Below are 72089 nucleotides of genomic sequence, written 5' to 3'. Positions count from 1 at the left end.
AAGTTGAGCCCTTAGCTCAACATTCTCCTTCAAGATAGATGCTTCAGAAGAAGTAGAGTTAGTAGCACAAGCATCATCACAAGACATATTAAGAAGAGAGGGTAACATAGCATGCTCTTTTAAATAGGAAGCTTGAAGTTGCTCATGGGACTTGGTGAGGATAGAGTGTTCGCTCTCCAAGACCTTGTGGGCCTTGTCTAGATCATCTAGATCCTTAACAAGTTTATCATGACCAACACCAACTTTGGGATTTTCCTTTTTAAGAATTTTTACTTGAGCTTTAGCATGGTCTCTTTCCTTAGTGAGTTTAGAAACTATTTCGTTTTGAGACACTTCAAGGGTTTCAAGTTGCTCTTCAAGAGAGGCTATGGTCTCTTGTTCTTCTTCAAGATCATTCTTTAGGGATGCTACATCATTGGCATACTCTCGTTCAAGAGCACCCTTTTTATCAATGGTGTTCTCATGCATCCAAATAAGTTTTTGGCTCTCAATAGCGGTAGTCAAGATTTCAAAGAAGTGAGTGCTAGCAATTTTATCTTTGCAAATAACCTTGAATACGCTCTTACCCTTATCGCGTAGAGAGACAACCCAATCCTCTTCTTCATATTCATCCTCATCCTTATCACCACGAGACATATTAGGTTCCATGGTAGGAGGTACCGTGGAACCCTTGGCCATAAGGCATATATGAGGACCGTGAGATAAAGATGAGGAGTTACTTGAGGCTCCTTTCAAGATCTTGTCTTGACCAATAGAATCTTTGGTTTCCTCTACATTGTTAGACACACAACAACTAGAGGAAATAGAATCATTTTTATCATGGCCACAAGACAATGCAAGCATATCATCATTAGATTTTTTCAAGCAACTTACACATGATATGCAAGGACTATCAACACAAGCATGTAAATCATTTCTAGTGCTAGATGTGTTTGAGTCCGTAGATGAAACATTGCAATGAGATAGAGATGAAGAATCATTAATAGAAAGCTCAAAATCAACATTGCAATTTTCATCACCACTCATCATATCATTACCTTGTGTCTTGCCACACATTGGTGAAGTGGAAGAAGATGAGACCTCATCACGGCCGGAAGTGGAAGCAATACGATTATCCTTAATAATATTGGACACATCATATTTATCTTGAATCTTTGTCCATAACTCATGAGCGCTCCAAAAAGGCAAGTATGGAAAAAGACCTACATCTCTCAAAGCATTCATAAGAACATAAGAAGCTTGAGAATTGAGATATAAATTTTTCTCATCCTCTAACGATAGATTTTGTGAATCCATAGGAGGAGAAAAACCTATATCTACAATTTTCTCCATATGAGGGTCAATGTCCCGAAAATGACTAAGCATGCAAATTTTCCAAACATCATAATTTGTGCCATCTAATATAAGAGTGTTATCGTGCACTAATCCTCTAGCCGACATCTTTACTCTCAAGGCGGTGAAGCCTAAGAATGAGAGACCTTGCTCTGATACCAATTGAAAGGACACGGATGTCGCCTAGAGGGGGGGTGAATAGGCGATTTAAATTTTTTACGAGATGGGCTTAACAAATGCGGAATAAAACTAGCGTTTACTTTGTCAAGCCCAAAGCCTATATACTATTATTCACCTATGTGCACCAACAACTTATTCTAAGCAATGGTTCACCTATGTGCACCAACAACTTATGCTAAGCAATACAAGAAAGTATGTGATAGCAAGATATATATAACTTCAAGCACGATGGCTATCACAAGGTAAAGTGCATAAGTAAAGAGCTCGGGTATAGAGATAACTGAGGCATGCGGGAGACGATGATTTATCCCGGAGTTCACACTCTTGCGAGTGCTAATCTCCGGTGGAGAGGTGCGGTTGCTTAGTGCTCCCGAACGCCACAAGAGGCTCACCTTGAGGTGTGGTTGCTCGATGCACACCAACGCCACAAAGGCCTCACCCCAAGATGCGGTACTCACACCACACACCGAACGCCACGAAGGCGCCTCACCTAAATCTCCGGTGACCCTCGCCACAAAGGCCTAGGTCACGGTTCCACTAAGGAATTTCCTTCGAGGCGGAAACCGGGCCTTACACAAAGATTGGAGCACACATCCACAACTTAATTGGAGGCTCCCAACAAATCGCCACAAAGGCGTAGAATCCGTCTAGGGTTCCAAGAACCCAAGAGTAACAACCTTCTTGCTTTCACCACCACGAATCACCGTGGAGAACTCAAACCGATGCACCAAATGCAATGGCAAGAACACCACAAAGATGCTCAAGTCCTTCTCTCTCAAATTCCAACAAAGCTACAAAAGCTATTGGAGGAATAAGAGAGGAAGAACAAATAAGAGGAGGAACACCAAATTTCTCCAAGATCTAGATCTAGTGGATTCCCCTCACAAAGAGAGGGATTTGATTGGTAGGAATGTAGATCTAGATCTCATCTTCCTTTTCCCTCAAAAAGATTCAAGAAGCATAGGAGGAGTAGAGGGAAAGGGAAGCTCTCAAGGTCAACAATGGTGGAGAGCACTTGGGGGAAGAGTTAGCTGCCCAAGGAGGAAGAAGGGGGGCTTAAATACCCCCTCCCATCGAAATATGACCGTTTGGGTGTGCTCAGGCCGGATTTTCCGGGCCGGATATTTGCAAAATATCCGGGCCCCAAAAAACGGCTAAGGACATGAGAAAACTGCTCTCAGTAAGGGGGCCGGATATTTGGCCGGATTTTCCCAAAAACCGGATTTTTCGGGGGGCGGATTATCCGCCCCAAACTTGGGCCAGAATATCCGCCCCCCTGAAAACTGCAGAAACACCAAAACGAGAATGATCATAACTTGAGCATCTGGACTCCGATTTTGATGATCTCGGGCTTGTTTCGAAGCTAGTAACAAGCTCTACAAGATCATGCAGGGAACCATCATAGTCCAGCATAGTAGGATAGAAATAAATGACGAAAGGTTTGACCTATCTAAAAAAGACATACCGGTAAAACCTCCAATCTTGAAAATGCAACAAGTAGCCCGTGCAAAAACCATTCTTGATGAACTAGAGCTTTTCATGAGAATAAGCACAAGCTCTAAAACATCACATGGATAAGATCCAAATAACAACCAAGAAAGATGATGCAAGGATGCAAAGGTTTGAGCTCTCCGAAGGATACGATCGAGTTACTCACCCGAGAGCCCTCTTGATAGTACGGCAACTAAACTATAAACCGGTCTCCAACTACACCATGAGACCGGTGAGAAAGAAACCCTATCAAGAGCAAACCTTATACTTGCGCATTCCACTTGAGCTCGATGATAACGATCTCGACCGCAACAAGATGGAACGCCTTTCTTGATTGTGCTTGCTTGGCGAAGTTTTGTGGATTGCTCCCCCATAATCCATCATGGGAGAGCTTCTTCTTCGGCACATCTTCACATATCCATGAACACCATATGGAGAGCATGCTTCAAGCAAATGATCTGTTTGAGATGGCTCACCTTGAACTTGCACTTCATTTCTTCATGGCAAGCTTCAAGCATATGATCTCTTCGAGTTGGCTCATCTTGAACTTGCGCTTGATTTCTTCATGGAAAGCTTCAAGCATATGATCTCTTCGAGTTAGCTCATCTTGAACTTGCACTTCATTTCTTCGTGCTGATGTCTTGAACTAACTTGAGGGCTCACTTCATCTTCATCTTCAAGACATACCTTACACTTGATATCCTTCATCAATTTCTTCTTATTGCAACCTTGAAGCCAACATATGGTTCAAGCATTGCCTATGGACAACACCTACAAATATAACTCAATGCAAACATTAGTCCATAGGGATTGTCATTAATTACCAAAACCACACATGGGGCTCAATGCACTTTCAGCAACCGAGGCCGCGGCGGAGGGATAGTCATCCGCGAGAGGCGGGGCCCGTCGCCTGCAAGTGGCCACGACCGCTTGGTCCGCATCAAGCGCGAGCCGGAAACCGGCGGGCGCTTGCGCAAACCGAAGAAGGAGGCCACGCCGGTGACCTCCCCCGACGCCGAGGACGACGCGATCCTTGAGGTGGTGATGGCGCGTTCTCTGAACGACATTGTACCCGTCGAGCTCCAGATGCCGATGGACGCGGCGCTCGCCTAATAGAAGGCGGAGTGGGAGAGGGAGGAGGCGGAGCACCAGCAGAGGCTGTTCGAGGAGGCCGCGCAGCGCCGCGCCCAAGCCAGCGACGAGACGATGGCGTCGCCGTCCTCGACGACAGCGAGGATGATTGGGCAACGTCGTCGCCTCCTCCTCGACGCGTCGGGGCCCTAGGCCATAGCAGCAGCCGTCAGCCGCAGGCGTCACCGCTGAAGGCCGACGACGATTCCGACTGCAGCGGCGACTACACGGCGTTCTACCGCCCTTTCGGCATGTAGAACGCCGTTTTATGAGTTTTTTATTGACTATATGTTGTCCTATTTTGAATATATGTGCGAATTCGACAAAAAATTAACGAAATAGCCTATATTATATGAATCCCTTCAAATTTCGTCTAAATTTTACTATGTTTGTTTGAATTTGATCGCTGAATTCATAATTCGGCCCGCTTCCCTGGCTCACCGCTGCAAAACTGGGTCTCCCCGGGCCTACTGTTTCATCCATCCTGTGCTAACTAGCGCCGGATTTTAGCCTATTGAGCGCCGACGAGTGGAGATGCTCTTAAACGGGAAATTTTATTTTTTGCCCATGTTTACTTTGCCACTCTATAATTTGCCCTCAATTACCTTGTACTTCCTCTTTTGCCACTAATTACTTTGGCACTCAATTATTTGCCTCTTTTGTTGCTTTCTTTTGTTTTGACAATCTAAGCAACACATGAAAGGCGAATCTACCCCTGGATGAAGCTGAACCAAATTGAGTTCCTTTTCTCCTCTGTTGAGAACGGGAAGAACCCAGGGCCCGCCGGCGCTGCCGTCTGTCAGTCGCTGCTGCACATCCCCGCAGACCGCTCCATCCCAGCCACTCCTTGTTCTACCACCAGCGCCGCCAGCAAGCTGTTATGTCTGCTCCGCCGGCGATTTAGGCCTGGACTCTTTGAACCGGACGAGCCGAACCAGAGGAACCAAATCGCTCGCTCGTCTCGCTCCCCTTGGCGGCGACGTGCACAGAGGCGGCGGAGGTGACCTCGTCTAGTCGAGCGCCGGCTTCTAGCCGATTTTCCGGCCCAGGTGGCGCCGCACCCATCGCAGGCCCCACCGCGAACCCGGACGCGCCCACTAGGTACCCCCTCCTGTGCGCGTAGAACCACCGGGGAGCACAAGCAGGTCGGCCGTGGACAAGTCGGAGAAGGCAACGAGCACGCGCACCCCGGCCATGGCTGGACCATCCTCTTTGCAGCCCCATCCCACCCACCCAGACTACGGGATGAAGGGATCCGCTCGCGCCGCTCGATGGTGCTGCTCGTCTCCTCGCCGCTTCATTTGTCGTGTCGCTGCTGTGTGCTGTCCGTCGCAGGGCCTGCGAGCTAGGAGGGTAGGGGAGCGAGAGGCATGTGGCTGGAGGGAGAGCTCCACGGATGGCTTGCCGATAACTGGAGGGAAAGCTCGACGGAGGGCGAGCTCGCCGTCGTCATGGAGATTGGGGATTTGACGGTGTCAGGGGAGAGACACGAGGGAGAAGAACGGGTGGGCTCGATGCCGGTCAAACAGGTTGGGTAGTTTTGTCATTGCACATGAATAGGGGCAAATAAACCAAGTAATCCGTGGCAAAAAAAAGGAAGCACCAATTAATGGAGGGCAAATCATAGAGTGGCAAAGTAAATTGGGGCAAAAAAATAAAATCCCCCCTCTTAAACCACCCCAGACCTGGCTCTAGAGAATGCTCAAATGGACCGTTTCGAGCGAGCCACCCGTCTCCGCAAAAGCTGACAACGCCATGTTTCTGCGGATCCACCGAGGGGAGAGATTGGTGCTGGTAGCTTGTACTCCCTTCGTCCCGTTTTAATTAATTCAACCCTAATTTTGCAAAAATAACCCTGTCATTTTTTACTCCCTAGCCGCACGTCCTCGTCCTAGAATAGAAGGCAGTGGGCGCATGTTGGACGTGGGGGAAGAGGCTAGAGCGGAGGAACCGGGAGGCGTCGAGCGTCCCCAACTGGCGGCCGGGGAGGCGAGCACCTGCGCCTGGTCCTCCATGGCGAGGTTGGCCTGCGCGGCGGCGTGGCGGCCATGGAGAACTCCCCCGCGGCGTGCGGGCGCAGCTCCGTCTGCCAGAGCATCCCATCCGCCGCCGCCGCACCCGGCGGCCCCCGCAGCACCTCGCCACCGCCCTCAGCATCGTCCTCCTGAACAGATCGATTGGCGAGCTGGATCGGTCCAAGCTCTCTCCTCGCTCCTCCGTCGTGGCGAGGACGGGATCTCACGGGCCGTGGCGAGGACGGGATCTCGCAGGCTCGCCAATCGATCGATGGATCCAGCATATGGTGGAACGGATCTCACGGGCAGTAGATCTTAGGGAGTCTGTTTTAAAATTTAAAACTGTATAGGATGGGAATGTAAAAATCAATTTCTGAAGGGTTTTTTCTCCCCCAAGTTAATTAAAACGAGACGGAGGGAGTACTCCCCAAGCCTCTATTAACATCACATGACAACCCAATTCTCGCAAGTTGACGGGCTGGCCTTTTTAACTGACGCTTACAAGAAATAACATCACATGAAGAGAACGAGGTTCTAATATGATCTTCAGATCGTCGATGATGACGCCTTGAAGGGAAACATCAGCTCCTCGTCTGTTGAGTGCCAACACTAGCAGCTAGCGTTCTGCCAAGTGAATAGCCTGCTCCGCTGCACAGAGTTCATGAGCACTGCTACTTATGTACTCACTCCCAATAAACATGTCTGATATTTGTCTAAATTTAGATATATCTAGATACTAAATAGTATTATATGTAGACGGTGGAGGGCAGAGGAGGCGGCAAGTCCGGCGGCGAATCTGAGCGGGGAGGTGCGGCGGCGGGTGAGCTTGGCACGGCGGAGGAGGCAGCAAGGCGACGGGATGCGGGACGCCGGCGGTTGGGCGGCAGCGGCGCGGCGATCTGGCAGCGGCGCGGGTCCGATCTGGGGCCAAACTGGGCCTAGAGGGCCTGGCCGTTCCGCTTCGGACCATGCAGCGCTGCCGGGTTCCTGGCCGGGGATCGCAACCTGATGCCGAGTCTTCTTCTCTGCAGTCGCCATGGGCTTGGCGGTGACGGCTTAGCGAGGCATACCTCCTTCGTCGTCGTCGGGCGGCGGATGGCGGCGTGGGGGCCTGTTCGTCCGCGTCGAAGAATAAAGGTGGCGGTTCTAGGATTCTTCTCGGACCAAGTTTGAAGATCTGTCGGATGCTTGTTCCAACCAGTCTAGGTGGATTGTCGTGTTCCGAAAGGCCATGCCGACGAAATTCATTGTGCGAATAATGCCTGAAGATTGCTGGATTGTGTGGTTTCGGTCGTGCGCACCCATATTTTTTATCTGGCCGTTTGGTTTCAGAGGGGGCGCTTCGAAGCTCTGCTGGCTGTTAATATCATGGAGCTCGTTTTCTTTTCATGGTGCTAGCGGAGAAGGTCATCAAGCCGAGATCGGTGGAATAGCTATGATGATCGGATCTTGGTGCTGAGGTGGAATTGGCTTGGCGGTTCGTGACTTGTAACAACGACTGGTACGTGGGCGCGACTGCACAGGAGACGTTCAGAGCCTTATCTTTCAGGGTGAAAATCCAAGGTCTGGCCTTAATTGGTTGTGCCTGACAATGTTCTTGTTAAAGTCATTGTTTTGAGAGAGATGACTTTCTTCAGGGTGAAAACCTAAGATCTATGATTGGGCAACGACAGCGTTTGTGCACTGTTTCCTTCTTGGAGGCGTCGTTTATGGAGAAGCTGAGCTTCTGGTGTTGTCTTGGTGGTGTCAGTGTTGCTGCTTCAAGTTATGGATCTCTGTAGCGGGACCTTTCTTTTCTGTAATTCTTTTTCTCCTTTTTGGCTGTGTGCATCCTTTATGTCATTAGGGCATGATGTTGTTGCAGAGGCTAGGTGTAATTGGTATCTTCGCGATATTAATGTATGCTCTTTATCAAAAAAAGGAGTATTCAAATTTTGATGAACCTTTGACAACTTTCATAGGACGGGGAAGTAATACTTACTACTTCCATTCTAAAATGTAAGACATCTCCAGCGGTTCGACGCAAACTGACGCAAAGTGACCGTTTGTGTCAGCATGGCCGACAAATGGGTCTGGACCCCAACCTAATGGCCCGACACTAACTGTCTAGCCTGTCTGCGGGGACACAAATGCAATCTCCAAATTACTCTTATATTTCTATTTCATCTGTTTTGTTCAACGTACTACGGGGCGCTGCAAATGCACGCCGCCTCTTTGCCCGAGCTCGCGGCATCCTTCCCATCACGGGATGCCGTGGCCGTGGCCGTGGCCGAGGTTGCCACGTCGCGCGTGGAGGGAGGCCGCCCTCATCCGCCTGGCCCACCTCCATGAGATACGCGCGTGCCATGGAGGCGGGGCAACCACACGCCCGCCTCCGCACAGATGGCCAACGTGGACTCCTTGCTCGCTGCCTCCGGGACATGCCGCGTCGCTGTCCACATCATCAATTCCCTCTCGACGGGATGGGGTACAACGAGATGGTGTCCACCGCGCCCCTGCTCGTCGACGAGCCTCTGCTCGCGAGGTGCCCCCCCGTCTTCGTCCGCCTCTGGCAGGAGGAAGGACAGACCGAATGCTCGCGCTTGTCCGGCTTGACCCATCCATGTCCAAAATTTGATGAACGGATTGGCCATCCGCGACAGTCGGTTCGTTTGCGTCTTTCCATTGGAACCCTTTTTTTTTTGGTCCAACTGGACAAAAACCGGACTGAGAAGGACTTACTGGGTCTCCCTGGTAGAGATGCCCTTGGTTGGGGCGGGGGTCCAGGGGTGGGGGTAGAGTAATGTGTATTTAATTTTTTTATGGAAATATCTTACGAACTCAGGCAGCAGCGCTAGAGATCCAGAGTCTGGCCCGTTTTTCCAAGAGGGGATCACACGGTAACCAACCATTGTTCGTCCGTAACTGTTTCTTAACCCAATCTGTCCATAAAACTACTCATAGTCGGAGTAAGACTACTCATAGTGGGAGTAACATATGTAGTAACATAGTACTACATGCAGTGCCAACTAAGCATTTTGATGACATGGCAAGTTATTAATTGAAGAGAGAGGGGGTTGTGGTAACTAGCTATGTTACATCACATATTTCAAGACAAGATGAGTCTATAACCTAATAAATATAACTACCCACTATGAAGATAGTAACATATAGTAGTAACATAGAGCTACATGCATTGCTAACTATGCAAATTGATGACATGACATGATATTAAATGAAGAAAGAGATGGTTAGGGTAACTAGCTATGTTACTACCATAACATCACACTTTTCAAGATAGAATAAATCTACAAGCTAATTAATACACTCATGCATGATAGTACATCTAAGACTAGTCACAATGCATAGTATCATATAGAAGTATCATGCGTATGATACTACTAGATGTTACTATCTCCACAATGCATGGTATCATATACTAGTATCATAGTCTTCATATATTAATTGTTTTGTAGAATCTCAATGCAAATATATGTACAAGATTTATTTGACATTAATTTTTTTAGTAGTATGTGCTATGATACAGTATCTACTTATGATACTAGTACCCTCTCTCTCATCCTTAATTGCACTACCACATCAGCATTTTGCATGCATGGAATACATGATACTACCTATGATACTCCCATTGTGGCTAGTCTAAGAGCAAGTTCAATAGTAGAGCTAACTGTTGGCTATAAGCCAAGTGTCATGTCATCTATAGTCATCTTAGAGCCAACATGTATAATAGTGAGCTATAAAATTGTACTACTTTATTAGTGCATGACCCACCATCCACTCTCACATAGTGTCTAGGAGCACGTGTTAGAGCTGGCTCTTGCATAAGAGCCCACTCCTCTTCTCTCTCCTCCTCTCTCTCCTCCAACTAGGCAATAATATATTATTTTAATTCTTATAGCCAGCTGACTAGAACTTATTGTACTTGCTCTAAGTAACATAGAGCTCGGTCAAGCCCACGTGACCACCCTTGTCTAGCCTTGGCGGAGGTGACGGCACTGAGTCTGGCACACGCTCGCCGCCAACGAGGGTGGTTTCTCCCCCGCGGAAGAAAAAAGAGAAAAAAAAAACGGGTGTAGTTTCTCCACGATCTGCGTTCCAAGCAAAACGTCCAGCTGAGCATGTACATATGCTTGGCTTATGCTCTCGTATGATCCTTGTTCGACTCTGAACTCTGAAGGCGAGGCGACGTCATCACTAGTCTTGACGGCACTCCGACTCTCCACGCCTCGTCCGGCTCGTGCCGTCGCTTATTCAGTGCCGGACGGCGGCGGCGGGTCGACGCACCAACACTGCGAAAGGTGAGACTTCGAAATTTATGTGTTGCTACTCCAAATTCGTACAGTTGCAAAGTTCGAAACATCAAGCAAGTTCTTCAATAGCGCAGAGACTTGAACCTCTATTGTTAGTTCTCTAATTCGATCTTCATGATATTTTCCGTCTCTAACTTGATCATAGACCATAAAGTCACCTCATGGCAAGAAAGAATAAAGCTTTGCGTCGTTTCCTCCGGAACCAAACGGTCGAAATAAAAGTATTGGTGGGCACGACCGATTATCACCCGATCTAACAAACTCAAGGCAAGAGGAACACTGTTACATTCGCCAACGGAATCTTCCGGAACTCTACACGCCGGCTAGAGATCAAGAAGGACATGCCTCATGCAGGTCTTCATCTTTGCACGAGAGAAATCCTAGGACCACCACCTTTATTCAGGTCGGGCCCCAACACCAACCATCCCATGTGGAAAGGGAAGCGCAACGATCTCCACTGATGTAGGCCGATAGGCACACCGGCGCGCCACCATGGCCCTCCAGGCCCCGACGGGACCGGATCAAGCCCAGCGTTGCGCCGCCGCTGCCCACCCACATCCGTAGCAGATCAGCTGTCACTGGTAGAAAAAGGGCCTTTGGAACCGCGACTAAAGGCCCGTCCACGTGGACGGCAGGCGAGCGTCAGGGCGGAGGACCTTTAGTCGCGGTTCTCCTGGCCAACCGCGACTAAAGGCCCCCCCCCCCCCCTAAATCTGGTTTCTTTTTAATTTGTATTGTTTTATTTCTTTTATATTTTATTTTGTGTTTTATTTTAATTTTGAAGAAGTTTCAGTACACATATTCTACGGTACTATATACATGCATATGAATGTACAATTTCAAACAAATTTGAAATTAGAACCAAGAAGAATTCAAGAAGAATATACAATATATATTCAATATCGGATGACCATATACAATTTCGAATAAGTTTCCATACATAATTTACGGCATCAGAAGTTCTTCGTCCTCGTAATAGTGTTCTCCTTTAGGATGAAGGACTTCCCTCATCAAAAATCCTGCTAGTTCCTCTTGAATTGGTCGGAAGCGAGCTTCTGGACTAAGCGTCTTCCGGATGTTATTCCTCAGCACGTTGTTATCCGACGGCTTCCGCTCAGAGGTGTGTCTCCGGATGAACTCACAAACATAATATCCACATAGATTGGTCCCCGGTGGCTGAATATCCCCAGTCAGTGACCTTCTAAAGTCTAGCTCTTTTTGGAATTCACCGACCATTTGATTTGTGAACTGTGTCCAAACCCTACGAGGCAAAGAAAATTAAATGAACAAGGAAGTCATTAGTTACTTGATATTAGGAAATGAACGAAAGAGGCCGATCGATATATAGAGCGCAAATGAATGAAAATAATTACTTTTGCAACATTTTTCTCATGGTGACCCAAAGCTTTGGATCCATATTCAGATAGTCCATGATGACAACTCTGGAGGTGTGAAATTCAATTATTAGCAGAATCCAGTGGAACCTGCGGACACGATACATGCACAGTCATGCATAACTCATCGATTAGACATACCATGCATGGAGTAAACAAAAGAGAATGTGCTCAAGACAGAAACACTCACCCAAAATGGTAAGGAAATAGAATTTGACTTTTGAGTTGCTGCTTTGTAAGAAAATCATACAGGTCTTGCTCCACGTCGGCGGGGTGTTTTTCTAACACATATCCATTAACAATTTGTGGGTCAATGAACCCAACATCATGGATGTTCCTTATTCGCATTTCCCGAATCTTCATTCTGCATAATAGCGTACACAACAATATAGTTAGGACAATATATATAGTGCAGGCAATGAACGAGATGAGGTAGAAATAAATCACTTACAGAACGTAGCAACTGATGATAGATTTGTCGAGCTCACGCAGATTGAACAGCTGGAACAATTCACTCATATGAACTGTTACATAGTAATGTTTGAAGTGATGCTCATGTCTAACTTCCGCATAAATATATTCTTTGCCGGCGTTAGTTTTTATATAACCCTTGTACCAACGTAGCAGATTTTTCATTTGTGGAGGTAGATCCTCTTCCTGCGCAGGCTCGACGAGAGGCCCATTCGACACATATGTAATTGCTACCTCACTCATTGGCGCCTCCTCAAGGCCTAACACTGCACAAAGAGTCATACCGAACTTGGCCGCTTATTCTCTGGCACCCGTTACAGTCATTCCCTGTGCTGCCGCAGCTGCTATGATAGCGGGGTCCATTAGTTCAGCATCCGGACCGGCGGCTTTCACTATGAGCGGGGGGATCGATTGTTTACTTTGTTTTCCGAGCTGGGCAACTTGTTTCCCGCCTTTTTTTACTTTCTTCTTTATCGGCCTCCTCCAAGGCTTTCTTCTCCTGCTTCTCCGCCAAGTCTTTCTTCTCCTTCAATATGCCTGCTTGCCTACGAAGTTCACGTCCATAGTCGTCAGGCATATTCTTCTCGGCTTGGGACGGTGTGCTCAAAAATGACTTAGCCCACTTCTTTTCATTTTCAGAAAATACTGGCTTGGGCTCGGGCTCTCTTTTCGCCTTCATTTTCGTCCTCCATTTCTCATGGTGAGCAGCCGCGGCCACATCGACTTCCTTGGCACTACGTTCCCAAGGCCTTGTGGGGAGAGGCTTCAGTGATGGCTCCGGTACCTTTGTGGTTTTAGGTACATAAGGGTCCGGGTTAATAGTCCAGGACTGCTTCTGCTTCTTCGCCGGAGGTGGATTGGGGGGCGGCGTCGGCTTACCCGCCGGAGGCGGACTGGGGGGCGGCGTCTGCTTACCCGCCGGAGGTGGATTGGGGGGCGGCGTCGGCTGACGTGAAGGAGGTGTAGGTGAACCACCACCACCACCACCGGAGGGGGGTGGACTTGTTGGCCTTGGCGCCTTTCCTGGAAACTTGATAAACTTCTTTTTCCATAGAATGAACTGGCGCTTGACATCTCCAAGTCTTCTCTCCCCTTCGGGTGTAGCATAGTCAATCTCCAGGTCCTCAAACCCTTGGACTATGTCCTCCACCGTGACACGAGCATAGCCATCTCGAATGGGGTTGTTGTGGTGGAGTGCTCCAGGTAAACATGGTAAAGCACTGCCGATGGCTACCTTCATGGAAATGTTCCCCACTGGATAATGCAGATGACATTCTTTCATCTCCTTTACATCGTCCGCGGGGTAGCGAGGAGGCTCCGATGCAGTAATATCGATCGTCGGTGCATTAGCACAAGCTGGCGGGGCCTCCGTGGAAGCCACGCTGCTTCTCCGCTGCTGGTTTCCGACATCCACTGGATGATCTTCATGCGTCCCAGCTGCCGATCTTTCTTGTACTAGTACATTCAGGGTTTTCTTCATCTCATCAAATTCCGATACCAACCGCGCCACAACATCTGCATCCCGATCCGCCTTTCTCTTACGGCTTCTGTAACTGTAGGGGTCATTTTCCTGGGAAAACCCTACTTTCCACGGAATGGCCCCCATGCCTCGTATACGTCCTCCGTGTTCAGGATTCCCGAGGGCTTTTGTCAGCGCGTCATTCTCTCTATTGAACTTGATCTTCCCCTCTTGAGCATCCCTCATTGCGTCAATAAGGGCTTGGGTGGGTTTATACGTTGTCTGTCGGTGAACACACTCCCCTGTCACCGGGTCTAGCGATCCACCATGCCCGTACCACCAGCTTTTGGCCCTTGGGTCCCATCCCTCTGTACCTAGAGGGATTTCTCGCTGCCTCATGCCGTCCTCCATCTTCTGCCAGTTAGGCTCCGAAAGGCGGTATCCTCCTGGCCCCATAATATGATTGTACATTTTCTTAGCCGCATTTGCCTTATTCTCTTCTGATATGGCCTTGAAATGCTCCGATTGCTTTTGCCTCACAAATTCGGGCCAATCATTTTTCAGCATCTCATACTGTCCAGTGAAATCTGGAGTCTTCCCCTTCTCGACATATTGAGCCGCTAAATTTTTCTTGTAGGTCCGGAATGCTGTGGCCATCTTCTGAAGAGCGAACTCTTTGACCAGCCTCCTCCTCTGATGTCCACCCTCCACCTCGTTACCGAATTCATCTTTTTTGTTGTATTCCGGAGGTAGAACGAAATGCTCCATAAGCTTTCTCCAGCATTCCTTTTTCGTTCTCTTGCTGACGAAACTGAAACCAACACGTGCCTTCACTGGCTCATGCCATTCCTGGACGGTGATCGGGATGCTGTCTCTAACAACGACTCCGCATTGGTTGATGAACTTGGTGTAATGCGCTTCAGGCTCCAGCGGCCTGCCGGTTGGACTGATAACATCGATGTTATATGTTACTCCTTGTTTCAGCGTCTTGGTTTTGCCACGCTTTGTCTTCACCGATTTTTTCGACGATCCGGCGGCCGAGGGCTAAAATAAGAAAGAGAGTCGAGTTAATACACATATTTATTCAAATAGGTAAATTTGTATCACCAGAGGCTCAATGTATATATATACCTCGCCGGAGGTGGTTGCTAATTGCTTATCTCCATCGTCGGAGGTGTTTGTCGACGGTTGACCTCCATTGACAGTGCCCGTTCCTTCGTCATCACCTTGTTGACGACCTTCACCGTCACCGTCAAGGTTCAGATAAGAAGACACATCCTCTTCTTCATCTTCTTCGGCCGACACATAAGGAATGTCGCCGGCTATGATGCCGAAAATATGTGCCTCAGCTTCCGCATTATAGTTTTCCCTAATCGGGTCGGCTCTATCGTCCGCCATATGTGTCACTCCTGAAAACATGTAGTAATTAAAAACTAATTATATTAAGTAAAGAAGGAGGCGGTGGCGGTGGCGAAAGGGGGGCGGTGGTGAAAGGGCGGTGGCGTCGGTGGTGAAAGGGCGCGGTGGCGGCCGCGGTGGGGAAAGGGCGGTAGTGCACCGCCCCCTCGCCGCCCCTTCCGATCCTCTCTCTCTCGTAAGAAAAAAAAAAACCCCGGCCCGCGCACATACGGAGGGGGCGGCGAGGGGGCCCCCTCTCGCCGCCCCCTCCGTGTACATGCGGGGTCGATCGGTGCCCTAGCTAGTACTTAGAACTATTTTTAATTTATGTTACTTAGCACTATTTTAATTAACAAATTTTAAGTTTACAAAATTATAAATTTACAATAGCGTAATTATAATTAACATATAGTTACTAATTCATTAATTATAATTACAAATTTTAAGTTTTTTTTGTTAATTATCAAGTTTTATGTTTTTTTGTTAACTGTAGTTACTAATTCATTAATTATAATTACAAGTTTTAAGTTTTTTTTTGTTAAGTATAGCTAAAATTAAAAATAACAAACAAAACATAAAAAAAAGAAAAAAATCCGGCGGCCGACCCTCTCTCTTCCTCTCCCTCTCTCTATGTACGTACGTGTGGCCCGGCGGCCAGCCGCGCGCCTCCGGCCGGCGGCGCGTGCGGCGCGTGCGGGACGACGGCGGTGCCGCGAGACGTACGTCGGCGGTCGTCAAAGGGCGAAGCGGCGGCGTCGTTGGCGTCGGCGGTCGAAGAACGGGCGGCGCGCGGTCGGCGGCTCGGGCGCGGCGACCGCGGCGTGAGGAGCTTCGGCGGCACGGTCGATCGGCGGGCAGGGCTTCGCTGCAGAGGTCGAATTCGCGCGGAGAAGAAGAGATGGGAGCGGCGGTTCGGGCGCGAAATTTATAGGAAGCGACCTTTAGTCGCGGTTGGTCTTTTTCAAAATTTCTTTTCATTTTCAAAATGTTGGAAATACAAATAATATATCAAAAAATTCAGAAAAATAAAACTAATTCAATTCAAAATGTTAGAAATAAAAATAATATATCAAAAAATTCAGAAAAATAAAATTAATTCAATTCAAAATGTTAGAAATACAAATAATATATCAAAAAATTCAGAAAAATAAAACTAATTCAATTCAAAATCTTAAAAATACAAATAATATATCAAAAAATTCAGAAAAATAAAACTAATTCATTTCAAAATGTTAAAAATACAAATGGTATATCAAAAAATTCAGAAAAATAAAACTAATTCAATTCAAAATCTAAAAAATACAAATAATATATCAAAAAATTCAGAAAAATAAAACTAATTCATTTCAAAATGTTAAAAATAGAAATAGTATATCAAAAAATTTAGAAAAATAAAACCAATTCAATTCAAAATGTTAAAAATTCAAATAATATATCAAAAAATTCAGAAAAATAAAACTAATTCATTTCAAAATGTTAAAAATACAAATAATATATCAAAAAATTCAGAAAAAATAAATTTCTTCCCGCCTCTGTCTTCCCGCCCCCTCTTCCCACCAGTTCATCTCGGCCGCCTCTGTCTTCCCGCCCCCCTATTCCCGCCAGTTCTTCCCGCCTCTGTCTTTCCGCACCCACCAGCCGGGACTAAAGCTTACCCAGACACCCTTATCCCACCGACAATTTTATTAGATGATACAAAACCACCTTTAGTCCCGGTTGCACCCACCAGCCGGGACTAAAGATTAGATCACCAGCTCTGGATTCCTCTTCTTCCCGCCATTTCTTCCCTGTCTTCCCGCCTCTTTCTTCCCGCCTCTTTCTTCCCACCACTTTCTTCCCGCCTCCTCTCTTCCCGCCTCCTCTCTTCCCGATTGCGCTACCCTCAGTTCGAGCCACGAGCGCCGCTCGACGACAGCGACGATGGCAGCGACGAAGACGGCGGCAACTTAGAAGGCGACAACTACCAGTACAACGGCGGCGACTATGAAGACTACGAGTATGCATATTATACGCCTAGGCAGGAGTATGACTAAATCACTCCAAATTTCATGTATCATCAGTGGTATCTCGAATCAATCGAATCATTCGAAAATGGACACCAAACACATCACGGATAATATAATTCACATGATCCATTCAACAAAGTTTGGTACAATAAATTATTACACATCATTTCTTCCCTTGTGTCCCTGCTTGCTTACTATTGTGCCGTATCCATGGAGCATCCTCATCATTTAACTTAATGCTTGGGTCAGTGTTCACTTTGAAGGGCGGAATTTCACCAAACATATTATAATCTTCTGACATGTCTGTCTTGTCCTCCACTCCCACGATGTTTCTTTTCCCTGAAAGAACAATGTGGCGCTTTGGATCATCGCATGATGTACTGATCGTTTTCTTATCTTTTTGTTTCCTCGGTTTGCAACTCATGTCCTTCACATAGAAAACCTGAGCGACATCTTTGGCTAGGACGAATGGTTCGTCAAGGTAACCAAGATTGTTGAAATCCACCATTGTCATTCTGTATTGCTGGTCCACCTTTACCCCACCTCCTTTTAGCTTGAACCATTTGCACCGGAACAAAGGGACCTTAAAGGAGGGTCCATAGTCAAGTTCTCATATCTCCTCTATGTAACCATAATATGTGACATTTTGCCCATTCTCGGTTGCTGCATCAAAGCGGACACCACTGTTTTGGTTGGTGCTCTTTTTATCTTGGGCGATCGTGTAAAATGTATTCTCATTTATCTCGTACCCTTGGAAAGTCGTTATAGTCGAAGATGGTGTCTTGGCCAACATGTACAGCTGATCTACAACATCATTGTCATTCATTAAATGTTTTCTCAACCAACTGCCGAAAGTCTCCTTGTGGGCCTTTCTAATTCAGGATTCATGCATCCCCGGGTTGTCCGAGCGTAAAATATTCTTGTGTTTCTCAAAGTACGGAGCCACCAAGCTGGAATTAGTCAGAACTGTGTGGTGTGCTTCAGTCATAGAATGGCCGTCCATACATATCATTGATTTCCTTCCGATCGTGCCTTTTCCACTTAGTCTCCCCTCGTGCCGCGATCGAGGAAGACCAATCGGCTTAAGGTCAGGAACAAAGTCAACACAAAACTCAATTACCTCCTCATTTCCATAGCCCTTGGCGATGCTTCCTTCTGGCCTAGCATGGTTACGAACATATTTCTTTAATACTCCCATGAACCTCTCGAAGGGGAACATATTGTGTAGAAATACAGGACCGAGAATGGAAATCTCTTCGACTAGGTGAACCAGGAGGTGCGTCATAATATTGAAGAAGGATGGCGGGAACACCAACTCGAAACTGACAAGACATTGGACCACATCGTTCTGTAACCGTGGTAGATCTTATGGATTGATTACCTTCTGAGAGATTGCATTGAGGAATGCACATAGCTTCACAATGGCTACTCGAACATTTTCCGGTAGGAGCACCCTCAAAGCAATCGGAAGCAATTGCGTCATAATCACGTGGCAGTCGTGAGACTTCAGGTTTTGGAACTTTTTGTCCGCCATGTTTATTATTCCCTTTATATTCGACGAGAATCCAGACGGGACATTCATACTGCTCAGGCATTCAAAAAAGATTACCTTCTCTTCTTTGGTAAGAGCGTAGCTGGCACGACCTTGAAACCATTCCGGATGCCGGTCATCAGGGTCTTTCAAACGTTGCTGGTGACAAGGTATTAACTTATCAATGCCTACGTATTGTAGACTAGGGTTTCGTTGGAAGTAGAGGGCAAGTAGATCTTGAAGATTTCAGCCGAAAAGTACTCGACGATTAAGAAACTAGGGTTATGTTGACAATGGATTCGATCCTCTCTTTGTCCCTCGACTCCCCCTTATATAGGAGGCGGAGCCGAGGGATTCGTAATACACAAGTTACAGAGTCCGGGAGGGTTTCTAACCCGTCCCTTAAAATTACAAGTCTCTATATTTCCTAATACAACTCTAACTTTCGTTAATACTAACTGGGCTTCCGAACTTCATATTCTTCGACTTGTGGGCCTTCAGTAAACCCCGGGTACCATCTTCGGCAGGCCTATTGGGGATGCCTATGTCAGTAGCCCCCAAGATTTTGCTTGAATCGAAGAATCAGGGAAAATCTCCAACTTTACAATCATCCAATAACTTTGTCAATTTTATTGCATATCTTTAGACACACAATTATATATTGTACAGGGATAATGGTAGTTGGGGCTAGTTCATCTGACGGGTCAGGTACTAGTTAACTGCTCTAGTGGCAATCCGCAAAAACCTACTTCAAGATCACGTCCCTGGACATGATCTCGGGATACTGGTGTTAACTTCGACAGGTGCCGCTTAAGGTCTTACCATTCTGTCGAGTCCCAGTCATATTTTATCGGGTACCTAATACGTCCGTTAGGATTTTTCTTCGTATCTGTTGATACGGAAAAAAGTAGCAAACCGACGTCAGAGACGGTGCCACGCCGCTCAGAATGGATCTGGGGTCTTACCTTCGCAAAGTTTTGCGGCATTCAGATATTATTCCCGACTTTGGCACTCTGAGAATATATTGTCGAGTGCTTTTTTGGCTGTTGGAATAGCACATTTTATTGAGTCAATGGATGACTTATTTTGCCTTCCCGATGGGAGTATATGTAGAGTTATTTGTATAACTCGAAATATGCTCACTTTTTTTTTAATTTCATCGGGCACGCGAACAGCGTTCCCGATGGGAGTAGCCCCCGAGGCTACAGCCAAGGACTTGTACTTGGTTGTAGGCTCAACAAATTAGTACCTTCTATCGCTATATTGTTATTCTTTCTCGAGCTTTTCATATCTATCGGGTGCGCGACCAGCGCTCCCGATGAGTAGCCCCCGAGGCTATGAACAAATGCTTGTATTTGATCATAGGCTCTCGCCATTTCTATTTTGTTATACTCGAATTTTTCTTTTTTCCAAAGTAGCCCTCGAGCATTTGAGCAAAAACTTGTATTTGATCAAAGGCTCTCGAAATTACCAGTCATCACTCTTTGTCGCTAATGTTCAAATTATCAAAGCCGATCTTTTTTCATTGACTAGTAAAGATGCACGTGCCACGCACGTAATATAATCTAAAATAATTTTATTTTGAGTCCTATTTATTTTTATAAAGAGCCAATTTAATGTGTCTCATGTCCAACCATCTGAGGAGACGAGCGCGCAAAAAATGATCCACCCACATGTCTCTACATAAAATTTGTGATCATATAAACAAATGTATTATTTAATTTAAATATATCTATGATGTAAATGTGCGTGCAATGTACTGTTCACAAAAATATATGATTGGTTTAAATCCATGAATCTTAAAATGAAGTACAAAATGAGCAATGACATAGTATGTGAAAGAGATTCTTTTTTGTCAAGTATAAAGACACATGAATCTATGAAAACTTGAAATTTAGAAGCACCGAAGATATGTATATAAATAAGTTTAAGAGATAGCTCACGTAACAAGTGAAAGAGAAAATAAAGGAGAGGTACATCCTTAATCTCAGCAACAGCACGTGGAAGTGAAAATAAGTGGAAGACAAGACATGTCCTACGGGAAGGAGGAAAACACTCACCGACAGCCTTGTCGACACATTCCTCAGTCCTCGCCGTACACACTCTTTCTTCCTCCTCTCTGGCTGTCTTGCCCTCCAGTCCTCCACTACCTCCCCGCCGATGGCGCGTGGACGGTCGCTCCACTGCCCTCAGCCGCCGGCGCGAGGACCACTGCCTCCCCGCAGCCGGTGCGAGGACCACGGCCGCCACAGCCTCCCCGCAGCCGGTGCGAGGACCACGGCCGCCACAGCCTCCCCGCCGTTGCCACGAGTTCCAGATGCTCCACTGCCTCCCTGCCCCCTCCCCACCGGCGCGAGAACCGCGTCCTCCTGGGTTCCCCTCCGCCGGCGCAAGGACGGGCCCCTCCCCTGGTTCCCCTCCGCCGGCGCAAGAACTTGTCCCTCCCCTTGTTCCCCTCCACCGACGCCAAGATCGCTCCTTCCCCTGCCTCCTCACGGCTGCCGCGATATCCACCCCATACACTACCTCCCCGCCACTGCCAGAACGGCCGGCCCATCCCCTGCCGCGCTCGCGTTGGAGGAATCAACAACGTGGGCTGGGTCCTCCCGGCTCCCTAGGGACAAGTGACGCCGGTGTTGACACCCCGCTCTGGCGGGTTGGCCGTGTCGCAAGCCTCTCGGTCGACTCCCCTCTCCACCTTGCTCACCACTGGTAATTCGTCGTCCCCCTCGTCTCAATTCTGCTCGATTCAGTTGTTTACAGTAAATATCGTTTGATAGCAACTGAATAAGTGAATCAGCACATTGTGGTATCTTCATAAGTGGTTCTAATCTATTTGATAGGATGCCACACAGTTTCTAGTAAATGATGCAAAGGTGATTCAACAATTTTTCTGGTTCTTCTGAAGCTGTTCTGGAACCCTGAAGGTTAGTTATATTTTGTGTGCTCCCACTGTTTCTACCCTTTGTGAAAATCCACAGCAAGATATGAGCATATTTTCTCTGTAAATGGTGTAGATAAAAAGTGCTATTGATGCAATATGAAACATAGATGCTCTTCAACGCACAAAGAAAGAAAATGTATCCAGGATTTACTTGACTGGCTTTCGCTAGCATTTGAATTTGAGGTAAATCGTTGCTTGCCCATTTATGCTCTGATATTGCATATGAGGTAATGGAAGAAGCAGCAGCTAATGCTTCTCCACATTGGTAGACAGGCAGAGTGTTCTGACATGAAAGCATGATTCATGCAGAGCAAGACGATGACTTCTATGAGCTTCAACCCTGCTGATTATTATAAGTTGTTTTCAAACAGGATGGCAGGTAACTTACATGAACTGTTAATATTTTTTGAAAACATTCTCAGATTCTTAGTAAACCTGTTAGTAATTTAGAGCCAACCCCAGCAAGACAGTCCAATTATTACTGACAAATTGCTAGAAAATGGGTGGCATATAATAAGCAAGCCATCAGGTTGTACAAATTTTTAGAACACATAAAACAGGAAAAAACAAATTCAAGCTAATAACATTGATAACCCTTCATGGATGTTGATCCGTAGTTCTAAACTGTGTATACAACTTGATGCCATCTTTTGGCTGACAAACATATGACAGTAATACAATTTTACGTTGTGGTTCAGCATCTTCCCTAAGTCCGAGTATGAGCCAATGATAATTACAACAGTAGCAGCAAGCACCAACGTATCCTGGTGAAAAAGTAGTCGATCAACAAAAAAATACAAAATAATATAAATAGATAGTAGTAGCATTAGTTATAAAATGAAGAGAAAAGACGGATCAATTAACTGAACATGCGCACCTCACATCCGAATTAAACAATCAGCTTTCAATAGCAAAGTAAAGATGGTCTATATGGTTCAGCCTCATTAAAATCTGCAAATAAAAAAAATGTTGGATTTTTAAAAGTTGTTGTAGATACAAGAACATAGATGCAAATAAACTTTAGAATAACGCACCTGCTTCACCCCTCTAAAACATCACGATAGACAATGTTTTTGGTGCTTTTCCCGGATTTATCAACCTCATTGTTCGGCTTGGGCAAAATCCGTGTCGTCTTTCTTAACACTCCCCTTGACAATGCAACATATAGCTGTCCATGTGAGAATACAGGCTCGGGAAGGTAAATACCGACATTTGGTATGGTCTGACCCTGTGCCTTGTTAATGGTCATCGCAAAACTCAGACGGACGGGGAATTGTTTTCTCTTTAGTTTGAAGGGAAGTGAGATGTCATCCGAGGGCGACATAGGGATCCTAGGAATGAATACCCTCTTTCCAAAGATGTCGACCACCAACAATCTCGGCGTCGATTGCATTATCCTGGAAGGCTCGATCATAAGCCGTGTTCCATTGCACGAGCCATTATGAGGGTCAAGGTTTTGAGCGAGAATGACCGGCAGTTGACCTTTAATCTCAAAACATGCGGGGGCAAGCCATTTGGTGTGATCGAGTTCAAAAAGTCAATAGTGTAATTATTCTGCAAGTCATCCTCAGTTGAGTCGAAGCTATGATATAACCTTTCTTTGCCAGGAAACCTGGAAATCATCTTGTTATTCAGGTCATCCACATGCTCGTTCTTGGTCGAAAGTATTGCACGTGCGCTCATGTATTCTCTTGATCTAGCATTGGCATGCAGAGATGGGAAGACATTTTCGATGAGCGTGTTTATAGCTTTTTCATCCTCGGTATATCTGATCACAATGTCATCAGGGAGACGCACATAGTCATCACCAATTGTCTCTTCCGTTCCATTGCCGATCTTCAAGAGGTATTCGGAGAACCAAGGATCAGCTTGTGCCCGCATATTGCGCGTGAGGCGTATCTTACGTGTCTTCTCCCACAGATAGGATCTCAGAAGTGTTGCATCCGTGATCTGTGCTCTTGTCCCACTTGTCACAACAGGAAGGACCTGTCTGAAATCCCCACCAAAGATGACAACCTTCCCCCCAAACGGCAAGGGACATTCCATTATATCTTGGAGCGATCTATCAAGTGTCTCAACTGCTTGACGTTTGGTCATAGCGACTTCGTCCCAAATTACCAAGGACGCCTGTTTTAGCAACTCCGCCGTACCACTCTGCTTTGTGAAACTAAACATGCTGTTATCTTTGAGCTTGATTGGAATTTTGAACCTAGAGTGCGCAGTACGGCCTCCAGGCATTATCGACGCCGCTATACCTGATGTAGCAGTTGCGATCGCTATTAGGCCCATGGAATGCACCTTCGCAAGCAATACCTTGTATAAGTATGTCTTGCCAGTGCCTCCTGGACCATCAACGAAGAATATCTGGCCTTTTTTGTTTGTCACATGATCCATTATATCATTGAAACCAGTCAGCTGTTCACTGTTCAAACTGTGAAGTAGATCTAGATGTTCTTTGTCTGCGGTTACTTGCCTCTCCTCTACTACCTCCCTATACTCCGCCTCATAGGAACTATTGGTATCAACCAGATCTGGAAGTCCAAAGCTTGTAATATCCTTTCCCATGGATTGTAACATATCCCTGATATCTCTAAGGACCATCTGCTCTATTGTTGCATCATTTGATTGATTAAGACGGTAATCCTCAGACATTGATGCTAGATGTTTGTCCCACATCTGTCGGATTTTTGTTGCCTCGCAGAATACAAGTATAGTCGCAAACAACCTTCTTAGGGCACAAGGCATCTGAAATGTGGCTGCCTCTGTCATGCAATCATCAAGGGTCCTATCGTGCTCAATGAGGCCTAAGTGCTCACATGCCTGCCTAAAGGAATTGCATAGCTTGCCATTTACAGTTTTTAAACCGTCAAATGAAGTGGCTCCTCGGACATGACTTAGGAGCACACGCAAGTAGTACCTATCTCCTTCAGCAGGGTGTGCATACACAAGTCTTCCAATTTGCGATCTCTTATTTCTTCTATTCTGCCATTTTTTATTTCCAGCAATCCATACCGTAATGTTAGAAACTCTCAGTACAACCATTTCCGTCTTTGTAGGAAACTTCCGGTTCATCTCAAAGTACTCGGTAAGCATGGACTTGGAAGAAGATGGTCGAGCAACAACATCTTCCAGATTTTCACAGGCATTAAATGCGACTGGATTCATGTTTGGCAAATGAAGTTGGAGTTGTAGCACAGATGGACTTACACCAAATAATTTATAACCATAAATCCGGTACATTGCATCTGGAGGTGATACAAAGCGTGCATCCCTATATTGTCGAATTTCATTGATGATTCCACCACTATTGATGATATCCTGCTCGCATGCAAAGGATGCTTTGTCATGACCTTTGTAGATGTACTTGAACAAGTACTTGACTGCCTTGATACTCGAGCATGCTTCGACATTAATGTGGCAGTTGTATCGCATAAGCAGAAAGGGGTTGTAAGGGACGACCCATCTGTTATCCAAATCTGCTCCTCTGATCCTGACTCCACGCCCGTTGTCCCTTCTTCTATAAATGGGATATGAGTCTTTCCCTTGCTGTGTGGCAGCGCAAAATTCTCTTGGATAATGAAACCGGCATTGGCCGTCAATCATGCAAGGACAACTTTTCTTCAACTCACCACAGGGTCCGTGCAGCATGTGTTTGATGACCAAATCATGTAGAACATGGTATTTCTCTTTGTCAGGTATCTCTGCAGATATCACCCGATCATAGTCATCTGCGGTCGCTAACTTGTTTTTTGCTTTCATGATTAGAAGTATATGTTCATGCGGGAGGCCTCATTTCTGAAACTCAGTGACATGTACATAAGCTGCGACTTCTCCAAAGTGCTTACCCTTAGTCAGCAAGTTCATCAAATCTTGTTGTTTCGCTTTGAATACTCTTGCCACAAGGTCTGGACGGTCTTGTGGCAATTGTCCATGAAACAATTTCTCGGTTATCTCCTCCCAATAGGGATTGCAAGTCATCGTGATAAAATAGTCCGGTTTACAGTATTGAACTATTGCCATCGCATCTAGGAACCTTCGCTGCATGTCACGGTCACCACCAGGAAATGTACGTGGAAGCACAATTCTCTTGCCAATCCGATCACCGCGCGACTCACCAGCAACGACGGTGTCAACAAGACCCTATAATAAAAGTATATAAGGTTATAGAAAAGCATGCAACATCTATATTATGCATCATAAGTAACACAAGCACGCTACCTGGTAGAGGTCAGCACGTAAAACCTTCTGATTTGCCGGCTTTGAGTACCAGTCAAGCCTCATAGTCTCAATTTTTATATACATGTCAACAGCCCACTGTTGGAAAAGGCGCCCCCCGAACAATATTATGTTTAAAAGCTTCTTCCTGACCCGCACTTTGAAGCAGTAGTACTCCCTCGCACTAACAAATTTCCTGGATTTTGTTGGATTTTCCTCATTATCACCAAAATCCTCATCTGGGTTATCCTCGTCATCTAAAAATTTGTCAACAGATATATTTGTAAATTGTTTTGGACACACTTCTCATTTAAAGTTAGCAATTATGACCAAACCTTCAGGTAAATTAGTGGCATGGTCTTCATGCGGTGCCTCGTTACACATTGTTTCTTGCATCGTGTTGTCATCTAAATATTGCTTGACAACATTAGTATTCTAACATTAGACACATAAGAATATAATATTAAAATAAGAAATGGTGACCAATACCTGAAGGTAAATCAGTGTCATTGTCTTCATGTGATGCAAAATTCACAAATTGTTCTTCTCTAATCAAGTCATCATCTCCTAGACGGAAGAAAACATAAGCTTTCATCCGTATCATTCATAAGTGTAAGTATAGAAATTAATAATGAACATCATACCTCTAGGTAACTCAAAGGCTTGTTTTAGTTGTTCAACTGTTGAATGTTGGGTCGTGTCATCAGGTGGCGCAACAAATGGCATCCAACGATTCCAACCAGTCTCCCCACGTGGGAATAATAGAGGATATGACAATGGGTCGTAACACCCGTAGTATGCTCTAATATACAAGGGACGGTCTCCTTTTCCATGCACAACAACACTCCTGTCAAAGTAATTTTGTGGGTCGCTCCCTTCAACCCATATCGCTGCCACCTGAGAAGTCGTTGGGGCATTGTACCTTCGTTGATCCAGTTTGATATCTGTGTTTATTGAGATCCTATATTCATCTAGATTTGGAACAGACCCAAGGCTCTTGAAAACCTGTGCATAAGGGTTCCGCTCTAGTATTTCCAAAATCGTTCGTATAACATCTATATTAAGATCTGGAGACCTCTTAACCCTGTGAAGCAAGTTTTCATCTGTATCATAAATATAGAGCTGCAAATGTCGAGGGCCATTATCAGCTGCCACCAGATTATCAAGAGCATGGTACAACCCCTGAGATACCCGAAATGTATATACGCCAGTTCTTGCAGCCGTGCTGACTCGGCGATCAAGGGTGACTCCTAGACTTGTGAATGAGAAGTGTGAGTTGAAATACCGAATATTCTCTCTAAAATATTTAGCATCATCATCCTCTTGACTTGTGAATAATCGTTTCAACTCTTCTGGAACCTGTGGAGTAACAATTGATACTCTTCCTTTTCTGCAGCAAAATGCAGGTCCCTCATACGGAAACCGTAATGCCCCACAGTGTTGGCAGTCCGGTACCTTTCTTAGGACATGATGCTTTTCAGGTAGGTTCCGGTATATGAATTCCTCAGTATTTGCTTTCGGTGTTGCTCGTGAAGGATGACTTCCATTTTGATACGATTCAAAAGGAACATCTAGCACAAAAGATTTTTTTTTATATAAATCTGGGTCATTCTAGAATGTGCATTTGAGTGTGCTAAAGTGGAAAATACAGCAATGAAATACCTTTTTCAGTAAACATTCTAGCTTCTTCGTCAGGCTCATGGTCTGCTGCTTCTCCACGTTGCACCGTCCCCAAGCAATCTAGGAGGTAATAAATTGGTCAAACATAATTAGTTTGGAGAAATATGAGGTTGATTGGAGCCACTTAGAAGCTCTATGCCTGAATGAATGTACGAAAGAGAATTACGGTCAAATAAAGAACCTCCATTATTTAGCACTATAAATAAAACATATGGACTAACCAGCATTTGTGCTTTCTGGGTTAGGTAGGTTGTCAACTGTACTGAGTTGGGGTATCTCAATCCCTGACAGCTGTGCGAGGGGCCCTGCATTGTATTGCATATGTAAGATCTAGAGGAAAGCAGATTATAGTTATATTATTATTTAGACCACGTATGTACCAACGTTGAATGGTAATACCTTGGGCAACATCCGTTATGATGTTGGAAATTGTTTGCGTTGTAGTACGGACATGGGGCATAGCAACAGCTCTCTTTCGTCCAGCAATATGTTGCACCTGATACACATCATTCCTGTGCAACCAATTGGCATCATCATCGTATGCTACATGTGATTGACATGAATTTGACATAATTGATATATCTGCAACAACATTGCAGATACCATTTCAGTACATATTATTGCATCAATATGCAAGCTAGCAAAAAGGCATACTTTTTTTTTGATATGCTTCATAACCTGCACGTGCTACTTTTTGTAGTTGGGTGACAACCGATTGTGCTGTAGCTGGCGTGTGTGTAGCAGTGCCATCGTTGCTGAGGAGGGCAGCAACAACTTTTTTCTGTTCACGGGATTGGCGTTGCCGTTTTAATATTTCATCCCTATTTTGTGCATACCGCTCTTTGTCCCTTTGCCTCCTTATCTCTTTAGGATCTGCATATATGATACAACATATTAGTATCTTAATAAATTAGGGGTACGCTTTCTAATTGTTGAATGTCACTACCAATGGTTATGGACACAGGTGTTTGTGTATCATCTTCATGGCCATTGCTGTCGGCTTTACCCACATCCATTTTTTTTGAGTGTACGATTGATGTTGTCTCTTTAATATATTGTCCCTATTCTGCGAATACCCGAGCCTCTCTAGTTGCATCTTCAGTTCTGTAGGGCCTGCATATATGATATGTTGTATAAGTGTAAACACCCGGATTTTTAAGTCCAGATGCCTGTTATGCCATACATCGCAATCCCAGGAATATTGTTGTTGCGAGACATAACAGTTGAATATCATAAGTCATCATTCATTACATACCATAGTCGTCTTACAATTAGAGATCACATGATCCATCTTACACAAATAGTTGATCTATCGATCAACATACACAAAGTTCATAGTTTCATAGCGGAAGCGTAAAGTAGAAGGGACTCGCTAGTCCACAGGCCAACGTCTGACGTCAGAAGATTCCCTAGTTGTCGTAGGCGTCCTGCTGGTCGTCATCTTGATGGTTCTGCTCCTCTTCATAGTCTGGCCATTTGAATAGCCAGGGACACAGCCGTGAGTACTTTAAAGTACTCGCAAACTAATACTAATGTAAGTGCTAACAATTCTAGTAAGGGGCGCTAAGCTCTAGTTTATTTTGCATAAAGCCAATTTTAGTTCACAAACATTTTTGTAAACAACTCTTCATGTGCTAACTAACTCAAGTGGGAACATTAGTGTCATTCCCACAACTCCGTTGTGATTCAAAGTCAAGGTCACCTTTCAAGTTCAAATTCACAAGTCACCCTTCACCATTCATAGTTTTCGACAAGTTCTGATGACGGAATAGTATGGCCTTTCCAACTGTCCATAACCGAGGACGCGGCTATTCGAATAGGTTTAACTCTGCAGAGGTTGTACACTTGTGCCACAACAATTGCAATAGCTCGTCAGGTAATCGGCCCGATTTATCGTGACGCAAAGACGCGAACTACCAATCATAACCTTTCATTTACATACCCTAGTATAGGCACCTCTCCCCATGAGCTTGGCCTCCCGGTGAAGACAAGCGTCACTGGAACTGCACAGGGCTTGGGCCGGACATTCACCTCATTTCGCATCATATCATATCGTTTCTGTTGTGGTAGAGGCAGCTTTCGGCATAACCCCGATGACGCTTGTTTAGAGGGAACCCATACTAAGACACACAAACTTCCAGTTAAGCCTTACCCAGATTCAGGTATTGTGGGGGTACTTGTAAAATTGGAATGGTATCGCATCCGAACCCAACCATCAGTGTTTTTGTAAAATTCACCAAGTCATTCACCAGTCATATTCACCTTCAAAATCTTTCAATAGAATGACTCATCATTCCAAGGTTTTCAAAGTCATTTCACACACACTTGTTCCCATCTAGACTAGTCATCTTTAATTTAGCACTAGCATCTAAGTATGATGGGGTGCTAAGTACTTTGTTTTGCTTCTAGGCTAACTTTGATACTCTTGTACTAATTCCCAACTAACCAAGTGAATCATGAATCAAAAAGGTACTTTGATAAAACAAAAGTAAATAAAGCTTGTACGGTAAATCTGGGAAATAGGATCATAAGCATAAAGTAAAATAGGGGAATGCCTTGCTCATAGAAAGCTTTGCACTTTGCAAGAGTATTATCTTGCAACCAAAATGGTTTGCATCAATCTAGCTTGCATTTGTAAAAGCTTGCTAACTTTACTACTCTAGTAAACTTCTTTACTTTGACCAAAGTTAAATATAAAAGCAACTTATTGAGAAAACAAGTAAAAACTTGTAAAGTATAAACTTGGGATAGGCTTATATAAGAAAAGGTAAGATTCATGGTGCCTTGCCCCAAGGGGGCTTTGCACTTTGCAAGAATATTAGCTTGCATTGGTAATAGCTTGCAATAATATCAGCTTGCAACATTATAACTTGCATTGGTATTGGCTTGCCTTGGTTGAAGTGAGGGTCCAAGTTCTCTTCTCCTTCCTCTTTGTAGAAGTCCTCCTCTTCCTGATGGTCTCCGGTACTAGCGTCTAAAATACGAATGCGGGGTACACAATCATCATACCAAACTTACATACTAAACTAAGCACACCCATGATGTACCCAACTTAAACTAGCATCACACCTTACTATTAAGTTGGTGAAAGTGTTTTTCTTTTTCCAGAAAAATAATTTCCTCTCATACTAACTTAGGTGTTACTTTTAGTTACTTAGAGAAAATAATTTCCTCTCATTATCTTATTAGGATTTAATTCCTCTCATGAACAATATATGACCTAGGTTGACCAAAGTCAACCTCTTCATACTCATCCTTTAAGAAAATGATTTAAATGAGGTTCCATACCTCATGCAATTTAATACTAACATGGTAGTGACTTAATGTCACCAAATAACTCAATATGAGCTTATATAGACCATGGTCACTACCTCATGTTGAATTACTTGAGAACAAGATTTAAATGAGAGGAAAACCTCTCATATGATTTAACACATAGTTGTAACTAGGTTAACAACTACCATTGAGGTGATTTAACCTCATCAACAATTCATTGGCTATTCTAACATCACTTGCATTCACACCAACTATTCTATTCTCCCAATTACTACAATTAGGGTGCATTGGTTGTGTTGCTTGAGGAAAAATAATTTCCTCTCCTTACATATGTAAATGACAGTTTCCATATAGTGTTTGAGAAATACTTTTCTCTCATTGAAATCTTCTTAAGGTTTTATTTCTCAAACAATCATACATGAAATCATGTTGACTCAAGTCAACCATTCATCATCAGTATTTGAGAAATTGATTTAAATGAGGTAAAGTACCTCATACCATTTAATAACACTACATAGGCTTTAAATCTCTAAGTACTTCATATAAGAGAGTTTGGACCAGGGGTCCAAACTTCACATGAATTCATTTGAGACAAAGTTTAAATGAAGTATAAGACTTCATAAGAATTACTTAATAGTTTTGGACAATATCCACTAGTTAAACTAGCCATATTATCCATTACTTAAACTAGGGCATGATCATGCAAAGTGACCACACCATTTTCTTGCATAAACAATTAGTGTAAGTCAAATGTGAGCTATTGGAGTTGGAATCAACTCAATATCTATTTTGGTTGATTTTTAAGAATTATTTGAATGTGCAAAAGTCCCTGACTTGTTCTTTTTGTCAGATTAATTCTACCAATAGTTTTGAGATGGGACGAGTGGCATTTGATAGATAATTTCACTAGCTTTCCAACGGTATAAAATTCATCAATTTTGGTTCAGTAGATTTGAAACTATTCAATTTCTAAAACAGGTTCAGTATTTAAATTTATACCCAATTTATCTAACCAGATTTTTAAAAAAATGGGCCGGCGGGAAATTAAACGGGCCCAAGGATTTGAAAAAGCCAGGGGGCAGAGTTGGGCCGGCCCAGCAGTGCGTCCAGCGCAGCGGGCCAGCTGACAGGGGGACCCACCCGTCAGTGGGTGAAACTCACCGAATCGGTACGGGGGCTGAGAGGCGTTGGATCAGAAGCAGATCTGACGGCGGAGAGTCGTCGTCATCGATGATGCGAGGGAGGCGCTGGCACGGCGGAGGTAGGGGGTCGACGGCGAGCTGGGACTCCGGCGAGGGTCAGCGGCGGCGCAGGACGGAGTTGTCGACGATGAGGAACCTCCTGGTAGTAGTGGCGTTTCCTGGGGCGGCCTCCTTCTCCGGCGAGCTTCGGCGACGGAGAGCGGCGGTGAGGTAGCAATTGGGCGGCTCTGGTGGGCAATGCGGCGAGGCGAGGTGGCTAGGCTACTCAGGGAGGAGAGGGGAGTCGAGAGGCGTGCTCAATTTGAAGGGAGGGGTGCTCCTTATATAGCAGCGAGGAGAGGCCGAGGGTGCGGGGAAGGTCGACGATGGCGACGGCGTTCTGAGGCGCGCAGGGGCAGGGTGATGGGGGTGCGAGGTAGGCGACGGCTAGGTGTGGTCGAGGCGGTGCTAGCGAGCTAGAGAGCGAGGTGGGGGACAGGCTGCTGAGCGAGAGCGATGACGAGTACTGGCGGCACGGGCGCGGGAAAATGGCGAGCTGGTCGACGGCGACAGGCAGCGCGAGGACACGGGACCGTGTCTGGTGGGTTGGCGCGGCGACGGCGAAGCTCAACGTGCTCCGCGGTGGTCCAGGGGAGGCGCAGAGGGATGGGGCGACGCGTGCTCTGTGGGTGTCCGTGGCGCGCGCACGACGCCCTCGGCATGGCCCTGGGCTGATCTGGGCGCGTGCGTTTCGGCCGCTGTCATCGTTCACCTCGACAGGGGCATGGCTAGGGAGGTCTAGGGAGGTGAGGTGGAGCCAGAGGACAAGGTGGCCAGAGGGTTAGTCGAAGGGGAGAAGGGGAGGAAGAACATGGCCGGCATGGCCATGTACATGCAAGCTATGCTTGCTCCTTTAGGGTTTCTGTGGTGGTGTGATGAGGAGAGGGGACAAGGGGACAGGGTAGAGTAGTTAGGAGCATTAAGGTTGAGGGTAGAGTCACTATTCTAAATAGTGGCAAATAGTTCCCTATTTGTATTTCACAAATTTTGTCCAAATTTGGTTAAGTGCACATGGTTACTAAATTGGAAAATGGTGGGTTTAGTTGAGTTGCCAAAGATCAGAGACAACTATGTGTGGTGGTGGAATTTTCAAATTTAAAGAAAAGCAAAAATGGCTAAGTGGAGATTGTTCCCCATAATAAAAAGTGCCAACTTTGGATGAGCATAGCAAATGATCAAAAATGATTTTGGCCAGGGGGTCTTTACAAAAAATGTTCACCTTGATGTTGACTTTGAAATGGTGCAAAGAGTTAGCAAGAGTTAGTTTGAGAAAATTGAATGGCAAGGGCTCAAAGTAGTGATCAGGCTATTAATGGCAGATTTGACCAATATCACATGTGATCCCTGATGGCGTGTAACTCACACGTTCGTTGGGAACCCCAAGAGGAAGGTATGATGCGCACAGTAGCAAGTTTTCCCTCAGAAAGAAACCAAGGTTTATCGAACCAGGAGGAGCCAAGAAGCACGTTGAAGGTTGATGGCGGCGGGATGTAGTGCGGCGCAACACCAGGGATTCCGGCGCCAACGTGGAACCTGCACAACACAACCAAAGTACTTTGCCCCAACGAAACAGTGAGGTTGTCAATCTCACCGGCTTGCTGTAACAAAGGATTAACCGTATTGTGTAGAAGATTATTGTTTGCAGAAAACAGTAGAACAGTATTGCAGTAGATTGTATTTCAGTATAGAGAATTGGACCGGGGTCCACAGTTCACTAGAGGTGTCTCTCCCATAAGATAAACAGCATGTTGGGTGAACAAATTACAGTTGGGCAATTGACAAATAAAGAGGGCATGACCATGCACATACATATTATGATGAGTATAGTGAGATTTAATTGGGCATTACGACAAAGTACATAGACCGCTATCCAGCATGCATCTATGCCTAAAAAGTCCACCTTCAGGTTATCATCCGAACCCCCTCCAGTATTAAGTTGCTAACAACAGACAATTGCATTAAGTATTGCGCGTAATATAATTAGTGACTACATCCTTGAACATAGCACCAATGTTTTATCGCTAGTGGCAACAGCACATCCATAACCTTAGAGGTTCTTGTCACCCCTCCAGATTCACGGAGACATGAACCCACTATCGAGCATAAATACTCCCTCTTGGAGTTACTAGCATCAACTTGGCCAGAGCATCTACTAATAACGGAGAGCATGCAAGATCATAAACAACACATAGACATAACTTTGATAATCAACATAACAAGTATTCTCTATTCATCGGATCCCAACAAACGCAACATATAGAATTACAGATAGATGATCTTGATCATGTTAGGCAGCTCACAAGATCCGACAATGAAGCACAATGGGGAGAAGACAACCATCTAGCTACTGCTATGGACCCATAGTCCAGGGGTAGACTACTCACACATCACTCCGGAGGCGACCATGGCGGCGTAGGGTCCTCCGGGAGATGATTCCCCTCTCCGGCAGGGTGCCGGAGGCGATCTCCTGGATCCCCCGAGATGGGATCGGCGATGGCGGTGTCTCTGGAAGGTTTTCCGTATCGTGGCTCTCGGTGCTGGGGGTTTCGCGACGGAGGCTTTAAGTAGGCGGAAGGGCAAGTCAGGAGGGGGCACGAGGGCCCCACACCACAGGGCCGCGCGGCCAAGGGGGGGGGGGCCGCGCCGCCCTAGGGTGTGGCCACCTCGTGGCCCCACTTCGTCTCCTCTTCGGACCACGGAAGCTTCGTGGCAAAATAGGACCCTGGGCGTTGATTTCGTCCAATTCCGAGAATATTTCGTTACTAGGATTTACGAAACCAAAAGCAATGACTTGACAAAGAATCGGCACTTCGGCATCTTGTTAATAGGTTAGTTCCGAGAAAATGCACGAATATGACATAAAGTGTGCATAAAACATGTAGATAACATCAATAATGTGGCATGGAACATAAGAAATTATCGATACGTCGGAGACGTATCAAGCATCCCCAAGCTTAGTTACGCTCGTCCAGCGAGGTAAAGCGATAACACAGATAATTTCTGGAGTGACATGCCATCATAACCTTGATCATACTATTTGTAAAGCATATGTAGTGAATGCAGCGATCAAAACAATGTATATGACATGAGTAAACAAGTGAATCATATAGCAAAGACTTTTCATGAATAGCACTTCAAGACAAGCATCAATAAGTCTTGCATAAGAGTTAACTCATAAAGCAATAATTCATAGTAAAAGCATTGAAGCAACACAAAAGAAGATTAAGTTTCAGCGGTTGCTTTCAACTTATAACATGTATATCTCATGGATATTGTCAACATAGAGTAATATAATAAGTGCAATAAGCAAGTATGTAGGAATCAATGCACAGTTCACACAAGTGTTTGCTTCTTGAGGTGGAGAGAAATAGGTGAACTGACTCAACATTGAAAGTAAAAGAATTGTCCTCCATAGAGGAAAAGCATCGATTGCTATATTTGTGCTAGAGCTTTGATTTTGAAAACATGAAACAATTTTGTCAACGGTAGTAATAAAGCATATGTATCATGTAAATTATATCTTACAAGTTGCAAGCCTCATGCATAGTATACTAATAGTGCCCGCACCTTGTCCTAATTAGCTTGGACTACCGGATCATCACAATGCACATGTTTTAACCAAGTGTCCCAAAGGGGTACCTCTATGCCGCTTTGTACAAAGGTCTAAGGAGAAAGCTCGCATTGGATTTCTCGCTATTGATTATTCTCAACTTAGACATCCATACCGGGACAACATAGACAACAGATAATGGACTCCTCTTTTATGCATAAGCATGTAACAACAATTAATAATTTTCTTATTTGAGATTGAGGATATATGTCCAAAACTGAAACTTCCACCATGGATCATGGCTTTAGTTAGCGGCCCAATGTTCTTCTCTAACAATATGCATGCTTAACCATAAGGTGGTAGGTCGCTCTTACTTCAGACAAGACGAACATGCATAGCAACTCACATGAAATTCAACAAAGAGTAGTTGATGGCGTCCCCAGTGAACATGGTTATCGCACAACAAGCAACTTAATAAGAGATAAAGTGCATAATTACATATTCAATACCACAATAGTTTTTAAGCTATTTGTCCCATGAGCTATATATTGCAAAGGTGAATGATGGAATTTTAAAGGTAGCACTCAAGCAATTTACTTTGGAATGGCGGAAAATACCATGTAGTAGGTAGGTATGGTGGACACAAATGGCATAGTGGTTGGCTCAAGTATTTTGGATGTATGAGAAGTATTCCCTCTCGATACAAGGTTTAGGCTAGCAAGGCTTATTTGAAACAAACACAAGGATGAACCGGTGCAACAAAACTCACATAAAAGACATATTGAAAACATTATAAGACTCTACACCGTCTTCCTTGTTGTTCAAACTCAATACTAGAAATTATCTAGACCTTAGAGAAACCAAATATGCAAACCAAATTTTAGCATGCTCTATGTATTTCTTCATTAATGGGTGCAAAGCATATGATGCAAGAGCTTAAACATGAGCACAACAATTGCCAAGTATCACATTACCCAAGACATTATAGCAAATTACTACATGTATCATTTTCCCATTCCAACCATATAACAATTTAACGAAGAAGAAACTTCGCCATGAATACTATGAGTAGAAACTAAGGACATACTTGTCCATATGCTACAGCGGAGCATGTCTCTCTCCCATAAAGTGAATGCTAAGATCCATTTTATTCAAACAAAACAAAAAACAAAAACAAACCGACGCTCCAAGCAAAGCACATAAGATGTGATGGAATAAAAATATAGTTTCAGGGGAGGAACCTGATAATGTTATCGATGAAGAAGGGGATGCCTTGGGCATCCCCAACCTTAGACGCTTGAGTCTTCTTGATATATGCAGGGGTGAACCACCGGGGCATCCCCAAGCTTAGAGCTTTCACTCTCCTTGATCATGTTGCATCATACTCCTCTCTTGATCCTTGAAAACTTCCTCCACACCAAACTTAGAACAACTCATTAGAGGGTTAGCGACAATAAAAATTAACATGTTCAGAGGTGACACAATCATTCTTAACACTTCTGGACATTGCATAAAGCTACTGTACATTAATGGATCAAAGAAATTCATCCAACATAGCAAAAGAGGCAATGCGAAATAAAAGGCAGAATCTGTCAAAACAGAACAGTTCGTATTGACGAATTTTATCGAGGCACCAGACTTGCTCAAATGAAAATGCTCAAATTGAATGAAAGTTGCGTACATATCTGAGGATCACTCACGTAAATTGGCATAATTTTCTGAGTTACCTACAGGGAAAACAGCCCAGATTCGTGACAGCAAAGAAATCTGTTTCTGCGCAGTAATCCAAATCTAGTATGAACTTTACTATCAACGACTTTACTTGGCACAACAAAACACTAAACTAAGATAAGGAGAGGTTGCTACAGTAGTAAACAACTTCCAAGACACAAAATAAAAACAAAGTACTGTAGGTAAAAACATGGGTTGTCTCCCATAAGCGCTTTTCTTTAACGCCTTTCAGCTAGGCGCAGAAAGTGTGTGTCAAGTATTATCAAGAGACGAAGTGTCAACATCATAATTCGTTCTCATAATAGAATCAAAAGGTAACTTCATTCTCTTTCTAGGGAAATGTTCCATACCTTTCTTGAGAGGAAATTGATATTTAATATTACCTTCCTTCATATCAATGATAGCACCAACAGTTCGAAGAAAAGGTCTTCCCAATATAATGGGACAAGATGCATTGCATTCAATATCCAAGACAACAAAATCAACGGGGACAAGGTTATTGTTAACGGTAATGCGAACATTATCAACTTTCCCCAAAGGTTTCTTTGTAGAATGATCAGCAAGATTAACATCCAAATAACAATTTTTCAGCGGTGGCAAGTCAAGCATATCGTAAATTTTCTTAGGCATAACGGAAATAGTTGCACCAAGATCACATAGAGCATTACAATCAAAATCTTTAACCTTCATCTTAATTATGGGCTCCCAACCATCCTCTAGCTTTTTAGGAATAGAGGCTTCGCGCTCTAGTTTCTCTTCTCTAGCTTTTATGAGAGCATTTGTAATATGTTGCGTGAAAGCCAAATTTATAGCACTAGCATTAGGACTTTTAGCAAGTTTTTGTAAGAACTTTATAACTTCAGAGATGTGGCAATCATCAAAATTCAAACCATTATAATCTAAAGCAATGGGATCATCATCCCCAATGTTGGAAAAAATTTCAGCGACTTTATCACGAGCAGTTTAGTGATTTTAGCGATTCAGCAGTTTCTCGCGCTTTACATTAGAAGTGGAAACATTGCTAACACCAATTCTTTTATTATTAATAGTAGGAGGTGCAGCAACATGTGTAGCATTAGCATTACTAGTGGTGGTAATAGTCCAAACTTTAGCTACATTCTTCTCTTTAGCTAGTTTTTCATTTTCTTCTCTATCCCACCTAGCACGCAGTTCAGCCATTAATCTTATATTCTCATTAATTCTAACTTGGATGGCATTTGCTGTAGTAACAATTTTATTTTCAATATCCCTATTAGGCATAACTTTCGATTTCAAAAGATCAACATCAAGACAAGACTATCGACTTTAGAAGCAAGTATATCAATTTTCCCAAGCTTTTCTTCAACAGATTTGTTAAAAGCAGTTTGTGTACTAATAAATTCTTTAAGCATAGCTTCAAGTCCAGGGGGTGAACTCCTATTATTGTTGTAAGAATTCCCATAAGAATTAGCATAACCGTTACCATTATTATAAGGATATGGCCTATAGTTGTTACTAGAATTGTTCCGGTAAGCATTGTTGTTGAAATTATTATTTTTAATGAAGTTTACATCAACATGTTCTTCTTGTGCAACCAATGAAGCTAACGGAACATTATTAGGATCAATATTAGTCCTATCATCCACAAGCATAGACATAATAGCATCAATCTTATCACTCAAGGAAGAAGTTTCTTCGACAGAATTTACCTTCTTACCTTGTGGAGCTCTTTCCGTGTGCCATTCAGAGTAGTTGATCATCATATTATCAAGAAGCTTTGTTGCTTCACCAAGAGTGATGGACATAAAGGTACCTCCAAAGAAATTTGAATCCAATAAATTCCGCGAAGAAAAATTTAGTCCTGCATAGAAGGTTTGGATGATCATCCAAGTAGTCAGTCCATGGGTTGGGCAATTTTAACCAGAGATTTCATTCTTTCCCAAGCTTGTGCAACATGTTCAGTATCTAATTGTTTAAAATTCATTATGCTACTCCTCAAAGATATAATTTTAGCAGGGGGATAATATCTACCAATAAAAGCATCCTTGCATTTAGTCCATGAATCAATACTATTCTTAGGCAGAGATAGCAACCAATCTTTAGCTCTTCCTCTTAATGAGAAAGGGAACAATTTTAATTTTATAATGTCACCATCTACATCTTTATATTTTTGCATTTCACATAGTTCAACAAAATTATTAAGATGGGCGTGACATCATCAGAACTAACAGGAAAATTGCTCTCGCATAACAAGATTGATAAAGCAGGTTTAATTTCAAAGAATTCTGCTGTAGTAGCAGGTGGAGCAATAGGTGTGCATAGGAAATCATTATTATTTGTGGTTGTGAAGTCACACAACTTAGTATTTTCAGGGTTGGCCATTTTAGCAACAGTAAATAAAGCAAACTAGATAAAGTAAATGCAAGTAACTAATTTTTTTGTGTTTTTGATATAGCAAACAAGATAGCAAATAAAGTAAAACTAGCAACTAATTTTTTTGTATTTTGATTTAGTGCAGCAAACAAAGTAGTAAATAAAACTAAGCAAGACAAAAACAAAGTAAAGAGATTGAGAAGTGGAGACTCCCCTTGCAGCGTGTCTTGATCTCCCCGGCAACGGCGCCAGAAAAAGAGCTTGATGGCGTGTAACTCACACGTTCGTTGGGAACCCCAAGAGGAAGGTATGATGCGCACAGCAAGTTTTCCTCGAGAAGAAACCAAGGTTTATCGAACCAGGAGGAGCCAAGAAGCACGTTGAAGGTTGATGGCGGCGGGATGTAGTGCGGCGCAACACCAGGGATTCCGCGCCAACGTGGAACTCGCACAACACAACCAAAGTACTTTGCCCCAACGAAACGGTGAGGTTGTCAATCTCACCCAGCTTGCTGTAACAAAGGATTAACCGTATTGTGTAGAAGATGATTGTTTGCAGAAACAAGAGAGAACAAAGATTGCAAGAGATTGTATTTCAGTATAGAGAATTGGACCGGGGTCCACAGTTCACTAGAGGTGTCTCTCCCATAAGATAAACAGCATGTTGGGTGAACAAATTACAGTTGGGCAATTGACAAATAAAGAGGGCATGACCATGCACATACATATTATGATGAGTATAGTGAGATTTAATTGGGCATTACGACAAAGTACATAGACCGCTATCCAACATGCATCTATGCCTAAAAAGTCCACCTTCAGGTTATCATCCGAACCCCCTCCAGTATTAAGTTGCTAACAACAGACAATTGCATTAAGTATTGCGCGTAATGTAATTAGTGACTACATCCTTGAACGTAGCACCAATGTTTTATCCCTAGTGGCAACAGCACATCCATAACCTTAGAGGTTCTTGTCACCCCTCCAGATTCACGGAGACATGAACCCACTATCGAGCATAAATACTCCCTCTTGGAGTTACTAGCATCAACTTGGCTAGAGCATCTACTAATAACGGAGAGCATGCAAGATCATAAACAACACATAGACATAACTTTGATAATCAACATAACAAGTATTCTCTATTCATCGGATCCCAACAAACGCAACATATAGAATTACAGATAGATGATCTTGATCATGTTAGGCAGCTCACAAGATCCGACAATGAAGCACAATGGGGAGAAGACAACCATCTAGCTACTGCTATGGACCCATAGTCCAGGGGTAGACTACTCACACATCACTCCGGAGGCGACCATGGCGGCGTAGGGTCCTCCGGGAGATGATTCCCCTCTCCGGCAGGGTGCCGAAGGTGATCTCCTGGATCCCCCGAGATGGGATCGGCGATGGCGGCGTCTCTGGAAGGTTTTCCGTATCGTGGCTCTCGGTACTGGGGGTTTCGCGACGGAGGCTTTAAGTAGGCGGAAGGGCAAGTTAGGAGGGGGCACGAGGGCCCCACACCACAGGGCCGCGCGGCCAAGGGGGGGGCCGCGCCGCCCTAGGGTGTGGCCACCTCGTGGCCCCACTTCGTCTCCTCTTCGGACTTCTGGAAGCTTCGTGGCAAAATAGGACCCTGGGCGTTGATTTCGTCCAATTCCGAGAATATTTCGTTACTAGGATTTCTGAAACCAAAAACAGCAGAAAACAGCAACTGGCACTTCGGCATCTTGTTAATAGGTTCGTTCCAGAAAATGCACGAATATGACATAAATTGTGCATAAAACATGTAGATAACATCAATAATGTGGCATGGAACATAAGAAATTATCGATACGTCGAAGACGTATCAATCCCCAATTGAGTTTGAAAAACATTTGAATTGGGTTTCTTTGATTCCAATAGTTGTAATAAGTGTTTCGTAACATTATTCAACTAATGGTGAAGATCAAAATGGTCTAGGGTCAAAATTTATAAAAATGGCATAAGCCATATGTGAGGGTTTTGTGATTTTCTCACTTTTATTCTTTTATTTCTCTTTGCTTCATTTTGACAAGCGTGAGGTTTATTTGGTGTTAGATTGAGTTAGGTGAAAGGTTCAAACCATTGAAACCATTTCAAATGGTCTTGCTCAAAGATTTGTAAAATTGGCCATAATGCATGAGAGGTGACATGTCAAAATTTCTTATTCTTGTAATGTGCTCCCCTTACTTTACTTGAGCAAGGTTGAGGGTCAATTTAGGGTTAGATTAGGTTTAGAGATGGTTTCACACCATTTGGTCAAAGTGGAAGTGCATAGGACAAGAATTGATGAAGATGGCTAGGTGTCACATATGCCTCTATGCATATGTGGCATTTGATTTTTAATTTGACTAGGCTTGACCCAATTGATGTTGTTGAGAGTTGAAATGGTATATAGGGGTGATCCAACCATTTACTAGAAGTCTTAGGGTCAAGATCCTCAATTTCACAAATTTGATATTTTGCTCTCATATGCCTCTATGGCATTATTACTTTCTTTTTTACAATCTTTGGTTTCATTTTGGATTGGGTTGGAGAAGTACTAGATAAGGTTTAAGAAGGTTTTCCAATCCTCTAAATAAAGTAGAAAGGCCTAAGGTAAAGTTTTACAAAATAGCCATAGGCATATATGCCTCTTTCTTAAATAAGATCTTTCCTTTTTATTTTATTTCTCAAAGATTGATGACAAGAGGGATGTAGTTTAGGGTTTAATAAGTTTTGCAATGGTTCACCACCATTTAGCAAAATAAGAAAAGGTAGGGTTCAATATTTACATATTAAGGCTATCGGCCCACATATGGCTTTTTCTTTAATTTAAGTTTCTCAAAATAGATCCAAATGATTTTTGAGAAGGTTAGGGTTTAGGGTTTTTCTTATTTGATTTCTTTCTCTTTTAGTTTTATTTGGTTTGTGATCTTCACTTGATCACTTCAGGGTTTTAGGGTTTATCACATAAGCATAATAACACTCATCAGGGCAAAAAGCACAAGTAAAAGGTATGAGTACTAAGCATAGCACTCTATTTAAGAAAAGTTTTTGTAGGTTCTCATTTTTGGAAAAAGGAAATTCCTTTCCTCTTTATTTTGAAATTTGGGGTGTTACAATAAGTGTCACATCATTTACCTGTGTAATAGGCAGTATTTTTGAGAAATACGTGAGCAGTGGGTGTTGCTGATGTCCTCAATTGTAGTACACTTCCCAGTGAGAGCAGCAGACGTCGTAATATCATGAGATTGAACTGTATGAACATGTGTCATATTTAATCACCATGGAAATCATGATAGTATGATGTAACCGCAAATTATACGACATGTAAGCATGTAGTATCAGGTCATCATTACTTGGGGATGTATGCTGCACATTTTGCATGTCATTTGGAAGTGATGTTGAAGCCTGTTTATTTTCACGGACTTGACGACGTCTTTTCTGAATTTCATCTTTATTTCGGGCATAGTATTCTCTATCCCTCCGCCTCTTCAATTCTTTAGGGTCTGTATAGATACATAGAGAAAGTTAGCACCTCGCAAATAGCAGTGTTCATTATTATCGTAAAAGAAACAATACGGTGCAATACGGTGGTGATAGTTACCCAAGGAGTGGGTGTTGCTTATATCCTAAAACGGAGTGCGATCCTCCGCTCGATTGGAAGATGGCATACCGTGGATGTCTGTAAGTAATCCAATGTGCTATATTAGAAGAGTGTTTGTCATTAGAAGAATTACAAACCTGTCCAATGATATATTTATATCTATCCGAAACATTTTAAATTTATCATGCAAACAGTGCTGACATTAATCATTTTTATAGGCTGGAGCATGAGTATTTTTCTTTTGCAATTTACCATTGAAATCAATTGTTTCTGAACTGATAGGGTGTTAAAGGTTGATGTTAGGCATGGCAATCCAGAATGTTGTTGTAGCTAGATCCGTACCAGGGGATGGAGATTGAGGACATGGGTGAGGTTGAAGACATCCATCAGAAGGTTCGTGATGATCAGTTATTGTTTCTACTTTGTGATACTAATCCCAAATATAGTTATGGCTTGTAGCACGAATCAAATTTTCAGGGCGTTTGATACCTCAATGATTAGATGGGACTGGCAGGTACTTGAGAATCCAATCCAATTTGTCGCCAGTGGGGAGATGAAGGAGGAGCGATGCAGGCTTGCGAGGTCACCTTGGAGTCGACGTTGCTGTGCAAGTATTCAAGGTCGCCGAGGAGGGAGAAGACGGGCTGTGCAAGATTGCGAGGTTGCCGTGCAGGGAGACGTTGGGCTGCTGGTCAGCGTATGGCGCGGTGGCCAGGCAAGGCAGGCGGCGAGCTGCTGGGCAGCGTATGGCGCGGTGGCCAGGCAAGGCAGACGGGCGGTTGCTGTTCTGGACAGGAGATCCGCGGTAATCATTTTTTAAGTTTTGGGATTGAAACTTACGTGATTAGCGGGGTGGGGACGTGGGATTCCTATTTTCCTCTGTTGGTGATTGGTGAAGCATGGTCCGTCAATGTTAATTCGTAAGTGCACACCGGTCCTGTATGTCAGTTTGAGAGATGTGGGCCTGATAATGTGGTGATGTTTGGTCTGTGGGCAATTAGCGGGGTGTATGTAAGAAAGTTTATGTTTGCTCTTTTATTAGTAGTGGAGATAAAGATGCACGTGCCACGCACGTAATATAATCTAAAATAATTTTATTTTGAGTCCTATTTATTTTTATAAAGAGCCAATTTAATGTGTCTCATGTCCAACCATCCGAGGAGCGCGCAAAAAATGATCCACCCACATGTCTCTACATAAAATTTGTGATCATATAAACAAATGTATTATTTAATTTAAATATATCTATGATGTAAATGTGCGTGCAATGTACTGTTCACAAAAATATATGATTGGTTTAAATCCATGAATCTTAAAATGAAGTACAAAATGAGCAATGACATAGTATGTGAAAGAGATTCTTTTTTGTCAAGTATAAAGACACATGAATCTATGAAAACTTGAAATTTAGAAGCACCGAAGATATGTATATAAATAAGTTTAAGAGATAGCTCACGTAACAAGTGAAAGAGAAAATAAAGGAGAGGTACATCCTTAATCTCAGCAACAGCACGTGGAAGTGAAAATAAGTGGAAGACAAGACATGTCCTACGGGAAGGAGGAAAACACTCACCGACAGCCTTGTCGACACATTCCTCAGTCCTCGCCGTACACACTCTTTCTTCCTCCTCTCTGGCTGTCTTGCCCTCCAGTCCTCCACTACCTCCCCGCCGATGGTGCGTGGACGGTCGCTCCACTGCCCTCAGCCGCCGGCGCGAGGACCACTGCCTCCCCGCAGCCGGTGCGAGGACCACGGCCGCCACAGCCTCCCCGCAGCCGGTGCGAGGACCACGGCCGCCACAGCCTCCCCGCCGTTGCCACGAGTTCCAGATGCTCCACTGCCTCCCTGCCCCCTCCCCACCGGCGCGAGAACCGCGTCCTCCTGGGTTCCCCTCCGCCGGCGCAAGGACGGGCCCCTCCCCTGGTTCCCCTCCGCCGGCGCAAGAACTTGTCCCTCCCCTTGTTCCCCTCCACCGACGCCAAGATCGCTCCTTCCCCTGCCTCCTCACGGCTGCCGCGATATCCACCCCATACACTACCTCCCCGCCACTGCCAGAACGGCCGGCCCATCCCCTGCCGCGCTCGCGTTGGAGGAATCAACAACGTGGGCTGGGTCCTCCCGGCTCCCTAGGGACAAGTGACGCCGGTGTTGACACCCCGCTCTGGCGGGTTGGCCGTGTCGCAAGCCTCTCGGTCGACTCCCCTCTCCACCTTGCTCACCACTGGTAATTCGTCGTCCCCCTCGTCTCGATTCTGCTCGATTCAGTTGTTTACAGTAAATATCGTTTGATAGCAACTGAATAAGTGAATCAGCACATTGTGGTATCTTCATAAGTGGTTCTAATCTATTTGATAGGATGCCACACAGTTTCTAGTAAATGATGCAAAGGTGATTCAACAATTTTTCTGGTTCTTCTGAAGCTGTTCTGGAACCCTGAAGGTTAGTTATATTTTGTGTGCTCCCACTGTTTCTACCCTTTGTGAAAATCCACAGCAAGATATGAGCATATTTTCTCTGTAAATGGTGTAGATAAAAAGTGCTATTGATGCAATATGAAACATAGATGCTCTTCAACGCACAAAGAAAGAAAATGTATCCAGGATTTACTTGACTGGCTTTCGCTAGCATTTAAATTTGAGGTAAATCGTTGCTTGCCCATTTATGCTCTGATATTGCATATGAGGCAATGGAAGAAGCAGCAGCTAATGCTTCTCCACATTGGTAGACAGGCAGAGTGTTCTGACATGAAAGCATGATTCATGCAGAGCAAGACGATGACTTCTATGAGCTTCAACCCTGCTGATTATTATAAGTTGTTTTCAAACAGGATGGCAGGGAACTTACATGAACTGTTAATATTTTTTGAAAACATTCTCGCATTCTTAGTAAACACGTTAGTAATTTAGAGCCAACCCCAAAGAAGACAGTCCAATTATTACTGACAAATTGCTAGAAAATGGGTGGCATATAATAAGCAAGCCATCAGGTTGTACAAATTTTTAGAACACATAAAACAGGAAAAAACAAATTCAAGCTAATAACATTGATAACCCTTCATGGATGTTGATCCGTAGTTCTAAACTGTGTATACAACTTGATGCCATCTTTTGGCTGACAAACATATGACAGTAATACAATTTTACGTTGTGGTTCAGCATCTTCCCTAAGTCCGAGTATGAGCCAACGATAATTACAACAGTAGCAGCAAGCACCAACGTATCCTGGTGAAAAAGTAGTCGATCAACAAAAAAATACAAAATAATATAAATAGATAGCAGTAGCATTAGTTATAAAATGAAGAGAAAATACGGATCAATTAACTGAACATGCGCACCTCACATCCGAATTAAACAATCAGCTTTCAATAGCAAAGTAAAGATGGTCTATATGGTTCAGCCTCATTAAAATCTGCAAATAAAAAAAATGTTGGATTTTTAAAAGTTGTTGTAGATACAAGAACATAGATGCAAATAAACTTTAGAATAACGCACCTGCTTCACCCCTCTAAAACATCACGATAGACAATGTTTTTGGTGCTTTTCCCGGATTTATCAACCTCATTGTTCGGCTTGGGCAAAATCCGTGTCATCTTTCTTGACACTCCCCTTGACAATGCAACATATAGCTGTCCATGTGAGAATACAGGCTCGGGAAGGTAAATACCGATATTTGGTATGGTCTGACCCTGTGCCTTGTTAATGGTCATCGCAAAACTCAGACGGACGGGGAATTGTTTTCTCTTTAGTTTGAAGGGAAGTGAGATGTCATCCGAGGGCGACATAGGGATCCTAGGAATGAATACCCTCTTTCCAGCATGCTGACCACCAACAATCTCAGTGTCGATTGCATTATCCTGGAAGGCTCTGATCATAAGCCGTGTTCCATTGCACAGGCCATTATGAGGGTCAAGGTTTCGGAGCAGAATGACCGGGCAGTTGACCTTTAATCTCAAAACATGCGGGGGCAAGCCATTTGGTGTGATCGAGTTCAAAAAGTCAATAGTGTAATTATTCTGCAAGTCATCCTCAGTTGAGTCGAAGCTATGATATAACCTTTCTTTGCCAGGAAACCTGGAAATCATCTTGTCATTCAGGTCATCCACATGCTCGTTCTTGGTCGAAAGGATTGCACGTGTGCTCATGTATTCTCTTGATCTAGCATTGGCATGCAGAGATGGGAAGACATTTTCGATGAGCGTGTTTATAGCTTTTTCATCCTCGGTATATCTGATCACAATGTCATCAGGGAGACGCACATAGTCATCACCAATTGTCTCTTCCGTTCCATTGCCGATTTTCAAGAGGTATTCGGAGAACCAAGGATCAGCTTGTGCCCGCATATTGCGCGTGAGGCGTATCTTACGTGTCTTCTCCCACAGATAGGATCTCAGAAGTGTTGCATCCGTGATCTGTGCTCTTGTCCCACGTGTCACAACAGGAAGGACCTGCCTGAAATCCCCACCAAAGACGACAACCTTCCCCCCAAACGGCAAGGGACATTCCATTATATCTTGGAGCGATCTATCAAGTGTCTCAACTGTTTGACGTTTGGTCATAGCGACTTCGTCCCAAATTATCAAGGACGCCTGTTTTAGCAACTCCGCCGTACCACTCTGCTTTGTGAAACTACACATGCTGTTATCTTTGAGCTTGATTGGAATTTTGAACCTAGAGTGCGCAGTACGGCCTCCAGGCATTATCGACGCCGCTATACCTGATGTAGCAGTTGCGATCGCTATTAGGCCCATGGAACGCACCTTCATAAGCAATACCTTGTATAAGTATGTCTTGCCAGTGCCTCCTGGACCATCAACGAAGAATATCTGGCCTTTTTTGTTTGTCACATGATCCATTATATCATTGAAACCAGTCAGCTGTTCACTGTTCAAACTGTGAAGTAGATCTAGATGTTCTTTGTCTGCGGTTACTTGCCTCTCCTCTACTACCTCCCTATACTCCGCCTCATAGGAACTATTGGTATCAACCAGATCTGGAAGTCCAAAGCTTGTAATATCCTTTCCCATGGATTGTAACATATCCCTGATATCTCTAAGGACCATCTGCTCTATTGTTGCATCATTTGATTGATTAAGACGGTAATCCTCAGACATTGATGCTAGATGTTTGTCCCACATCTGTCGGATTTTTGTTGCCTCGCAGAATACAAGTATAGTCGCAAACAACCTTCTTAGGGCACAAGGCATCTGAAATGTGGCTGCCTCTGTCATGCAATCATCAAGGGTCCTATCGTGCTCAATGAGGCCTAAGTGCTCACATGCCTGCCTAAAGGAATTGCATAGCTTGCCATTTATAGTTTTTAAACCGTCAAATGAAGTGGCTCCTCGGACATGACTTAGGAGCACACGCAAGTAGTACCTATCTCCTTCAGCAGGGTGTGCATACACAAGTCTTCCAATTTGCGATCTCTTATTTCTTCTATTCTGCCATTTTTTATTTCCAGCAATCCATCTATAATGTTCTGGAAACTCTCTGTACAACCATTTCCGTCTTTGTAGGAAACTTAGGTTCATCTCAAAGTACTCGGTAAGCATGGACTTGGAAGAAGATGGTCGAGCAACAACATCTTCCAGATTTTCACAGGCATTAAATGCGACTGGATTCATGTTTGGCAAATGAAGTTGGAGTTGTAGCACAGATGGACTTACACCAAATAATTTATAACCATAAATCCGGTACATTGCATCTGGAGGTGATACAAAGCGTGCATCCTTATATTGTCGAATTTCATTGATGATTCCACCACTATTGATGATATCCTGCTCGCATGCAAAGGATGCTTTGTCATGACCTTTGTAGATGTACTTGAACAAGTACTTGACTGCCTTGATACTCGAGCATGCTTCGACATTAATGTGGCAGTTGTATCGCATAAGCAGAAAGGGGTTGTAAGGGACGACCCATCTGTTATCCAAATCTGCTCCTCTGATCCTGACTCCACGCCCGTTGTCCCTTCTTCTATAAATGGGATATGAGTCTATCCCTTGGATAACGAAACCGGCATTGGCCGTCAATCATGCAAGGACAACTTTTCTTCAACTCACCACAGGGTCCGTGCAGCATGTGTTTGATGACCAAATCATGCAGAACAGGGTATTTCTCTTTGTCAGGTATCTCTGCAGATATCACCCGATCATAGTCATCTGGGGTCGCTAACTTGTTTTTTGCTTTCATGATTAGAAGTATATGTTCATGCGGGAGGCCTCGTTTCTGAAACTCAGTGACATGTACATAAGCTGCGACTTCTCCAAAGTGCTTACCCTTAGTCAGCAAGTTCATCAAATCTTGCTGTTTCGCTTTGAATACTCTTGCCACAAGGACTGGACGGTCTTGTGGCAATTGTCCATGAAACAATTTCTCGGTTATCTCCTCCCAATAGGGATTGCAAGTCATCGTGATAAAATAGTCCGGTTTACCCCAGCGCTGAACTATTGCCATCGCATCTAGGAACCTTCGCTGCATGTCACGGTCACCACCAGGAAATGTACGTGGAAGCACAATTCTCTTGCCAATCCGATCACCGCGCGACTCACCAGCAACGACGGTGTCAACAAGACCCTATAATAAAAGTATATAAGGTTATAGAAAAGCATGCAACATCTATATTATGCATCATAAGTAACACAAGCACGCTACCTGGTAGAGGTCAGCACGTAAAACCTTCTGATTTGCCGGCTTTGAGTACCAGTCAAGCCTCATAGTCTCAATTTTTATATATATGTCAACAGCCCACTGTTGGAAAAGGTACCCCCCGAACAATATTATGTTAAAAAGCTTCTTCCTGACCTGCACTTTGAAGCAGTAGTACTCCCTCGCACTAACAAATTTCCTGGATTTTGTTGGATTTTCCTCATTATCACCAAAATCCTCATATGGGTTATCCTCGTCATCTAAAAATTTGTCAACAGATATATTTGTAAATTGTTTCGGACACACTTCTCATTTAAAGTTAGCAATTATGACCAAACCTTCAGGTAAATTAGTGGCATGGTCTTCATGCGGTGCCTCGTTACGCATTGTTTCTTGCATCGTGTTGTCATCTAAATATTGCTTGACAACATTAGTATTCTAACATTAGACACATAAGAATATAATATTAAAATAAGAAATGGTGACCAATACCTGAAGGTAAATCAGTGTCATTGTCTTCATGTGATGCAAAATTCACAAATTGTTCTTCTCTAATCAAGTCATCATCTCCTAGACGGAAGAAAACAAAAGCTTTCATCCGTATCATTCATAAGTGTAAGTATAGAAATTAATAATGAACATCATACCTCTAGGTAACTCAAAGGCTTGTTTTAGTTGTTCAACTGTTGAATGTTGGGTCGTGTCATCAGGTGGCGCAACAAATGGCATCCAACGATTCCAACCAGTCTCCCCACGTGGGAAGAATAGAGGATATGACAATGGGTCGTAACACCCATAGTATGCTCTAATATACAAGGGACGGTCTCCTTTTCCATGCACAACAACACTCCTGTCAAAGCAATTTTGTGGGTCGCTCCCTTCAACCCATATCGCTGCCACCTGAGAAGTCGTTGGGGAATTGTACCTTCGTTGATCCAGTTTGATATCTGTGTTTATTGAGATCCTATATTCATCTAGATTTGGAACAGACCCAAGGCTCTTGAAAACCTGTGCATAAGGGTTCCGCTCTAGTATTTCCAAAATCGTTCGTATAACATCTATATTAAGATCTGGAGACCTCTTAACCCTGTGAAGCAAGTTTTCATCTGTATCATAAATATAGAGCTGCAAATGTCGAGGGCCATTATCAGCTGCCACCAGATTATCAAGAGCATGGTACAACCCCTGAGATATCCGAAATGTATATACGCCAGTTCTTGCAGCCGTGCTGACTCGGCGATCAAGGGTGACTCCTAGACTTGTGAATGAGAAGTGTGAGTTGAAATACCGAATATTCTCTCTAAAATATTTAGCATCATCATCCTCTTGACTTGTGAATAATCGTTTCAACTCTTCTGGAACCTGTGGAGTAACAATTGATACTCTTCCTTTTCTCGACAAAATGCGGGTCCCTCATACGAAACCGTAATGCCCCACAGGTGTTGGCGGTCGGTACCTTTCTTAGGACATGATGCTTTTCAGGTAGGTTCCGGTATATGAATTCCTCAGTATTTGCTTTCGGTGTTGCTCGTGAAGGATGACTTCCATTTTGATACGATTCAAAAGGAACATCTAGCACAAAAGAATTTTTTTATATAAATCAGGGTCATTCTAGAATGTGCATTTGAGTGTGCTAAAGTGGAAAATACAGCAATGAAATACCTTTTTCAGTAAACATTCTAGCTTCTTCGTCAGGCTCATGGTCTACTGCTTGTCCACGTTGCACCGTCCCCAAGCAATCTAGGAGGTAATAAATTGGTCAAATATAATTGGTTTGGAGAAAAAGTTGAAGTGTGAACAAAAGTATATAAATGTACCATCTAAATTGGTTTCATGAACAATGGGCTCAAATATTCCATATGGATCATGCATTTGGTCGTTGCCTACTATACGTATTTTAGTAGACAGAGGGGTGCCAATAGTAGTTTGCACAGTTTGAGTGGTTCGACCAGCATCTGGGTCCGTTTCCAATTCTCGGTTGTCATCATTAGATGGTGTAATATGAGGTTGATTGGAGCCACTTAGAAGCTCTATGCCTGAATGAATGTACGAAAGAGAATTACGGTCAAATAAAGAACCTCCATTATTTAGCACTATAAATAAAACATATGGACTAACCAGCATTTGTGCTTTCTGGGTTAGGTAGGTTGTCAACTGTACTGAGTTGGGGTATCTCAATCCCTGACAGCTGTGTGAGGGGCCCTGCATTGTATTGCATATGTAAGATCCAGAGGAAAGCAGATTATAGTTATATTATTATTTAGACCACGTATGTACCAACGTTGAATGGTAATACCTTGGGCAACATCCGTTATGATGTTGGAAATTGTTTGCGTTGTAGTACGGACATGGGGCATAGCAACAGCTCTCTTTCGTCCAGCAATATGTTGCACCTGATACGCATCATTCCTGTGCAACCAATTGGCATCATCATCGTATGCTACATGTGATTGACATGAATTTGGCATAATTGATATATCTGCAACAACATTGCAGATACCATTTCAGTACATATTATTGCATCAATATGCAAGCTAGCAAAAAGGCATAATTTTTTTTGATATGCTTCATAACCTGCACGTGCTACTTTTTGTAGTTGGGTGACAACCGATTGTGCTGTAGCTGGCGTGTGTGTAGCAGTGCCACGTTGCTGAGGAGGGCAGCAACAACTTTTTTCTGTTCACGGGATTGGCATTGCCGTTTTAATATTTCATCCCTATTTTGTGCATACCGCTCTTTGTCCCTTTGCCTCCTTATCTCTTTAGGATCTGCATATATGATACAACATATTAGTATCTTAATAAATTAGGGGTACGCTTTCTAATTGTTGAATGTCACTACCAATGGTTATGGACACAGGTGTTTGTGTATCATCTTCATGGCCATTGCTGTCGGCTTTACCCACATCCATTTTTTTTGAGTGTACGATTGATGTTGTCTCTTTAATATATTGTCCCTATTCTGCGAATACCCGAGCCTCTCTAGTTGCATCTTCAGTTCTGTAGGGCCTGCATATATGATATGTTGTATAAGTATCACATCATTTACCTGTGTAATAGGCAGTATTTTTGAGAAATACGTGAGCAGTGGGTGTTGCTGATGTCCTCAATTGTAGTACACTTCCCAGTGAGAGCAGCAGACGTCGTAATATCATGAGATTGAACTGTATGAACATGTGTCATATTTAATCACCATGGAAATCATGATAGTATGATGTAACCGCAAATTATACGACATGTAAGCATGTAGTATCAGGTCATCATTACTTGGGGATGTATGCTGCACATTTTGCATGTCATTAGGAAGTGATGTTGAAGCCTGTTTATTTTCACGGGCTTGACGACGTCTTTTCTGAATTTCATCTTTATTTCGGGCATAGTATTCTCTATCCCTCCGCCTCTTCAATTCTTTAGGGTCTGTATAGATACATAGAGAAAGTTAGCACCTCGCAAATAGCAGTGTTCATTATTATCGTAAAAGAAACAATACGGTGCAATACGGTGGTGATAGTTACCCAAGGAGTGGGTGTTACTTATATCCTGAAACGGAGTGCGATCCTCCGCTCGATTGGAAGATGGCATACCGTGGATGTCTGTAAGTAATCCAATGTGCTATATTAGAAGAGTGTTTGTCATTAGAAGAATTACAAACCTGTCCAATGATATATTTATATCTATCCAAAACATTTTAAATTTATCATGCAAACAATGCTGACATTAATCATTTTTATAGGCTGGAGCATGAGTATTTTTCTTTTGCAATTTACCATTGAAATCAGTTGTTTCTGAACTGATAGGGTGTTAAAGGTTGATGTTAGGCATGGCAATCCAGAATGTTGTTGTAGCTAGATCCGTACCAGGGGATGGAGATTGAGGACATGGGTGAGGTTGAAGACATCCATCAGAAGGTTCGTGATGATCAGTTATTGTTTCTACTTTGTGATACTAATCCCAAATATAGTTATGGCTTGTAGCACGAATCAAATTTTCAGGGCGTTTGATACCTCAATGATTAGATGGGACTGGCAGGTACTTGAGAATCCAATCCAATTTGTCGCCGGTGGGGAGATGAAGGAGGAGCGATGCAGGCTTGCGAGGTCACCTTGGAGTTGACGTTGCTGTGCAGGTATTCAAGGTCGCCGAGGAGGGAGAAGACGGGCTGTGCAGGATTGCGAGGTTGCCGTGCAGGGAGACGTTGGGCTGCTGGTCAGCGTATGGCGCGGTGGCCAGGCAAAGAGCGGCGACATTCTTGGGCAGCGTATGGCGCGATGGCGAGCAAAGCGAGACGGGCGATTCTTTGATACAGACAGGAGATCCGCGGTAATCAATTTTTAAGTTTTGGGATTGAAACTTACGTGATTAGCGGGGTGGGGACGTGGGATTCCTATTTTCCTCTGTTGGTGATTGGTGAAGCATGGTCCGTCAATGTTAATTCGTAAGTGCACACCGGTCATGTATGTCAGTTTGAGAGATGTGGGTCTGATAATGTGGTGATGTTTGGTCTGTGGACAATTAGCGGGGTGTATGTAAGAAAGTTTATGTTTGCTCTTTTATTAGTAGTGGAGATAAAGTGACGTCAGTGCTGTCGATAGCCACGACCAATGTATCGGGAAGACGCGAGCAACGCTCTCTCTATCTTGCGGGCCCAAAACCCTCATCAATTTGACACGTCGTGCAAGTGGGGGACACACGTCCTCCGCTTTTTCTGGCGCACGTACTGTAGCGCCTGTTCTGTTCCTTCACATTCAAAATACAATTTTACCCCTTAGCCACGTGGACAGCATCCATCCCACAATTACTCTATCCAACGGTGCGTCGTTCCGCAGATTCTCTATATAAGGTCATCTTCTTCCTCCAGTCAATCTTTCGCCTGCAGCGCACCTCTGCTCTCCTCTGCAAAAAATTCTCCATTGCGCCCAACACTTCTTGAGCTCAGCCACGCTCACGCTTTTCGCCTACGCCATTGTTGATGCCACCCCGTACACTCACCAGGCACAACACTCCTGAGTCCAAGATGGCGACCGCGGATCTGGGGAGCACTGAGTGGGAGAAATCCAAAATCTCCACCCAAGATATCAACTTGCTGAAGAAGCTTGGGATCAGCAAGCAGAAAGACTCGCTACGCTTCCCCAGCGAGGAGAGCTATCCATCCCCTCCTATGGAGTATCGGGTCAGTTTCATTGACCACCTCATCCGTGGCCTTTCTTCCCCCATTCACGATTTTCTGCGTGGGTTTCTTTTTGTGTACGGATTGCAACTTCACCATCTTACTCCCAACTCCATCCTCCACATCTCGATCTTCATCACTCTTTGCGAATCTTTCCTTGGAGTCCAGCCTAACTGGGCTTTATGGAAGCGTATTTTTCTCCTTCGCCGTAATGGCTCTCCCCGTTGCCTATAACATAGGCCGCGTTGTGATCTGCGTCCGCCCTGATGTCGAGTACTTTGACGTCAAATTCCCTGACTCAGTTCAAGGGTGGCGCAAAAAATGGTTGTATATCCACGAGGAGAGCCATGGCTCGGTGGAAGACAACATTCCCCCTTTCGATGGCAACGAAAAAATCTGTCGCCGCCGGTCCTGGGATGCAGAGACTAGCGACGAAGAAAAAGCGGCGACAGGGGCGCTGATGACACGCATCCACAAGCTTCAAAATACCCGTGGACAAGAATTGTCGGGTATCCAAATCACGGCGTATTTCCTTAGGATTAGGGTGCAGCCTCTACAAGCTCGCAAAAACCCCCTCTGGATGTATGCTGGCGACAAAGATGTGGATCGCCTGTCGGTAGATTTATCGGTCAAGGACTTAGAAAAACTTGTCTGAAAGATCTCATCGCTTAGCAAGAAAGACCCCGTCCCGTCATCTTGCCGTGTGACACCATGTAGCTCCACCAACGTGCTCCCTCAGGTAATTTTTGTTTGACTATTTTTTGTCGACTACTATTTTTGCTGACATCCCTTGCATAACTTCTTGTCGACATTCTTTGTCTTTGTAGAATCATCCAGTTCTAGCTTCTCTTCCTCCCCTTCCTGAAGGTGGAGAAGTCGAAGAACGGGCTGTTGTCACCGACGACAACCAGGGTACTTCTCGCCCTGAGAGTGAAATCGCGGGTTCTTAAAAATCCGCGGCATCCTCTGAAAAGGAAGTTGAATCCGAGGCTACCGCGTCGACACACTCTCCTCCCCCAGCTGCTTCTCCAAAGAACAAGAGAAAAAGGGACGAGTTTGTCGATTCCGGCACCTCCAAAACCGATGCACCTCCTGCCGAAGAAGTTGTTCCTACTGAAGAAAGGACAACTTTCAACCCTTATGAAGATGCTCTTGTCAGCTCGTAAGTTCTTGCTGCTCTTTGTTGTTTGTTCTCGATATTTTGTCTATATTGTTTCTTATCTTGTCGCCTTATTTATTGTAGTGGCGACGAAGATGAAGATCCACCTATTGACGCGACTGCTCGAACGAGTACGTCCCGTACTTTAGTTGTTTCTGAAGCTCAACCTGATGGGGATGAAACCTCGCCTCCTCAACAAGACACATTGCATCCAACTCCAGTTGCGAGCCCCCAAGCCTCTTCACAAAGAGAGCTAGGGTAGAACCAGCCAAGGAACCTATCCTGTTAACTGGTAGTTCCACGACTCCTTCATTGCATGACGTAAGTTTTTCACTCTTTTTCTTTTCGTTCCGAGCATTTCAATACTTTCAGCTCCCCTTTGTTTTTTGCTAGGTGCTGTCGAACTTTCATTTCCTATATTGATTTATTTTTCCTTTGGTCTTCTCTTCAGCCTTTGATGAAGGAATTTATCCATCTCGGTACCCAATTCGTCGGGTACCGTGACCATGCCAAGAAGCTTGAAGGTACTATTTTTATCTGCCTCTTCTGCTGAATATACTCCTTCATTATTTTGTCATGAAATTTTACTGTCGTTTATTATGCCAGAAAATCTTGCGGAATCCAACAAACGCGCTGACGCTCTTGCTATCAAGTTAGAGCAAAGCGAAAGAGCTCGCAAGAAAGCTGAAGCAGATGCTGCAGCCGTCGAAGATCTTCGAAAAAGACTTCATGACGTGGAAACTTCTTTGAGCAACATTATAGCTCAGCAGTCTGCTCGTGAAAAAGAAATCCTTACTCGATTAGAGTCGCAGAGTCGACGTTTTGTTAGTAAGTACTCAGATCCTTGCTATTTCTTCGGGTCGTCATATTTTCCTTTGCTCGCTTTTCCTTGACAACCTTCTTTTTACTCATTTAGGGAAAACGCAGCAAGATTATGATCTGGAGAATCCTGAAGGTGATCGCCTTCTCGACGCGCTTTCCCTCCTTGAGATCCATGGAGTTGAGGCGCGCGAAGGCCTTGCCGAAGCCAGGACAGGTCTGTCGCGGCTTTTTCCCTACTTTTTCACGAAGAAGGAAGAACCCGCGACTTTTACTGCTCTTGCTAAGTGCTTCAATTCTCAAGAAGATCTGGGGCTCAAACTTCGCCAAGAAAGTTTGAAAGTTGGTGTTGAAGGCACTATCGCCTTGGTTGCTAACAGCCAACAAGATGTCGACTGGGCGAGAGTTGGCGACACGAAGGAGATGGAAACGAAGAGGTGGCAGTCTTTGATTAAGGCTGCCAAGCCAAATTCGAAGAAAATCCTCGCCTACCTCGGATGCAAGCCAACTGCTGCTCCTAGTTCATCGAAGCCGGAGGTCAAGTAGACCACCTTATCTTCTCTTTTGCTTTGTTTCTCTATTGATGCTGTCGCCATAGTAGCTTTGGCGACAACTGCCTCCTTAGTTCATTAGGAACCTTCCTTTTGTAATATCCATGTAAACACTTTGAAAATCAATGGAAATCTATTTTTGCTTGATGATTGATGTCGAAACTTTTATTTCCAGTTGATATTTGATAACTACACTTCAACTCCTCGTCCCTCCGATGCTTATCCTGCTTCCTCCTACTCGAAGAAAATGCCTGTTGATGATGAATTTATCGAAGATTCCTCGAGTAAGGGTTCAACACAAGACTTGAAAGAACTTCGCCAACAGCTTCAGTCTATGAAGAAGCAAGCACTTATAATAATGGAGCAATCTCGAAAATCATTGGAGAGGGAAAAGGTTGCGCTTCAGCAGGCTCAGGATGCTATAGCTGTAAAAGAAGCAGCGGTTACTGAGGCTGCCGAAGCTTCTTCTCGAGAGAATTACATGCTTCAACTGATGAATGACTCCAGCTTGGATATGACAGGTATATTTCGTTCACTTGATCGTGCTTAATGTTGTTCTTACTGTTCTTCCTTCCTTACTGATTTCTCCACTGAAACAGGTTCATTTTTGGATACCGCTGCCGAGGATCAACGTGTTGAAGCTCGATCCAATGTGCTTCTCAGACTTGCTTCAGAACATGGTTCTAACTTTTGGGTTACGCCTGAACGTACCCGCCAAATCGTCAGATTTCAAGATCGCACGAGTCAGGTCCGTGATTTCCTCGACTTCTGCACAAGGACATTGTCCTTAGTTTATAGCACCATGTTCCCGCGCAACAAGATGCCAGAAACCCTTCCTGCTCTGATGGACAAGTTTCGGGATGCCCCTCGAATCCATGGCTTTGTGCGGGCCCAATTATCTGCCGGCACAAGATTTGCTATGATGATGATACAAATCGGCCCAATCATGTTCTATTTCTATCGGCATTACTGCTTCAGCTCCATGGACCAGGAAAAACGGAGTTTCTTGTGTCGCTGTATTTGGTGTTGTTCGAATACTCCACACCACACTAGGCAACTCCTCTGGCCAAGTATGTCGAGCTTTCTCCAACGGTGCCAGCAGACGCTTCTTGATACCATTGCAGATGATACCATTGGCTTTCTCGACTTGACCATTAGTCTGCGGGTGCGCAACTGATGCAAAGTGTAGTTTGATGCCTACCTCCGCACAATATGCCTTGAATTCCTTGGATGTAAAATTGCTACCATTGTCTGTGACGATGCTATGAGGTGCTCTAAACCGAAAGACAATGCTTTTCACGAACTTGATTGCAGACGCTCCGTCTGGTGAATTTATCGGCTTTGCTTCTATCCACTTCGTGAATTTGTCGACAGCGACGAGCATGTACTCGTATCCTCGTGGCGAAGCTTTGTGTAATTTTCCCACCATATCGAGGCCCCACTGTGCGAAAGGCCATGATAGAGGTATTGGCATCAATTCTGCTGCCGGAGAGTGAGGTTTTGCGGAAAATCTCTGGCACGCGTCGCAAGTACGAACTATTTCTTTTGCATCCTCGATTGTTGTCAACCAATAAAATCCTGCTCTGAAAACCTTGGCTGCTATAGCTCGACTGCTTGCATGATGACCACATATTCCTTCGTGTACGTCCTTCAACATTAGCCGTCCTTCTTCGGGTGTGACGCATCTTTGTAACACTCCCGAAATACTTCGCTTGTATAACTCCCATTTGACCACAGTAAAGGCTTTAGAACGTCTAATAACTCGCCTTGCTTCAACTGGATCGTCGGGTATTTTTTTCCTTAGGATGTATGATATGTACACCTGCATCCATATAATTTGCACCATCATTACTAGGTCCTGTTCCTCTTCTTCTTCCGATGCTACTTTTGTAGCCCCCGATGGTTTCTCATCCTTCTCCTTCTTTGGTTTCTTCGGCTTTGTAGATCTCTTGGCTATTTCATCCCAAAACACGCCTGGTGGAATCGCGAGACACTGCGACCCGATATTTGCAAGAACATCGGCTTCATCATTGCTCAACCTGCTGATGTGATTTACCTCGCATCCATCAAACAGCTTTTCTAGCTCGTTATACACTTCCTTGTATGCTATCATACTTTCATTGACTGCATCACATTGATTCATGACCTGCTGAGCCACCAATTGTGAGTCGCCAAAGATTTTTAGTCGGGTTGCGCCACAAGCCTTCACCATCTTCATCCCGTGTATGAGAGCTTCGTACTCTGCCTCATTGTTAGACGCATTGTCGCCTTCAGGTGATATTAGTATCACGCCTGCTCCAGCTCCCTCTAACCTCTTGGACCCATCGAAGTTCATAGTCCAGGTTCTCGATAGATCTGTGGGTCTCGTATTTTGTAGCTCCATCCACTCTGCGATGAAGTCTGGTAAAATTTGCGACTTTATTGCTTTTCTTTTTTGTCTCGAGGGGAAAGCTCTATTCCCCAAAGGGAGACACGACCCGTAGCTTTTGGATTGTTTAATATATTGGATAAAGGCGCCTCATTGACCACTATTATCGGATGCGCTGAAAAATAGTGTCGCAACTTTCTTGCTGTTGTAAACACTCCATATGCTAGCTTCTGGTACTGCGGGTACCTCTATTTTGAAGGCGATAATACTTCACTGATGAAATATACTGGCCTCTGTACTCCATGGAGTTTTCCTTCTTCCTCCCTTTCGACTACGAGTGCTGTGCTAACCACCTGAGGTGTGGCTGCAATGTATAGCAAGAGGGGTTCCTTCTCCTTAGGCGCCACCAAGATTGGTGGTGTCGAGATTGTGCGCTTGAGATCCTCGAAAGCCCTGTCCGCTTCTTCGTTCCATTGAAACTTCTCTCCTTGTTTGATCAACGCGTAGAACGGCAATGCCTTCTCTCCTAGCCTGGCGACGAATCTGCTCAAAGCTGCGACTCGCCCAGTCAGCTGTTGTATTTCTTTCAACTTTGTTGGCTTTCTCATCGTTACGATGGCTTGGATTTTTTCTCGATTGGCCTCGATCCCTCTTGCTGATACTAGGAAACCGAGAAGTTCTCCTGTAGGGATGCCGGAAGAACACTTCGTCGGGTTCAGTTTGAGGCAAAACTTGTCAAGGTTGTCGAAAGTTTCCTTTAAATCCTCGATCGATGTTGTCCCCTTTTTTGATGTTATGACGACATCGTCAGTGTACACTTGTACGTTTTTCTCAATCTGTGTTGCCAAGCACTTCTGCATCATCCGCTGATATGTTGGTCCCGCATTTTTCAGACCAAAGGGCATTGTTTTATAGCAAAACACGCCATAAGGTGTTATGAACGTTGTCTTGACTTCATCATCTTCTTTTAATCTGATCTGGTTATAACCAGAATATGCGTCCAGGAAGGAAAGACGTTCACATCCTACCGTGGAGTCGATGATTTGATCGATCCTTGGGAGGGGAAAGTGATCCTTTGGACAGTGTTTATTGAGACACGTAAAGTCGACACACATGCGAAGGACTTTCGTGTTTTTCTTCGGGACCAGCACTGGGTTAGCTACCCACGTGGCCTCTGTATGTAGCTCTTTGATAAAACCAGCTTCTCTGAGTCGATCAATCTCTGACAGCATGGCTTTGCGGTTTGGTTCCGAAAAATGCCGCAAAGGTTGTTTGATTGGTCTCGCTATTGGATCCAAGTTTAGGTGGTGCTCGGCAAGTTCCCTGGGTACTCCTGGCATGTCAGCTGGACACCATGCGAAGATTTTCCAGTGCTCACGGAGGAACTCGGCGAGCGCGCTTTCCTATGCGAGGTCCATGTCTGTTGCAATGGACATCATTTTCTTTGGATCTGTCGGGTGAATCTGCACCTCCTTGGAATCCTTAGTAGTGTTGAAGGTTGGCTCCCTGAGTGGCCTTCCTGCATCTGGCAACACATAATAATCAGTTGTGAGCCTTGACGCCATATATTCTGCTTGCATCCCGAAAGTTTCTGACAGTCGATGAAAATCCTTGTCGCATTTATCAGCTAACGCGAAACTGCCTTTGACTGTAATTGGTCCTTTAGGTCCAGGTAACCTCCACCACAGGTACGTGTAGTGTGGTACCGCCATAAACCTGGCATATGCTGGTCGTCCCAACAAGGCGTGATATTGCGACGGGAAATCCACAACTTCAAACTCCAGCCTTTCTATCCTGTAGTTTTCTCGGGTCCCAAACTGAACGTCGAGATTGATCTTCCCCAACGGATAACTCGGCTTCTCTAGCGTGATTCCATGGAAACGTGTGTCAGTTGGTTTTAGATTTGCCAGGGATATGTTCATCTTCCTTAGTGTATCCGCATACATAAGGTTTAGACTGCTGCCTCCATCTATGAATACTCGAGATACGTTGAATCCTGCGATCACCGCTGGTAAGATAAGTGCTGACTGCCCTGGTCGAGGAACTTGCTACGGGTGATCCGCAATTGTGAAGCCAATGTCCTGTCCCGACCAATTTAGGTACTCAATCGTTGGTGGAGGCATCTTCTCTGCCATGAACACTTGTCGCGAGATTACTTTCCGAGCCCTATTAGACGGCCTAGCTTTCTGAATCATCGAGACCGCGCCGTTGGAGTTAGGATCAACATATGGAGGTGGGTGTGGTGCTGCCGCTATTCTGAGCTGGTGCCGATTTTCGTCCGTAATTGCGGGAGGAGGTGGCAGGTGAATCTCACTCCTGGGCCCTTGGGGGTTTCTATTTGTTGCTTGAGCATTGGCTAGCCCTACGACCCTCAACATTGCTTGAAAATTGCGACAGTCCTTCTGCAGATGTCCTGACTGCCTCTTCCCATTATAGTCGAGATAGAAATGCATCTGACATGGCCCGTTCATCATATCCTCGGGGGATACAAGAGGTCTCTGAAACCTTGGTCCACTATTTTGCCTGTTATTTCGAGAGTCATCTCTATTGTAGCCTCGCTGCTCGTTACTCCTTTGATATTCATCTCTATTGTTTCCTCCATTGTTTCCCCGAAACCCAGCCGATATTTGGCCAGGAGCATCGTAACTCGAGAATTGTCGAGGAAATCGCCGTCTATTTTGAAAATTTCGACTACGGTCCTCCTCCGGTGACCTGTGTCGCTTATTGTGAACAGCATCTTCTCCATCTGCCCATCTGTTTGCTATCTCCATCAATGCTGACACTGTCCTTGGGTTGGTTCTCCCCAAGTCTTCGACAAAATCTCCTCGTCGAATTCACCTTACAAAACGCATCTATTGCTCTCTCGTCAGATATATTCTCTGCCGAGTTTTTAATGATGTTCCACCTTTGGATGTATTTTCTCATTGATTCATCATGCTTTTGTCAACATGATCTCAACTCTTCTAGTGATGCAGGTTTTTTGCAGGTTGATCGGAAGTTATTGACAAACACATCCTCAAAACTATCCCAGCTGTCGATGGAACCCGGGGGAAGCTTCTTTATCCAAGATCTTGCGGCTCCACTCAGGTGTACTTGAATGCTCTGCATGGCTATTGCTCTAGTTCCACCTATCAGTTTCATCGTCTCAAGGTAATCGACTAGCCAATCCTCGGGATCTTGCAGGCCATCGAATTTTTTGAAATTATCGGGTAACTTAAACCCTGAAGGAACTCGAGTTTTTCGAACTCGTCTCGTAAAACACGGGAGTCCACACATATCTTCTTCGGCAACTTCTGGTGAATGCCGATGTTCTCTTCTATCCTGTCGCGCTCTATCCACCCTTGCCTGAGTCGCTGCATCTCTGACCCCGCTTGTTCTCGGGGGATCCTGCACTGCTACAGTAGGTCGTGGACTATTTTTCCTTGCAGCTCCTTCGGGAGGTGTAGTTGCGAAAGCTGCTCCCATGGCTCCACACCCTGCCATGGCCATGTTATACAACGCTTCTCTTGGATCTCCGGGAGGTGGCTTGGATGCTAGGATGAAAGCTTGCGTTGCCATGTATCCCGCTTCCGGTGTTTTGGGAATAATATTCCCCCTCGTGTCGATTGACATAAAAGACATATCGAGGTTTTGAATTAAATTCTCTCTCTCTGCTTCAGGTATATTTTGCAGCCGAGATCTTGCTCTCCTTCTAGCTTCTCTATGACTATCTCCCGAAGTTCTTGAATTTCGGCTTAGCTCTTCTCTTCGCCTGCTTGATGCGGAAGCTGCTTCCTGCCTCCTGTCCAACTCGATTTTCTGCTTCTCGAGCTCCCTCCTGGTACGTGCAAGCCTATATTGATACGCTTGTAACTCCGCAGGTATCGCCGTAATGGTCATTGGTTCTGTACCATCAATAGCTCTTGCGACTCGATCCCATACTGCCTGCGGAAATTGCACAATCTCCCGTGTTCCTGGTCCGATATATTTTATTCCTAAACCTCGCGTGAGATCTGCAGGATCAACGTACAGATTTCCCGCATCGTCGAAGTTTTCTGACGTCTCCTCCCCTGGGCGACTTGGTTCTCCAATTACATAGATCTGATGATATTTTGGATTCTGAACTTTGTCGGGTTTGGTGACACCATCATTGAGATTGGTGAAGACCTTTCCAACAGTAGTGGATATGTCGATGAAGTTGAAGTTGTCGATGTCGCTCGAGTCATCGCTTATATCGGAGTCCGCAGATGACTCGAAAGACATGTCGCTGAAGATCTTGGCGAGTTTTTCACTTGCCCTAGTGCTGATGAAGCGTGGCGATGAAATCTCTTCTTCGCCTGACTCGGTTGACGATGTTGAATCCGAAAAATCGGGATCGACCGCCGATGATCACGACGAGATCGGAATTTTGAGACGATATGATCCTTCCTTCTCGACACGGAATTGGAACTCGCCAAACGTCATCTCCATAGGCTCCTCCAGATACGCATATGCATCCAAACGGGAGGGCGGGTGAGGAACAAAATCAACTAGACCAGTTTCGATCTGTTTACCTCTGTCCAAAGCGTTGCTTGCAGTTGATGAAGTCGACGATCTTAAACGTGCCATCAAGATCAGCTCCTTGTCGCCTCTAATCCCCACGGTCGGCGCCAATTGACAAGGTATTAACTTATCAATGCCTATGTATTGTAGACTAGGGTTTCGTTGGAAGTAGAGGGCAAGTAGATCTCGAAGGTTTCAGCCGAAAAGTACTCGACGATTAAGAAACTAGGGTTATGTTGACAATGGATTCGATCCTCTCTTTGTCCCTCGACTCCCCCTTATATAGGAGGCGGAGCCGAGGGATTCGTAATACACAAGTTGCAGATTCCGGGAGGGTTTCTAACCCGTCCCGTAAAATTACAAGTCTCTATATTTCCTAATACAGCTCTAACTTTCCTTAATACTAACTGGGCTTCCGAACTTCATATTCTTCGACTTGTGGGCCTTCAGTAAACCCCGGGTACCATCTTCGGCATGCCCATTGGGGATGCCTATGTCAGCTGGTCCTGCCGTGCTTCCTTTGTATCATTTGTCTTCCCATACACGCCCAAGAAGCTTAGCAGGTTCACGCAAATATTTTTCGTAACATGCATCACGTCGATTGCAGAGCGGACATCTAGGACTTTCCAATATTCTAACTCCCAAAATATAGATTTGTTTTTCCACATGGGTGCGTGCCCGTCAGCTCCCTTCGGAACTGTTTGTCCGGCAGGACCCTTTCCAAAGATGATTTTCAAATCCTTGACCATATCAAATACCTCAGCACCAGTGCGTTCCGCAGGCTTCGGCCGGTGATCTGCCTTGCCGTTGTAATGCTTGCCTTTCTTTCTTATGTTATGATTTTTGGGAAGAAATCGACGATGCCCCAGGTACACGTTCTTCTTACAATTTGGCAAATGTACACTTTCAGTCTCATGTAAGCAGTGCGCGCATGCATTGTATCCCTTATTTGTCTGCCCCGAAAGTTTACTAAGAGCAGGCCAATCGTTGATGGTTACGAAAAGCAACGCTCGTAGGTCAAATTCCTCTTCTTAGTGCTCATCCCACACACGGACACCAGGTCTGCCCCACAACTGTAAAAGTTCATCAACTAATGGCCTTAGGTACACATCGATGTCGTTGCCGGGTTGCTTCGGACCTTGGATGAGCACTGGCATTATAATGAACTTCCGCTTCATGCACAACCAAGGAGGAAGGTTGTAGATGCATAGAGTCACGGGCCAGGTGCTATGGCTGGAGCTCTGCTCGCCAAAAGGATTCATGTCATCTGTACTTAGACCAAATCTTATGTTCCTTACGTCAGCTGCAAAATCTTTGAACTCTCTGTCGATCTTTGTCCATTGCATACCATCTGCGGGGTGTCTCAACTCCCCGTCCGACTTACGGTCCTCTTTGTGCCATCGCAACAACTTGGCATGCTCTTTGTTCCTGAACAGACGTTTCAACCGTGGTATTATAGAGCATACCACATCACCTTGGCGGGAACCTTCTTCCTGGGTTTCTGGCCCTCAACATCGTCACCAGGGTCATCGCCTCTGATCTTATAACGCAATGCAGTGCATACCGGGCATTCATTCAAATTCTCGTATTCACCGCGGTAGAGGATGCAGTCGTTAATGCATGCATGTATCTTCAGAACCTCTAAACCTAGAGGGCAGACAATCTTCTTTGCTTCGTACGTACTGGCGGGCAACTTGTTATTCGTTGGAAACATATTCTTCAACATTTTCAGCAAGTTTTCAAATGCTGAGTCAGCTACACCTTCCCGTGCCTTCCATTTCAGCAAATCCAGTGTGAAGCCCAGCTTTTTCAGACCATTATCGCATCCTGGGTACAACGACTTTTTGTGATCCTCTAACATGCGATCCAAATTCTCCCTCTCCTTTTCAGTTTCGCAGCGTCTCCGTGCATCAGCAATGGTCCGACCAAGATCATCAGCGGGCTCATCACGTGCCTCTTCTTCACCTTCCCCTTCACCTTCTCCTGCACCTTCCCCTTCACCTTCTCCTTCACCTTCCCCTTCACCTTCCCCACCTTCAGCATCCTCCATGAAAGTATCACCGAAATGATCAAGATAGTTGTCATCGATGAAATCATCCCCTTCTTCATCTTCTTCCATTATAACCCCTCTTTCTCCATGCTTGGTCCAACAATTATAGCTTGGGATGAAACCGTGCTGAAGCAGGTGCAGGTGAACTTCTCTTGAGGAAGAGTAACCCTTCTGATTCTTACAGCCAACACATGGACAGATAACAAAACCCCCCTACTTATTAGCATTAGCCACTACGAGGAAATCTTTCAAACCCTTAGTGAACTCACCGGAGAGTCGGTTACCGTACATCCATTGCCGATTCATCTGCATTATTATTATATAAAGTATATAATTAACCATCATGCATTTGTTAAACTAACTAGCTAGAAATAATAGAAATTAAACAATGAACTACACACATGCATATTTTATCAATGACACATGAAAGATTCAAGTTGCTAACCGCGATCGAGGAAAAATAAATGAGAAAGCTCAAGTGTGGCTCGGATACTTTATATCATGTTTCTTTCAATCTCTCGGGCATTTCATCGAACACCTTGTGTGCATAAGAGGAACCAAAATCAAACCCACCACCCACTTGTGAAGATTGTGAAGAAAGTGGCACCAAATGGCTAAGTGAGTGTGCTGAACGGCCTTCGGGCACCTTTAGTCGCGGTTGGCCAGGCCAACCGCGACTAAAGCTCCTCCCGTCCACCAGCTGGCCACCGAGCGCCCTGGGCCCAGGCCTTTGATCGCGGTTCGCCTCCCGAACCGCGACTAAAGACCCCATTAGTCGCGGTTCATATATTTTGGGGACTAATGGGGGCAGATGGAAGGCTCTTTTTCTACTAGTGTGTCCTTGCCGCTAACCGCCGCCGCTGTCGGAGTAGAAAAGGGTGCCGCCCTCCAACCCTAAGACTACGCCTGGCCGGGACCCTGCCGCCGCCGTGCCGCGCGGGCTTTGCCCGGCACATCTTCGACGGCGGTGGAGAAAGGTGTTGACGACGAGGAAGGGGAGTGGAGCGGCGGAGAGGGTTGCCCCAGAGCGGCGCAGTGCCACCGTCCGGGGGTTAGGGTTGGGCATTGTTCGCGGATGGGGATCGCTGAAGCCCTATCGGCACCAGATCCAGCAACACTGGCCCCATCCCCTAGACCCTGTCGTCGTCATTGAGCTTGACAGCATGAAAGGCTTTGTTCATAACTCCAGACATGGCAGAGGTCTTCCACAATCTCGATTTTGGGGAGGACCGGAGGAGCAACGGTGGAGGAGAAGAAGCTTGCTGGCTGCATAGTTTTGGCGCGAGCGAGAATGGCAAGGACCAGCCCAGTCTGCCCGAGAAAAAAAAGACGAATGTGCAGTGTTTTTTTTTTTTTTTTTTTTTTTTGACAGAACGAATGTGCAGTGTTGGTCCGCGCGCGACGAACTAGCGATCCGGACGATGTGGATACACGAGACACGACCGCGTGAACCGCAGTCACTATTATCGTTTTCTGACGGAAGGAAGGAGGCTGGTTCCCTTGGTCCGTTCGTAGCGTACTCATACGTACTCATGCGTGACGCAGACAACCACCGTTACGTCTGTACAGCTAATACTGTGGCGCGACCCGTTCCCTTGAAGGCGACTCACAGATCCCACCGTCACTTATGTGCAGGCAGTACAACTACTACGACGACGCGACGCTTTCATCTCTAATACTCACGCACACTAGAGTAACTTCAGTCTTCTCTTTGAATTGTCAAGTAATTTTTTTCTTAGTTAGAGAAAAGAGATTTAAGAAACAAGAGTAACTTCAGTCTTCTCACGTTTTTGCTCTTAGGTGCATTTTTTTCAGATAAGGGCCCTTCATTACTCAAAATTTTTAAGCATTAGATCCAACATCTGGATAACTTAGATGAACAAAGCCGTCCGAGTATCAAGTCTGACCAAAAAAGAGTACGAAAAAATAAACAAAGAAAGCCAACTAGACTAAACTTTATTGACTTCAATCCGTCGACTATGTAGCCACCCATGTTGGGAAAAAAAACTTCTTCTCGTATTCTCCAACCGTGTAGACACCTCCGTAAAGAGGTCGCGGTTCTCCAATCGTTGAAGTGGCGATCATGAACGGATCAAGTTCATACACTGGTAGATGACCTGCATAAGAGAAAAAAAATTATCATTAAAAACCTTGTCATTTTTACATAGCCAAAGCGATCATACCATACCAATCGCGTACATTCTTATTAGCGTTTTATACCTAGGTTCCACCCCATTTAGCCAATTGCCAAAAATATTTGCAATGCTACGAGATGGGTATAAGGTAGAACCCATCTGAATGATTGACTATATAGATCTAGCAACTCGACAGTTGGAGAAAATGTGTTTTATTGTCTCATCTTCGTGACAAAAAAACATATTTCTTACAGCCATGCCAGTTGCATTTTGTAAGGTTGTCTTTAGTTAGAATCATACACCGACGAATGTACCGCACAAAGATTTTTGTTTTTCAGAGGTATCTTCATCTTTTAGATGGATTTATTGTTGCCAACGGTTACTGGGTATAATAAGTGCTTTGTACATAGAGTTTACCGAGAATACACCATTCTTGGTGAGGTTCCAACGAAATTCATCCGTCCTCTGAACCAACTGAACTGAAGCTAACCTATGTATCAATTCATTCCAACTAGTTAGGTGGGGGGAATAAACTCACGTCTGAACGTCACAAAGGATGGATAAGTTTACATCACCTTCTACAAGGTATCTCCCTTGTGTCGAATAATATTGTACAAAGCTAGATATTGTTCGCGAAAAGTGGTTGTTCCCAACCATTAATCCTCCCAGAACCGAATCTCTGATCTATTTCTGATGGAGAAAGAACCATATGGAAAATATGCTTCTTAGTTTCCATAATGCCAGCCCAAAAATGTGAATCACCCGGTTTCCAAATAACCTGAGAGATTGTTTTTGAACCCACATACTTTTTCCGCAATAGTTGCTGCCAAACACCATCATCCGTTAACAACCTGGCCATCCATTTTTCTAGCAAGGTTCTGTTTTTAACTTCAAGATCATGAACACCAAATCCACCATGATCTTTTGGATGGCAGACAATACTCTATTTCTTCAACCGATATTTTTAAATGCACATGTACCCTTTATTTTTTAAATGCATTATAGATACATTTTGAAATGTTAAAATTTGCAAACGAAAAATTCGTGTCCACATCTTCGCATACTAAGTGCGCACAAAGTCTTTTCATGAAAATTGACTTGTCGTTTTAGCTGTGTAAAAAAGGTAAATTTTGGTGTTAAAAATAAAGCTTTTGTGAGACATATTTCTTTTTTACATCGACATAAAAAATATCGATATTTTGCTAAACTATATAAACGAACATAGATTGTCAAGATGTACATGCGGATTTTTTTGTTTGAATTTCTTATAACAACTAAAAATATGTTTTTTGGGTGGAGTGAATGTATGCACCCAGGAGCCGAACTGAATTTCCGCTGAATTCCTTAGCTAAATAATGATCTTTTAGAGAATGTAAGAAGAATATTTCATGCTTTGTACTATATGTTTTCTCCTAGGAAATTAATCTCTTACTATACTAAAGATAATTGATTCTCATTAGTTAATAGGGATGACAATAAGTGATAATTCATTATACAAGTTATATCTTTTGTTTTCTACAACTTGGTGAGAAAAAAGGTAACTTCAACAGTACGCATTGGTGTTGCAATTTTTTTTACATCATGTGTTGCAAAATTTGCTTCACCACGCGGGTGCGGCAAAACCAAATCCAAACTCGCGCGTGAACCTCTAGCCGAAGGATCATCGCATGTTGTAAGAAAGGTCCCCACTATGCTTGCACATGTCGGAAGTCCACTAGGAGGCTCCGCTTTGCCACCCCATCCACCACCTGTCGATGGGGCCGTCAAGCCGTCGTTGCACTTATGACCCACAAGTATAGGGGATCGCAACAGTCTTCGAGGGAAGTAAAACCCAAATTTATTGATTCGACACAAGGGGAGGTAAATAATACTTATAAGCCTTAACAACTGAGTCGTCAATTCAGCTGCACCTGGAAAAGCACTAGTAACAGGGGTGATGTGAAAGTAGCAGTAATATGAGAGCAATAGTAACAGTAACACAGCAGCAGTAATAGTAACAGAGAGGTGATGGCACCAGAAAATAGTTGATACTACTTCCAATGACATATAGAATGAGTATATGATGATGAGAGATGGACCGGGGTTCCCAGCTATCTACACTAGTGGTAACTCTCCAATAACAAGTGTTGGGTGAACAAATTACAGTTGGGCAATTGATAGGATTGAAATAGCATTAAGACAGAACATCAAGATTATTAATCATGTAGGCATGTTTTCCATATATAGTCATACGTGCTCGCAATGAGAAACTTGCATAACATCTTTTGTCCTACCAGCCGGTGGCAGCCGGGCCTCTAGGGAATCTACTGGAAATTAAGGTACTCCTTTTAATAGAGCACCGGAGCAAAGCATTAACACTCCGCGAAAACATGTGATCCTCATACCTAAGCCTTCCCCTCCAGTTATCTCAGTTGCTGTCACTCTGGGGCCTCGGGTTCCGGACATAGACATGTGCAAACAACTTGTAGATACAATCTAAGCAATAAGTATAGAGTTTAAATCTAAGATCATGCCACTCGGGCCCTAGTGACAAGCATTAAACACAACAAGATTGCAGCAACAATAACTTCACAAACTTTATAGATAGACTAATCATAATGTAACAATCCATCGGATCCCAACAAACACAACACCGATTACATCAGATGAATCTCAATCATGTAAGGCAACTCATGAGATCATTGTATTGAAGTACATGGGGGAGAGAGTACCAACTAGCTACAGCTAGAACCCGTAGTCCATGGGGGAACTACTCACAGAGCATGATGGAGGCGGTGGCGTCGATGGAGATGGCTTCCGGGGGCACTTCCCCGTCCCGGCGGCGTGCCGGAACAGAGATTCTGTCCCCCGAATTGGAGTTTCGCGATGGCGGCGGCGCCCCTGGAGTCTTTCTGGAGTTTCGTCAATCCGTATCGATGTTTTAGGCGAAGAGTAGGAGTCGGAGGGGCCACGGGGCCTCCTCACACTAGGGGGGCGCCCCCCCTTGGGCCACGCTGCCACCACGTGTGGGGCCCCCAGGGCTCCCCTCTGGTCCCACTCTGACTTTCTGGAAGGTTCCGGGAAAAATAAGATGTTGGGTCTTCGTTTCGTCGAATTCCGAGAATATTGCCCGAACAGCCTTTCTGGAACCAAAAACAACAGAAAACAGGAACTGGCACTGTGGCATCTTGTTAATAGGTTAGTTCCGGAAAACGCATAAAAACATTATAAAGTGTGAGCAAAACATGTAGGTATCGTCATAAAACAAGCATGGAACATCAAAAATTATAGATACGTTGGAGACATATCAGCATCCCCAAGCTTAGTTCCTACTCGCCCTCGAGTAGGTAAACGATAAAAAAGAATAATTTCTGTAG

At 44.4% G+C, this 72089-nt stretch overlaps 1 protein-coding gene, 1 long non-coding RNA gene and 1 other non-coding gene across 10 annotated transcripts; 2 read left to right on the top strand and 1 right to left on the bottom strand.

The window, feature by feature from the left end:
- The first annotated feature begins 20784 nt into the window (after positions 1–20784).
- On the top strand, positions 20785–44354 carry LOC127323466 (uncharacterized). 8 transcript variants are annotated; one of them, XR_011752030.1, is made up of 8 exons: positions 20785–21430; positions 21562–21645; positions 21736–21845; positions 21972–22041; positions 26998–27148; positions 27274–27358; positions 43599–43709; positions 43831–44354. It is a non-coding gene; the product is annotated as an uncharacterized protein (transcript). The 8 variants fall into 8 exon arrangements; XR_011752031.1 differs by having other exon boundaries at positions 43818–44354; XR_011752034.1 differs by having other exon boundaries at positions 43609–44354.
- A 591-nt stretch (positions 44355–44945) lies between these two features.
- Positions 44946–45944, top strand: LOC127323482 (uncharacterized). The gene is made up of 3 exons (XR_011750990.1): positions 44946–45541; positions 45673–45756; positions 45847–45944. It is a non-coding gene; the product is annotated as an uncharacterized lncRNA (long non-coding RNA).
- Positions 45945–46813: 869 nt separating this feature from the next.
- LOC139835639 (uncharacterized) lies at positions 46814–50562 on the bottom strand. The gene is made up of 5 exons (XM_071825498.1): positions 50457–50562; positions 49971–50224; positions 49751–49892; positions 49379–49450; positions 46814–49317 (listed from the first exon to the last, which is right to left on the bottom strand). Exons 1-5 carry the CDS (start codon positions 50560–50562, stop codon positions 46814–46816), a joined length of 3078 nt encoding a protein of 1025 aa, XP_071681599.1.
- Between the last annotated feature and the right edge of the window lie 21527 nt (positions 50563–72089).

The sequence above is a fragment of the Lolium perenne genome, chromosome 2 (assembly GCF_019359855.2).
Source record: "Lolium perenne isolate Kyuss_39 chromosome 2, Kyuss_2.0, whole genome shotgun sequence".
Lineage (NCBI taxonomy): Eukaryota > Viridiplantae > Streptophyta > Magnoliopsida > Poales > Poaceae > Lolium > Lolium perenne.
This window is presented reverse-complemented; position numbering and strand designations above follow the sequence as displayed.

Coding starts and splice junctions, on each gene's coding strand:
- LOC139835639 (XM_071825498.1), bottom strand. CDS start 50,562: ATGAAAGCTTTTGTTTTCTTCCGTCTAGGAGATGATGACTTGATTAGA. Junction 49,893..49,970: donor TACGTGCTGACCTCTACCAG/GTAGCGTGCTTG, acceptor CTTTTATTATAG/GGTCTTGTTGACACCGTCGT. Junction 49,451..49,750: donor GGCAATAGTTCAGCGCTGGG/GTAAACCGGACT, acceptor TGATATCTGCAG/AGATACCTGACAAAGAGAAA.